The 72,089-nt window shown below is 36.6% G+C and overlaps 2 long non-coding RNA genes across 2 annotated transcripts; one reads left to right on the forward strand and one right to left on the reverse strand.

The window, feature by feature from the left end:
- The first annotated feature begins 35,811 nt into the window (after positions 1 to 35,811).
- LOC127857762 (uncharacterized) lies at positions 35,812 to 38,311 on the forward strand. The gene is made up of 3 exons (XR_008038621.1): positions 35,812 to 37,120; positions 37,281 to 37,320; positions 37,441 to 38,311. It is a non-coding gene; the product is annotated as an uncharacterized LOC127857762 (long non-coding RNA).
- Positions 38,312 to 61,972: 23,661 nt separating this feature from the next.
- LOC127857761 (uncharacterized) lies at positions 61,973 to 66,241 on the reverse strand. Its single transcript, XR_008038620.1, has 3 exons — positions 66,106 to 66,241; positions 63,137 to 64,649; positions 61,973 to 62,836 (listed from the first exon to the last, which is right to left on the reverse strand). It is a non-coding gene; the product is annotated as an uncharacterized LOC127857761 (long non-coding RNA).
- Between the last annotated feature and the right edge of the window lie 5,848 nt (positions 66,242 to 72,089).

Genomic DNA, 72,089 nt, shown 5'->3' on the forward strand with positions numbered 1-72,089 from the left:
CTTATTGAATTAGAGAAAAAGAACCATTATCAAAAGAGAAAAAGTATATGTTCATGCACATGAGATTGTGAAATCACGTCCGTACACATAGCATCATTAACTTACGAAAGGAAACAACGAAATATAAAGTTTGGTATGATATACATGTGAAATTAAAGAGCACGGTGTAATTAAAGAGCATGTCAAGTTTTGAATTTATATGCTGAAACGTAATGTTATAACCCAAAAACGTTTTACTGTAACAGACAGTTTTTTAAGATAAGTGGTACAGAAAATACACGTTGAATACCTTTTTAAAGATATTTCTTGTTATATTTGATCGAGAATGTAACCCGCCTCCCAGTTTCGCTGAAAGGATCAAGTTCCCCACGGGTACTACTTCCCCGTACCCCCAATTTGTTTTCGTACCCAATTTTTTTCGTACCCAATTTTTTTTTGTGCCCAAATTTGTGCTCGTAACCAAATTTGTTTTCGTACCCAATTTGTTTCATACCAATTTTTTTTCGTAACCAAATCTTTTTACATACTTTATTTATTTTTTTGCATATTTTTTGTACCCAAAATTTTCGTACCCATTTTTTTCCTACCCAAAATTTTCGTACCCACATACACAATTGTGGTGATGTAGATAAACTTATAAATAGATGCTTTTATATCAATCCTCTTCAAAAGCATCGTCACACCAGTACTGTCAGTACTTTGATTAAATTTTATTTTTTGATTTATTACTGGAGCATTAAACATTTAATGTTTACTTTTATCAAAATAAAGCATTTAATGACAAACTTCAAAACATGCTAAAATCTGTGAAAAGGCCCCTTTAAGCCACTAAGGCCTAAATGTACCATAAGGGCTAAACAATACGAGGACTATATCCATCAAAACAAAGTGTGTAACTTGTGAACAATAACTGCAAGTGCTTTGATACTTACTATTCCAGCAAAAACTGTCCTCTTTAAAAAATTCATTCCTTGTTAAAACTGTGATAGATTGGAACAAACTAAGTGATGACATCGTGAATTCTTCAACAATTGACATTTTCAAAGACAGTGTATTAAAACAGCAATAGTGTAACAATCGCGCACTCCACCACCGTCGAGTTAAAGCCAGAATTGGTTTCTTTGACATACCCATCCAGATCCAGATATAAATGCAAACTTTCAAAGCATTTTTTTCATGCCTTTCCTATATATCAAATTTTGCAAGAGAAGGGCCAAAGAGTTGGTCTATTGGCCTGGTATGAATATTATACAGTACAGGCACCGTGTACTTAAACAAACACCACTCGCCGCGGTGTTCATTTCACTGTGTTCGCTTACCAAATGAACCCCGCGATGGGTGTCCAGATCAAATGTTCGCGGGGGCCGTTTTTAATAAGGCAAACACCGCGAATCACCGCGGACGCATAATATCTGCCGCAGTGTTCATAGTGTCCGCTTAAAAAATAATAATTGAACATAAAAGTATTTATTGATTCCTTTCATGTAAAAGTGATAATGAATAATGTTTTTCACACCCATGCTCATGACAGTGTTTTCTGTCTTTTTAAACGCCTCGTATAAAAGAAAACCGTGTTTGCACATAGCGTGTTTCATTATGCAATTAACAGTTTGAAGCCATGGAGAACTCATAACTGATTGTAGTAATCGTATTATCCCGAGTCTCTTGATTTCCCGATGCATACCTGTCAACTGTCTCAATCGTATACATGCAACTTCTTCCATCTTTATCCATTACTCGATAATCCCATATATGCCCGATTTCCATTTTTAAAAGCAAATTATTAGTGTGTAATATAGACGATAATATTGACAAAAATGTCAATTACACAAACATTAGCAATTTTTGAAAGTATCTAATGAATTTCGGCATATGATTCTATTTAAAGATTTGATGAAATAAGCGTCCAATCAGGACAAGTGTATTCAAAGGCATCGTGTACAGTGCATGTTCTGAAACAAATTGTAGCCGCAAATAAATACATTTATTATATACCTGTTTAATGCTTTTAACAAAATACAGGTTGTATCAATCGTTGAAATAAAAAATCCCGTATTATGCTACTCGCTGTTTCCAATTCAGTATTACCATACTAGCCGGACTACTTCGACCCATTTAATGACGTCACATTACACGCACCAAAAATAGAAATATTTTAAATTAGAAATATATTACGTAGTACATCGTGTGACGTCATTTCTTTGACAAAACACAATAGTTTTATCTAAACTCTGTAAGGACACGTCGGACCTGGTGTTTTTTAGCAGTAAATTATGTGTTAAAAACGTATTTTGGAGTGTGTGTTTATCATGCATAAATGTATATTTCGATAGGAATACAATAAAGTAGTGTGGTTTAAACTAAGTTTCGATAAAGACATGGAAGATAGAAGTGAAAGTGCATATCGTTTAAACTTTTTTGTTATAAACATCGGATTAAAGTTGTCAACTGAATTGTTATAAACATTGGATTAACGATGGCATTAAGGTAAGCGTGTCGGAAACCTGTGTTTTCCCGGTTCGAATGTTTACACGTAAATTTACATAAACTGTATTCATACGCGTCTTAAATAAACGTACCGTTTTAGTCATTGTTTTGTTCATTTTGTTAAAGTAAAAAATACATTTAACTGTTTTCGTTAGTTGTTGTATATAATAAAAGGAATATTACGCTAGTCAATTGTTCCAAGAGTTTGTATCACTCTCGTGGCTTGTGCTATTTCGCATCACACTCGAGGCTCCGCCTCTCGTGTGATACGTCATCACACAAGCCACTTGAGTGATACAAACTCTTGGAACAATTGACTAGCGTAATATTCCGTATGTATATGCCCATGATATTTTCGTGTCCAGTTTTTATCTACAAAAAGCACGCGAAAATAGCAGGCAACATTGTAAAAGCTTCGTTGTGAATTTCAATTTAAGTATTAGGGTACACGTATCTTGCAAATGACTTGGAATTGGCATTGCACATTAAGTGCCGTGTACAGTTCATGAATATTCTTTTACAACGACCAATGAACAGCGTCATCTATATTTAGATTTCATTCAACATGTATAAGTCATTTTCTGGAAATCGGGAGAAAGTGAAAGCAATTTTTCGAAAATAAACCAACGTTTTGTTTATTTAATTTGTCATTATTATTTATATTTTGTGTTGTCTGTGTACGTTTTTTTGGTTCTCATTTGTTTTCAGCAAATCTTATGAAAATAAATATCGTAATTGTAAATGTTTAAAGCAAGTCCCGTTTCTGATATCATATACGAGAATTACTTTGATATGTTACATGAAAATGACATGTACAATTATTGTTTTGATAGACGACATGTGCTTAGCTAAAGTTTGTGTTTCGTAATACATAGAATATTGGATTGTCGGTGCTTGTTTGGAAAATAAAACAAAGACGCAGTCGGAGGTTTTCTATAGTCCTTTTTGTACTGACCAACCAGGTTTTTTTTTTACTAAGAAAGTGACGCCGATAATCGGCGTCTTCCCCTACCAGAATTTTTCCCCTAAAACTACCATTTCCCCTCCAAAAATATAATTTTTCACCAAAATATAATATTTTACCCTCAAAGAAATGTTTTTTTCTTTCTTTTGGGAAGTCGACACTTGTCCTGTTTGTACCATGTACAACGATCTCGCTCTCGCTCTCTCTCTCTCTCTCCCGACGAACACTAAAATCTGGGAATCCCAGTGATTCTATATAAAGCTCTTAAATTACGTCATGGAAACCGGGCAACTAATCGTATTAATCATGTGACTATTTTACTGGATTCCGGTCTTGCGCGAGAAGGGTGATTCGTCAATTAATTACCGGAAACCAGTCGAGTTTTCATCCGGGTTATGTGAAAGCCAAGATGGGTATAAACGTTAAAACAGAAAAAAGTCTCACAATTGGCGTTCATACACGAACAAAATAAAACGTTCGGACTCGGAAAATATTAATTGCGTTGACGCATTTTTTAAGAATGAATCATCAAAAACCGTTGAAACCCAGCAGGATTCGGAAGTACATGTAATTAACATCGATTAATACTGTCGGATTATTGTGAAAGTGAAAGTAGACAATCGGCAGCTGCCGCACCTTTCCCTTCCAATACTGTAGCACATCTAGATCGTCAACCCATTCATCATGAAATTGAAATCACAATATTGAAATCGTTCCCCGGCCCCAGTTGAAAACATTTCCCATTATTAGATCTACCCCTGCAACTTTATTTAGGACTTTGACTTTAATATCATACTTGTTCATGTGTTTAAGAACAAAAAGGTCAGAGACATGCCTCTTTTTCTAAAAAAAACCCTGAAGTCTGTAGGCGAGTTATAGACATTGAAATGAACAGTTTTTATTTTTTCCCCAAATATCTCTCTTTTGCGCTCGATTTTCCCCTTTTACCCAGCGTCCAGCGTCTTCCCCTTTTTCTAAAAAAAACCCCTGCCAACATTATAATTAATAGTGCACGTGTTTAGTTAACATTTAGGGGTAAGAAACACGGGTTTTATGCCCCCCTTCGAAGAAGAGGGGGTATATTGCTTTGCTCATGTCGGTCGGTCTGTCGGTCGGTCCGTCCACCAGGTGGTTGTCAGACGATAACTCAAGAACGCTTGGGCCTAGGATCATAAAACTTCATAGGTACATTGATCATGACTCGCAGATGACCCTTATTGATTTTGAGGTCACTAGGTCAAAGGTCAAGGTCGCGGTGACCAGAAATAGTAAAATGGTTTTTGAATGATAACTCAAGAATGCATACGCCTAGGATCATGAAACTTCATGGGTAGATTGATCATGATTTGCAGATGACCCCTATTGATTATGAGGTCACTAGGTCAAAGGTCAAGGTCACGGTGACCCGAAATAGTAAAATGGTTTCCGGATGATAACTCAAGAACGCATACGCCTAGGATCATGAAACTTCATGGGTAGATTGATCATGACTCGCAAATGACCCATATTGAGTTTGAGGTCACTAGGTCAAAAGTCAAGGTCACAGTGACCCGAAATAGTAAAATGGTTTTCGGATGATAACTCAAGAATGCATACGCCTAGGATCATGAAACTTCATAGCTAGATTGATCATGACTTGCAGATTACCCCTATTGATTTTGAGGTCACTAGGTCAAAGGTCAAGGTCACGGTGACCCGAAATAGTAAAATGGTTTTCGGATGATAACTCAAGAATGCATACGCCTAGGATCATGAAACTTCATAGGTAGATTGATCATGACTTGCAGATTACCCCTATTGATTTTGAGGTCACAAGGTCAAAGGTCAAGGTCACGGTGACCCGAAATAGTAAAATGATTTTCGGATGATAACTCAAGAACGCTTTTGCCTAGGATCATGACACTTCATAGGTACATTGATCGTTACCCGCAGATGATCCCTATTCATTTTCAGGTCACTAGGTCAAAGGTCAAGGTCACAGTGACAAAAATCGTATTCACACAATGGCTGCCACTACAACGGACAGCCCATATGGGGGGCATGCATGTTTTACAAACAGCCCTTGTGTTGATTAATATAAATATAAGCAGGACAGGGGAGGTAATACACTCTTATATACAGGGGAAACAAATGCAATTAGTTTAAATTTATTGTTACAACATTTGCCTCCCTTGTAATATATTTAAATTTTACCAAATGTAAGGCTAACTGCATTTTTGTAATGCATACTACTACTACTACTACTACTACTACTACTGCTGCTGCAGCTTCTGCTACTGCTGCTGCTACTACTACTACTACTACTACTTCTACTACTACTACTACTTCTACTGCTGCTGCTGCTGCTGCTGCTGCTGCTACTACTACTACTACTACTACTACTCCTACTACTACTTCTACTACTACTACTACTACTACTACAACAACTACTACTACTACTACTACTACTACTACTACTACTACACCACCCACCCACCAACCACCACCACCACCACCACCACCACCACCACCACCACCGTTCACAGTGACAAAAACGTATTCACACAATGGCTGCTACTACAACTTATAGCCCATATAGGGGGGCATGCATGTTTTACAAACAGCCCTTGTTTTTAGCTCACCTGAGCGATAGCTCGGGGTGAGCTATTGTGATCACTCACTGACCGGCGTCCGGCCGTCCGTCTGTCTGTCTGTCTGTCTGTAAACAATTTGTAAACATCTAATTCTACTAAACCATTGAGCCAATTTCAACTAAATTTCATGTGGAGCATCCCTAGGTCATGGGACAAAAGAATTGTTAAAAAAAATTTGATCACATAACCAAGATGGCCGCCATGACCATATATGGTAAAAACCTTAAAAAATCTTCTTGTCAGAAACCGCTGATTAGATTTTCAAAAATTTCACAGGGACGACCTTTGAAGGCTCCCCTGAAAAAGTTGTTCAAAGAAATTTGATTCGTCAAAAAACATGGCCGCAGGAGCTCGTTCAACTTTGCATGTTTATTCGTTTTTGCCTATTTTGTGAAAACTTTCAAAAATCTTCCACATTTTTTGTCCGATCCTTTCCAAATTTGCACAGTGTCTTTATATCAATGAGGACACGAACCCTGCAAAAAATGAGCATTATTGGTCCATGAAGTACAGAATTACCTCGTCAAAAAACATGGCCGCAGGAGCTCGTTCAACTTTGCATGTTTATTCGTTTTTGCCTATTTTGTGAAAACTTTCAAAAATCTTCCACATTTTTTGTCCGATCCTTTCCAAATTTGCACAGTGTCTTTATATCAATGAGGACACAAACCCTGCAAAAAATGAGCATTATTGGTCCATGAAGTACAGAATTACCTCCCCTTGAATTGAGGAAATGGTGTTTATGCAATAAAGTCAAAATTTTTCATCCAATTCTTTCCAAACTTGCACAGTGTCTTCATATCAATGAAAACTCGAGCCCTGTCGAAAATGAGCAACATCGGACCATTAGGCCAGAATTATCTCCTTGAGATGGCAGATTTAGAAATAATTATAGTGTACTCTTTTTTCCAATTAATAGTGCTATTAGAGTAAAGGATTTGCTGGCTACAGGCCAGGTTTCTCTGACACGATTTTCTTCTGATGGCTTTGCTGCAGACCACATAAACCCTTAACCCAGAACAGTTAATTCTTTCTGCAAATGTTTGTGACTGTGGAAATCATTGAAATAAAATGAGAAATTGCTGAAATTAGCATTTTCTCCTTTCATCACAATGCTTCCTACCCTATTAAATCAGTTTCTTCTTATTCCATTATAATTTAATTTGTCGTCTGCAACCTCTTTCAATTTGAAAAGGGTTAACTACCAGAAATCAATTAATGCTGTAGTTTTGTTGATGCAAAATTATTTTTCCTTTAAAATGGGAGGTGATTATTGCTTAGGAAATTGCTCTGGTAGGGTTGAATCATCGTGGGAAATTGAGAAATTGTTCAGTCCAAAATATGTTGATTGGTAAAAGGATTTATCCTTATGCAAACATGGGTTGCCTGTTTAGTCGATGATATCTCGTCAATTTTGAGAAAAAGGAGGAATCTCTTCAAAACAAGCAAAATTCCTTTTACTGTAAAATCATTAAAGTTCGTGTGGTACTAATTTTCGTGGATTTTGTGGTTCCGCCGAACCACGAATTCAAGTACCAACGATTTTTGATACATTTTAATCCGAAATCGGTCTTTTTTGAATGGCATTTCCGCCATTTTCTTTTGTTGTCGTTTGTCCGAGATATTTGTTTTTTGTAATAGTAACTTCACTTCAGTAGGTCACATTACACTTTTATCTCGACTAATTAAAATATTTCAAAATTGTAAATGTTGTTGTTATTTTCCACGAATTTGTTGTAAATTAAATATGTTTGAACTAAGATGTTTATGATTACTTAGTATGATAAGAACTACGATGTTAATGATTAATCAGTATGAATAACAAGTAGTGTGTTTATATGAAATATCAATTTGTTCGCCATCCAGTGCATTAATAAAACACTAAAGTCGTGCGAGTTTTTCTTTTTTATTCATCATTGTAAATATGCGTTTTATTCATCATGGTGAATAAACGTAACGCGCAATTTTTGCCCTGGTTTCGTCACAGTAAGAAGCGTACTCCCCATGCTTCCGTTTACGTCCAATGACCATTTCTTCTACTGCATCGTTAGCGGCCTGTGTTAATAAAGCTTCAGTCATAGACAGAGCCTTTGCAGGGTCGGGCAATCCTGCCATAGTAGGAGAACGTGTCGGTACTGTTCCCGTTTTTAACCATTTTGAAAGAGACATTGTTGAACGCAAGTTAATGCGATATGTTGTATTATTGATAAGTGTTTGTTTGATAATGCTTTTATAATCAAGCACGGTATATAGCTGTACATCAACGACTATCCTCTTTTACGGGACATCGTCAAATTAACAGTTTGAAGATTTATCACATATGTCAATTAGTGCCAATTAAACTTAAAAGAGACATTACAGTTTTCACACCTGTATTTTGGGGACCTTATTACTCAATTGTTACGACTAGGCGACCTATTGCGCTGTGATGTACAAATATTGTTAAAACAACATTGATGGCAATTAACGAGTGGGGACCCACAAGTGCGCCGCTTTATCGCTCTTATCGACAATTATCGGAAACACTTTCACGCTTCAGTGCACATTAACCTCGAGTCTTGCTGTCAACACAGATAAGCAGATTATGCTTCGTTATTACTCTGGTTGTTTTATTAAAACTTTAATAATTATGACGGTAAGTTGTTTTTTATTTGAAATCCACGAAATTACGTGTCAACGAATTAGGTGTTTTTTATTTGAAATCCACGAAATTACGTGTCAACGAATTAGTTGTTTTTTTATTAAACCAAGAAATTTCATACCGACGAATTTCTATACGTTTACAGTATCTCAATGTTTAAAGTTTTTAGCGTACCTGAGCAGATCATTTTCTCCTAAACCATTGAGCCAATTTCAACCAAATTTCATGTGGAGCATTCCTACGTCACGAAAAAAAAATATTGTTAAAAAAAAATTTGGTCACATAACCAAGCTGGCCGCCATGCCCATATATGGTCAATACCTTAAAAAATCTTCTTGTCAGAAAGGGCTCGTCGGATTTTCAATTTTTTTTACAAGGATGATCCTTAAAGGCTCCCCTATAAATTTGTTCAAGAAAATTTGTTTCTTGTCAATTACCATTGGGCCTAAGGCTATTAAATTTGTTCAGGTGAGCGATTCAGGGCCAATGTGGCCCTTGTTTTATAGATAGATGTCTCATGATTATTATACCTCAATTCTATTTTTGTTTAATCTTGTCAAACATACTAAATTATAAAATAAGCAATGAATATAGTGCAAACATGTACAAATGTATTAATTAGATAGTAAGTAAAAAAATCCCCCAAAAAGGGAAACGCCGCGAAAATTCCCCCTGCTATGGTTAGCGACCCGCTTCCTCTAAAATGGATTGAGGGCACTGTTAGCTATAAATAGAAGTCAAGATGTAGTAAGCAAATGCAGTCTTTGTTTGAGATACAAAAACATAATTATGCAACCTGTATCTGAATTACATGTACCAAGGAGCAAAGTTGGCACAGACTTATTTGAAGTCACTGGTTTTCTTTACTTGATCATGCTGAATTATTACCCAAACTTCATGAAACCTTTGTAACACAATACAAGAACAAGTGCAATAGTGTAACAAATGAAAGCTAACAATGCAAGATATGGCGTCATGGTCAGGCTTGTGAGCCACAACGGTCAACAATTATCAAGTCAAGAATTCAAACAATTTGTGGATTAATACATTAAACACGTGATATCATCTCCACTATAAATAATCAGCCATTAAACAGTTTGGCTGAGCGAGCGGTTCAGACAGTGAAGAATCTCACAAAGAAATGCTTTGAGACAGGTGATGACATTTACTTGTGCGTGCTAGAATTGCGTAACACTCCCAAAGATAATGTAGTAGGTTTGCCGAAGCAGAGGCTTCTGAGTAGGAAAGCAATAACTCAAGGTTTTTTTGGCCCAATTTTATAGCCGAAATTAGGCTATATTATTTCGGCTATATTCCCAATCGCAAAAAGTATTTTTTTTTCCCAAAATTTGCCAAAAAATTCCCAATTGGGAAAAAAACGCTAATGCGTCGCCTTTTTTGCTTTTAACCAAGTTATTTTAAAATCTAACGATAATGACATAGTTATGGTCCGGACAAACTTTCGGTTTAAAACACACTAAGTGACCTTGTGATCTAGCTTTTGACAAGGCATGACCCATATTTAAACTTGACCTATACATCATCTAGATACAACTTGTGACCAAGTTTGGTGATGATCGGATGAAATTTCGGGACAGACAGACCAACAGACAGACCGACCGACAAAGTGACTCCTTATTAAATAGCCCCCATTACCAATGGTAATGGGAGTATAACAAACTGTGATCACTATGAAAACAAGTTAGAAATTAGATACACTTAACAAACATACAATGAAGTATTGGATTACCTTGGCTTGAGAAGAGAATAAACAATTTGTTGTTAGGAGAAAAATAAATTGATATGATAAAATAAATGTGCACAAACAACATCAAAACAAGTAATTATTTTGATAAAACTTGGTACATTTGTTTACCATCATAGGACGGTGTGTTGCGTGAAAAAAGTACGTCAACATCTCAAAGGTCAAGGTCACACTTGGAGTTCAAAGGCCAAATGCATGTCTGGACCATAACTATCATTTATTGTGAGATTTAAAAATCATTTGGCAAATTTGTTCACCATCATTGGAAGGTGTGTCGCGCGAAAGAATTTCGTCTATATCTCCAAGGTCAAGGTCACACTTTGAGTTCAAAGAAAGGTCAAATGCATGTCGGGACCATAACTTTATCATTTATTGTGAAATTTTAAAATCATTTGGAAAATGTGTTCACCATCATTGGACGGTATGTCACGCGAAAGAATTACGTCAATATCTTCAAGGTCAAGGTCACACTTTGATTTCAAAGACCAAAAATGGCCATAAATGAGCTTGTCCGGGCAATAACTATGTCATTCATCGTGAGATTTTAAAATCATTTGGCACATTTGCTCACCATCATTGTACAGTGTGCAACACGAAAGAATTACGTTAAACATCCAAGGTCAAGGACACACTTTAAAGGGACTGTCAACCACCACGACGAAGAAAATATAATTGTAAAATACCGCATTTTTTCTACAATTATTAATTTATATTGATTAAAATATCACAACTGTTATATTACATAACTTGAAAAAAAGTTGTTAAGTTTTTTTATTTTCAGTATATTTGGTAATAAATTTTACTGTGTATGTCTACCAGGTAACTGCCAGTTACATATAAATAACGCCATTAGATTTATCATCATCATCACATGATAAACCCAGGAATGCAAATTTTGCATGCTTAGTGAATTGAATATATTTAACCAGGTTTTCCGAAGGAAAAAACTGGTTATTAGATTGGCGAATGCGGGCGGGCTGGCTGGCTGGCTGGCTGGCGGGCTGGCTGGCGGGCTGGCGGAACAAGCTTGTCCGGGCCATAACTATGTCGTTCATTGTCAGATTTTAAAATCATTTGGCACATTTGTTCACCATCATTGGACGGTGTGTTGCGCGAAATAATTACGTCTATATCTCCAAGGTCAAGGTCACACTTTGAGTTCAAAGGTCAAAAATGGCCATAAATGAGCTTGTCCGAGCCATAACTATGTCGTTCATTGTCAGATTTTAAAATCATTGGCACATTTGTTTAACATCATTGGACGGTGTGTCGCGCGAAATAATTACGTCGATATCTCCAAGGTCAAGGTCACACTTTGAGTTCAAAGGTAAAAAATAGCCATAAATGAGCTTGTCTGGGCTATAACTATGTCATTCATTATGATATTTTAAAATCATTTGGCACATTTGTTCACCATCATGGGACGGTGTGTCGCACAAAAAAATCACGTCAATATCTCCAATGTCAAGGTCGCCACGACTAAAAATAGATTTATTTTAAAACAAACTTACAAACGGTGTTAATTTTGTTTGTTCATTTAAAAAGTTCAGTTTGAGTTGTCTCCCTTTATCAGATTTTTTTTCACAATGCAAACCTGGTTTTGTGACAATTTTGTCCCTTGTTTATATATAAAATGATCAATCTACTTGCGTTATTTATAGTGTGTATATCGTTATGTCACCTATTTTCGCGGTGTACTTTCCATTTCACATCGCGAAATTTTATTACCGAATATACTGAAAATATAAACTTTTTTCAAGTAATGTAATATACCAGTCGTGATATCTTAATCAATAAACTAATAATTGTAAAAGAATACTGTATTTTATAACTTTTATTTTCTTCGTCGTCGTGGTTGACAGTCCCTTTAAGTTCAAAGGTAAAAAATTGCCATAAATGAGCTTGTCCGGGCCATAACTATGTTCAGAGGTGTCAGAGTTCAGGATTATTCCTGAATTCAGGATTAAGGCCCTCAAAAACTGCTTTTGATATTGATATAAATTAGAGGATTTTTGTCATTTTGAAAACAAATTATTTTAATTTGACATATTGTTAACTCAGTTAACATAATTAAATGAATTAATAACTCTCTTTTGGCACTGACCCCCACATGTAGGGCTTATTTTCAGGATTTTAAATCATTTGGCACATTTTTTCACCATTATTGGATGGTGTGTCGCGCGAAAAAATTACGTCAATATCTCCAAGGTCAAGGTCACTCTGTGAGTTCAAAGGTCAAAAATGGCCGTAAATGATCTTGTCCGGGCCATAACTATGTCATTCATTGTGAGATTTTTAAGTTACTTGGTACATTTGTTCACAATCATTGGACAATGTGTCATGCGAAAGAATTACCTCAATATCTTCAAGGTCAAGGGCGCACTTGGGAGTTCAAAAGTGAAAAATGGCCATAAATGAGTTGTCCAGGCCATAACTATGTCATTCATTGTGAGATTTCAAAATGACTGTATATTAATTTTGTTCACAGTCATTGGACAGCGTGTCATGCGAAAGAATTCAAGAGTTCAAAGGTCAAAATGGCCATAAATAATTATGGCATAATAATTCTTAAAAATCACCATTTAGATTCTCTTGCTTTGTGAAGACAACTTGCAAAATACTGTAAACGTGTAGAAATTCATCTGTATGAAATTTCGTGGTTTAATAAAAAACAACTAATTCGTTGACACGTAATTTTGTGGATTGCAAATTAAAAAAAACAACTTATCGTTGAAACGTAATTTCGTGGATTTCAAATTTTCAGGAAAGACTGACCATCATAAAAATTAAACTGTTATTAAAACAACCAGAGTTATAACGAGACATAATCTGTGTTGTCGGCAAGACTTGAGGTAAATGTGTACTGAAGCATTTAAGTGTTGCTGATAATTGTCGATAAGAGCGATAAAGCGGCGCACTGATGGGGCCCCGCTCGCTAATTGCCATCAATGTTGTTTTGACAATATTTGCAATTCTCAGCGCAATCGGTCCCCTAGTTGTTACAATTGAGTAATAAGGTCCCCAAAATACATGTGTGAAAAACGTTAAGTCTCTTTTAACTTAAATTGGCAATTATTGATATATGTGAGAAATCTGCAAACTGTTGACGATGATGAATAAAAAAGAAAAACTCATAGATATAGTGTAATGTGACCTACTGAAGTGAAGTAAATATTACAAAAACAAATATCTCAGATAACCGACAACAAAAGAAAATATCGGAAATGGCAAAGGAATGTATAAATAATCGTTGGTACTTTAATTTGTGGTTAAGCGGACCAACGAAATTCCACGAAAATTCGTACCACACGAAATGTAATGGTTTTACAGTAGCAGTGTGTCAATGCGTCATGTGGGGGTATACGTCATGTCTGTGACAAAGCTCTAGTTATCATTTCCTTGCTGAAACCTGACATTTAATGTATCTGGCATTTGTTAGAAAATTTTTTGTCCTGAACATAGCATGCATCTGACATAACAGCAACAATTTTTAGGAAACTTAGGGACCATGTATTTTTATGCCCCCCTTCGAAGAAGAGGGGGTATATTGCTTTGCACATGTCGGTCGGTCTGTCGGTCCGTTCACCAGGTGGTTTCCGGATGATAACTCAAGAACGCTTGGGCCTAGGATCATGAAACTTAATAGGAACATTGATCATGATTCGCAGATGACCCCTATTGATTTTGAGGTCACTAGGTCAAAGGTCATGGTTACGGTGACCCCAAATAGTAAAATGGTTTCCAGATGATAACTTAAGAACGCTAAGGCCTAGGATCATGAAATTTGATAGGTAGATTGATCATGACTCGCAGATGACCTCTAGTGATTTTCAGGTCACTAGGTCAAATGTCAAGGTCACAGTGATCATCAGCACATTATGAGTGGTGATTCAAAGGTCAAGGTCATCCTTCAAGGTCAAAGGTCAAATATATACGGGGGTGGGGGGGGCATAGTGTTTCACAAACACATCACTTGTTTCATATACCTATTGTCCTATTCTAATTCGCATATTTAAGCATATGTAAGGATAGAGTCGTTGGTGTATCCTGTATTTATAATTAAAAACAAATGAAAAGTGGATGTCATGTTTTGTAATGTAAGGGACACAACTTGTATTGTCTTGTTAAAGCATGAAGTCGTGAGTTATAAAATCTGTGTGAATCTATGAATAAAGTCAGTTGTGAGTTACCCCCTAAAATACCCATCATTGAGTTCTGAGTTATTACATAATGTAACCTTTATTACATAATGTAACCTTTATCCACTTGTAATTCAGGATTTGACGCTAAAAACTGACCCCATTTCCTCATTTTTAGTTGATGCTGCTTCTCAGGAGTTTCAGCTAGTGTATCATCCTTCTGTTAGTGTTGTTTAACCCAATCATGCCTAGCGTCTAGAAAAAAGGCCTTGGCAAACAGCATAGACCCAGATGAGATGCCGCATGATGCGGCATCTCATCTGGGTCTGTGCTGTTAGCTTAAAGGAATTTCTGTCAGAAATTTCCTAATATAGAAATAAATATACTAGACATCCCTAATTTTAGAAATAAATTGATCCAATTTATAAGGATGGGAGAGTCCACTAGGCATAAATGGGTTAAAGTACAAAGAATGTACCTGATATTGATCATTGTGTGCTCTACACTTTCAACGTGCAGAATTTGGTCAAAAGGGCACTTTCGAGCACGCCATCTTATCTGGAATGCTCCCTGTAGCATGTTAATTTTAAGGTTATTAATAATAGTTAAAATATATTATTTCCATTGTTATTAAACCATGCAAATAAAATGTCTACAATTAGGAAAGGGTGAGGCATTGGAAAGTCAGGGCGGGGCTTCAGAAGGCCAGGGGACGGGGCGCCCTTTCATTAAGACCAAGCTTGAACACTGATCTAGTACTGATGGCGATGGTCTTTGGTATACGGGCATTTGTTAATAATAGATATTCATTATAGATGATGGCATCTTGGGAGCCTTTGATCCAAAGACGTCCTGATGGGTCCCTCCTATTGAATGACTGCTGAGGCAGACCTAGATCAAGAATCAGCAACCATGAGAGAGACCCAGATAAAGCTTATCATAAACTCCCGTCAGCTGGTGCTGTCAGACAACAGAGACTGTGGTCAAGAATGCTGGGGCGCCATTAAAATTTCAAAGCATCAACTTGGTCGTTTTGAAATTCTTTCTATTCAGCTGTTTCAGGTTTGTTTTACATATACATTTGAATGAGATACATTTAATATTTTGATATACTGTACATTTGTAAGTCAATCATGAATGCTTGACCCTTTCCAAAACAGCAAATTATGGACTGCTCTAAATTGAAAGACCATTTAGACAAGAATTCAAATTTGTGCACAATTTGAAGGTGTTCCTATGGTTGGGCAGAAACTACTGTGGACATAGAAGACCATGCTCATAATGATCCTCTTTCCACGATTATTTCTAAATCAGTCTTGAGGAATCTCATTATTGTTTGGTACTTTATATTTCATGAAGAATTATTGGATGTTTTTCAGGGTTTTTTTGGCCTGATTTTATAGCCGAAATTCGGCTATGTTCCCAATCCCAAAAAGTATACTTTTTTCCCAAAATGTGGCAAAAAATTCCCAATTAAAAATTTTTTTTTTTTTTTTTTTTTAGAAAAGAGTCTTATGTGTATTTTATCTCAATTTTAATTCAATTACATTTACAAAGTATTATATGATTTTCTTTTAATTTGAATGATTATAAAGAGTTAAATCAAATTTAGCATTTCCCTAATCAGTGGACTTTTTGTGTGGAAAAAAAGGCTAATGAATTTATTTTCCCAATTTCATGAAAATGCCGATAAAATTCCCAATTTCAAAGCCATGGGCTATCTTCCCAAAAAGTGGAAAAAAACCCCTTTTTTTTTAAGGAATTCATGTAAAAGCATTTATAACAATTTTCAAAAAACAAAAGTGACTACGTGATATTGTTTAACCAGAAGCCATTATGTACCATGGAGAAATTGTTGCAATGGTTGTCTTGATTGTCGACGACATTTGAGCATTCTCAGGGTCCTTAATCTATCAAATCTGCGGCCTAATTTTGACCGCAGTCCCCCACCTGAAAAGTATACTTTTTTTCCCCTTTCGGGGGGGGGGGGGAATTTCCCCTGAAATCTTTCTATAATTTTTATATATATATATTTTTTTTTAATAGAAAGATGTGTCTCATGATTAATATATCTCAGTTCTATTTCAATTGAATCTTGTCAAACATACTAAATTATTAAAAAAGAAATGAATATAGTGCAAACATGTACATATGTAATAGAGAGTAAGTAAAAAATCCCCCAAAAAGGAAAACACCGTGAATATTCCCCCTCATGAGGGTAGCGACCCGCTTCCCCTAAAATGGATTGAGGGCCCTGGTTCTTTACCTGACCACAGTTGCATTTGTCCATTTATTGAAAATAAATACTTGCACAAACTGACTGTTGCTTGCTAAAAAATGCAGTCGGCTTTTAATTCACTATTATGCAACTTTCACTAGCAATTAGCAACCCCTATCATACAAACACCATGGCGTGAATGCCCAATAAAATCAATAAATTGCCGATAGAGCACTGATAAGGTGTCAAAAACAAAACTGGACAACTCAAGTAGTAGATATGGTTTGTTAATTAGGGGGCAATAAAGGGATTAGCGATGGTAATGTAAGCACGACGGAGCTTGAATAGCGAATTTCATTGTGACCTTATAGAACATGTCGTGTTTTATGAATGTCTTGACAAATTGTGTCACATCAGGACACCGGGACAAACACCCCAAAAGCAGGACTGTGTGCCAAGATCGGGACGTCTGGCATGTATGCTCACTATGCCTGTAGCTTGCACTTCCGTTACATGCATTTTAGCTCTTAAAGTTGAACCTCAGTAAAAATAATATTGAAATTACTTTTATTCTCAATGTTAAATCATATGTAGGCCTTAACAACAACAACAACAACACTTATTTCCAAATTTAAGTCAAAACACCGCTATTTTTTCCAATCCAAAGGAACCTGACCTCAGTCCCAAAATGGGTGGGGAAAAAAACTGCCAGTACCATAAGTAAATCAATAAGTCACTGCCAGTAGTACTTTTGAAGTTAACAGAATATTGTATGTCTCTTTAAGATGGCATTAAAGAATCCAGTGATTTGCTTGTGTGTAGGTAATGTTTTTTTCTTTCAACCTCATATCAGTATGACTGCTATAAGAGATATCAAGATAAAAAAATAGTTCATAAAGGGCATACTGAGCTTTATGAACAACGGGAGCTATTTTCATGCAAAAATGGAGAAAAAAATATTAAAAGACAAAACTATTGCACAATCCAATAATCCGGGGCATTGGAAAGCTTAATTAAGCATTCAAAATAGGAAGCGTCATTATGATTAGGAGCATGGGTTGCATACGTAGCACTATACTTTTCTGACAATTTTGTGATTTTCTAGCAAAAGATTAACAGTCCACGTGCATTTCGTGAAAAACATGAGAAAATAAGCATAAGTGTACATCGTGTGATTTTTCCTCGGGGAAAGCATGGGCATTACCGGTAAATTTGAATGTCGCATGGGAGACGGGGATAGAGCTGTTGAGGTACACCACTGTTGAACGTTCAATATTTATACACACAAAATGCAATTGCATATCTTCATGTTCTCAAGTGTCAATTAGTGTCTCAAATGTCAATTAGCGTCTTAACAAGTCGTGGCACATATTACTCAATAACATCTGCCAATTAGGAAGTGAAAAATGATCCCCTTTCACACCTACTGTTACCCGCAAAAATGACCTTGTTCGCACCTACCCTTGCCTGCTCTCCGGAATGTCGACATCAATCCCCATCGGAATTCATCAATAAAGAAGTGTATAAACACAAACAAAGAAATGCCCGCAAGTATATTCAAACAAATTTATTTTTGACCAAAACTTCTACCGCATTCATATCTACCAGCAGCGACTTCTTGTTGTTTCGACAATGGCCCCTCAGTCTGTACGATTATAGGGTGGTAGTTTCCTGGGAAAAAAATGGCGGCCATTTTGATTATTTACGATTACACAACATATTTTTTACCAATTTAGCAGCCAGGATAGCGTTGTATCAATGTATAGCGCGCACCAGCTTTTTAATTTGAATTTTGGAGGTAAAACACTGCGCGCTATACGTGGAAACCTACGGTACTTAATTGTAATAAACCATGGTTTGATATATCACTCATTGTCTATTTTTAGCTTTCCTGATACACCGCTGATGCACTTCACGTCTGGATTACCCAGCATGCCCCTGTCCCATCTTCAGGATTACCCAGCATGCCCCTGTCCCATCTTCAACTGCATCATCATGGTAACACGTATGCAGTGAAAGGCTTGGTGCAGTATCAAGAGGGGATAGATGTACCAAACCATTTTATGGTGAGAAGGGGTCTTTCATTTCCTGATTTTTTTAGCTCCACTGGCCAAAGGCCAGCGGGGCTTATGTCATGGTCCTGTGTCCGTCGTGCGTGCGTTTGCGTTACCTTTTTCTTAAAACATCTTCTTCTCCTAAACTACTGGTCCAATTCTGATGAAATTTCTCAGGAATGTTCCTGTGGTGAACCTCTTTCAAATTTGTTCAAATGATGCCCCTGGGGTAAAATTTGACTGCCCCTGGGGTTCAAAAAATCGAAAATTTGCTTATATAAGGCCTATTTTGTGCAAACTTTATAAATCTTCTTGTCAAGAACCATTGGGCCTAGGGCTACCAAACTTGGTATGTAGTGACATTTTATAGTCCTCTACCAAGTTTGTTCAAATTATGCCCCTGGGGTCAAATTTGACCCTGCCCCGGGGGGTCAAAAAATTGAAAATTTGCTTATATAAGGCCTATTTTGTGCAAACTTTAAAAATCTTCTTGTCCATAACCATTGGGCCTAGGGCTACCAAAGTTTGTATGTAGTGACATCTAATAGTCCTCTTCCAAGTTTGTTCAAATTATGCCCCTGGGGTCAAATTTGACCCCGCCCTGGGGGGTCAAAAAATCGAAAATTTGCTTATATAAGTCCTATTTTGTGCAAACTTTAAAAATCTTCTAGTCCATAACCGTATGGCATAGGGCTACCAAATTTGGTATGTAATGACATCTTATAGTCCTCTACCAAGTTTGTTCAAATTAAGCCCCTGGGATCAAATTTGACCGTTCCCCAGGGGTCACAAAATTGAACATATGCTTATATTGGGCCCATTTTGTGCAAACTATAAAAATCTTCTTGTCCATAACCATTGGGCCTATTTCTATCAAATTTAGTAGGTTGTGACATCTAATAGTTCTCTACTTAGTTTTTTCAAATTATGCCCCTGGGAACAAATTTGACCTTGCCCCAGGGGTCACAAAAATGAACATATGCTTAAATAAGGCCTATTTTGTGCAAACTTCAAACATCTTCTTGTTCTTAATTATAGAGCCTAGGGCTACTAAATTTGGTATGTTGTGGTATCTAATAGTTCTCTACCAAATTTGTTCAAATTATTCCCCAGGGCTCAAATTTGACCCTGTCCTGGGAGGTCACAAAACTGAACATATGACGTTTACCAGGGGAGATTACTGCGGCCGTGTGGCTGTGACCAACAACAACAACAACATCTTGTAAACATGAGATAAAACCCTGTCATTTAGTGCCATTTTAGATCAGATGGTGACTGCTTACAAAGGAATTGAAGTAAGAACATGTGTTCTGAAATTTTTTTCTTATAAACTGAAAAAAGTCGGGATTTATTTAAATATGTCGAAAGTGACCATATATCCGGATAATTTTTTTTCGGATGACATGTTTATTTAATGTCTTTTTTGTAGTGTTTAAACCAGTTTAATAATGTCTTATTGATTTTAAAACACAACTTCCATGAACATAATTATTTCCATGAAAGTCAATATATGATTCTGCATTGTAAACTCAAACTTTGTATCCAAGAGAAGGTGTTGAAATTAATGAAGTGCAATGTTCTTAACTATCGTATATGCTGCTTTTTAATAACTAATGATTCATTGTTCCATTTGTGAATTGTGATTCATGAATTGTGGAGATATGATTGTCAATTGCTCAACGATCTATATAAATTTCTGATCATTTTATAATTTTCTTAATTAGCCGGATTTTTTTCGAAAAAATCTCGGCTTATAGATTGATGTTGTCGGGCGGGGCGGGGGGGCGGGCGGGCGGGCGGCGTGCTCGAAAATGTTAAAGTTCTTATTTCATGGTATAACTTTGGTATGCTTGGACCTAGAGTCTTCAAACTTGACATGAAGGTTGGCCAGGATTAACAGATGACCACTGGTCATTTCAAGGTCATTCATTTGAAGGTCAAGGTCACTGTGACCTTCAATATAAAAAATGTTAAAGTTGTTATAACTTTGGTATGCTTGGACCTAGAGTCTTGAAACTTGACATGAAGGTTGGCCATAACTAGTTAGTAACCACTGGTCATTTCAAGGTCATTCATTTGAAGGTCAAGGTCACTGTGACCTTGAATGTAAAAATGTTAAAGTTCTTATTTCATGGTATAACTTTGGTATGCTTGGACCTAGAGTCTTCAAACTTGACATGAAGGTTGGCCAGGATTAACAGATGACCACTGGTCATTTCAAGGTCATTCATTTGAAGGTGAAGGTCACTGTGACCTTCAATATAAAAATGTTAAAGTTGTTATAACTTTGGTATGCTTGGACCTAGAGTCTTGAAACTTGACATGAAGGTTGGCCAGAACTAGTAAGTAACCACTGGACATTTCAAGGTCATTCATTTGAAGGTCAAGGTCACTGTGACCTTGAATGTAAAAATGTTAAAGTTGTTATAACTTTGGTATGCTTGGACCTAGAGTCTTGAAACTTGACATGAAGGTTGGCCAGAACTAGTAAGTAACCACTGGACATTTCAAGGTCATTCATTTGAAGGTCAAGGTCACTGTGACCTTGAATGTAAAAATGTTAAAGTTCTTATTTCATGTTATAACTTTGGTATGCTTGTACCTAGAGTCTTCAAACTTGAAATAAAGATTGGCCAGTACTAGAAGATGACCACTGGTCATTTCAATGTCATTCATTTGAAGGTCAAGGTCACTGTGACCTTAAATGTTAAAATGTTAAAATTGTTATAACTTTGGTATGCTTGGACATAGAGTCTTCAAACTTGACATGAAGGTTTGCAAGCACACTTAGATGACCACTGGTCATTTCAAGGTCATTCATTCTAAGGTCAAGGTCACTGTGACCTTGAATGTAAAAATGTTAAAGTTCTTATAACTTTGGTAGGTAAAAATGTTAAAGTTCTTATTCCATGTTATAACTTTGGTATGCTTGTACCTAGAGTCTTCAAACTTGACATAAAGGTTGGCCAGTACTAGAAGATCACCACTGCTCATTTCAATGTCATTCATTTGAAGGTCAAGGTCACTGTGACCTTCAATGTTAAAATGTTTAAATTGTTATAACTTTGGTATGCTTGGACCTAGAATCTCAAACTTGACGTAAAGGTTTGCAAGCACACTTAGATGACCACTGGTCATTTCAAGGTCATTCATTTCAATGTCATTCATTTGAAGGTCAAGGTCACTGTGAACTTAAATGTTAAAATGTTAAAATTGATGGAAACTTCAAACAATATGTTACTAATTTGCTAATAAAAAAATTGAGATCAAACTTTCCTAATTGTCAATTCAAGTTCATATTTGTGACCTTAAATGTTATTGTTGTTCATGTATATGCATGCATTCAAAACATAACACAAGGTTTGCTCATGCCTTGAAAAGTACTTACATTTCATTTTGACCTTTGAACAATATTTCAGTAATTTAAGTATTGCATTGACAAAAACACGAAAGGTACTTTCCTGTCATTTAAATCAAAAATCCGGCTTCAATGCGGTCATCTCCGACCGCGGAACTCTTGTATAAGTTATGAATTGATCTTAGAAGTCATATGTATTACTTAATTAAATACATTTATAAATATAAGAAATAATCTTTAGATTATCATAATATTCTCAGGCCTGTTGGTCTAAGGGATGTGTGGGTTGTTAATTATATGTATGCCCATCTTCGAAGAAGAGGGTGTTTATTGTTTTGCACATGTCCGTCCGTCCGTCATCCGTATGTCCGTCCACCCGATGGTTTCTGGATGATAACTCAAGAACGCTTAGGCCTAGGATCATGACACTTCAAAGGTACATTGATCATGACTCGCAGATGACCCCTGCTGATTTTGAAGTCACTAGGTCAAGGTCACGGTGACCCGAAATAGTAAAATGTTTTCCGGATGATAACTCAAGAACGCTTATGCCTATGATCATGAAACTTGATAGGTACATTGATCATGATTCGCAGATGAACCCTATTGATTTTCAGGTCACTAGGTCAAAGGTCAAGGTCACGGTGACCGGAAATAGTAAAATGGTTTCCGGATGATAACTCAAGAACGTTTTATGCCTACGATCATGAAACTTCATAGTTGCATTGATCATGATTCGCAGATGACCCCTATTGATTCTCAGGTGAAAGGTCAAGGTCACTGTGACCCGAAATAGTAAAATGTTTTCTGGATGATAACTCAAGAACGCTTATTCCTAGGATCATGAAACTTCATAGGTACATGGATCATGACTCGCAGATTACCCCTATTGATTTTCAGGTCACTAGGTCAAAGGTCACGGTGACTCAACTTAGAAAAATGGTTTCCGGATTATAACTCAAGAACACTTACGCCTAGGATCATGAAACTTCATAGGTACATTTATCATGACTCGCAGATGACCCCTATTGACTTTCAGGTCACTAGGTCAAAGGTCAAGGTCACGGTGACTTCACACAAAAAAATGGTTTCCGGATGATAACTAAAGAAAGCTTACGCCTAGGATCATGAAACTTCATAGGTACATTAATCATGACTCACAGATGGACCCCTATTGATTTTCAGGTCACTAGGTCAAAGGTCAAGGTCACAGTGCCAAAAAATGTATTCACTCAATGGCTGCCACTACAACTGACAGCCCATATGGGGGGGCATGCATGTTTTACAAACAGCCCTTGTTTGAGATGATTCTTTACAAAGAAAGATTCTACTATTGTATTTGTTATAAATGTATGAAAGGCTCTAAGAAGGAACCAGAAGTTATTAACCCTTTACCAAACACCAACAGGATTTTACGGGTTTATAGCCGACGACTTTATAAAAAATTATGATAAAATGAGAAATTGCTCAAGATGAGCAATTTCTCCTTTTATCACAATTATTTCTACCCTACCTGATTATTTCCTGAATATTCCATTACAATTTAATTGTCGTCTGCAACCTTTTTCAAATTGGGAAAGTCCAAAATGTGTTGTTTGGTAAAGGGTTAAGGAATTTTGATTCCTACGGGTCTTGTGAATCTGTTTCAAATCAAATGCGTATATTTGATCTTCAGCATCTAAAAATATGTGAAATAGAAAGAACGACAATATCTTTTGGAGAGATAAATGTACCTACGTTATAAGCAATGGGACTGTGCTTCAAAGGAACAATTCACAGGCTTTTTAGTCTGTTTAGTTAACACGGTAGTAACTTTTTCCATATATAAAAATGCTCACCCTTCCAACTTTAAGCGCCCAATGGGACGAGGGATAGACAGAGAAAGTCACATGCTTGAGTACATTTCAACCCATGCGCATTGCGCGTTTTTTTCGCATAAAAAAACAGTGGAGCGATACAGGGCCATCATGGCCCTCTTGTTCTTGAATGTCTTGACAATAGCTTAATTAATGATTATTCTGTGTTTTTAACTAGGTTTTTCGAAAGAAAAAACTGGTTATTAGATTGGCTAATGTCGGCGGGCTGGCGGGCGGGCGGAACATGCTTGTCCGGGCCATAACTTTGTCGTTCATTGTGATATTTTAAAATCATTTGTCACCTTTGTTTTTTCACCATCATTAGACGGTGTGTCGCGCGTAAGCATTACGTCCATATCTCCAAGGTCAAGGTCACACTTTGAGTTCAAAGGTCAATAACCATTTTTTTCCTTTGGAAAACCTGGTTATAAATGGCCATAAATGAGCTTGTACGGGCCATAACTGTCATTCATTGTGAGATTTTCAAAATCATTTGGCACATCTGTAAACCATCATCGGAAGGTGTGTTGCACAAAAGAATTACGTCAATATCTCCATGGTCAAGGTCGCCAACACTAAAAATAGATTTATATTTAAACAAAGGAGTTTATTATAAACAATCAGTTCAGTTTGAGTTGTCTTCCTTTTTCAGACTTTTTTTATCAAATTGAAAACCTGGTTTTGTGACAATTTTGTTACTTGTTTTAACATGTTTTGGACTTAATAATGCAATGATTTGAGTTAATGCTTATATAACAGTGGGGCTATATTTATATATGTATAGATAAAAATATATTGATTTGAAATTTTGCTGACCTTAGAATATAGAGAATGAACAATTGAAAAATGCTCTCTTTCAGCCATGCCATCCCAAAAATACAAACAAACAAAAAGTGGAGAGACATGAATTCCTAGTACTCAGCAAGGTAATCGTCTTATTACTAATCAATAACAGATTTTTAGATAGGCTGTTTTCGGAGAAAACCGTAGCTATTGTCATAGCCAGTGTTGTCCGTCGTCCGCCGTAGGCGTTGTGCTAAAACCTCAATATTGGCCATAACTTTTTAAATATTGAAGATAGCACCTAGATATTTGGCGTGCATGTGTACATGTATCTCATGGAGCTGCACATTTTGAGTGGTAAAATTTCAAGGTGAACATCATCCTTCAAGGTGTAGGGTCGAAAAAAAGAAAGTCAAGGGAAGTAATAAGCATACATGCCAGACGTCCCGATTTCGGCGGGACAGTCCCGCTTTTGGGCCCTTTGTCCCGGCGTCCCGATATGAGACAATTTGTCCCGACATTCGTTAAAAACAATGTAAGGTCTATAAGTTCCCAATAAAATTCGATTTTCGAGCTCTTTCTGTCTAAAACTTACCATCGCTAATCCCTTTATTGCCCCCAATTAACAACCCACTCCTACTATTCGAGTGCACCAGTGTTGTGTTTGACACCTTATCAGCGATTTATCGGCAAATTATTGATTTAATCAGCATTCACACCATGCTGTTTTTATGATAGGGGTCGCTTATTGCTATCGAAAGATGCATCGTACAGAAATTAATGCCACCTGGGTTTGTATTTTATGGCCCAATCAAGTCAAACGATACTATTATCCTGTGTATTATACAGCCTAAGGTTATAAATCCTGTCAAAACACAAATTGAATGCTGACCAATACACATTGATGTTTCTCACAAATTACCTTTCGTTTTCGACTGATTTTCAGAAAATAGTTTGTACATATTGCATCAATCTAAATTTAGAGTTAATTTACGATTGGTTGAATAAGAACAGTGCTCAATGCGCTCACATCGAGTCACACGATTTACACATGTTCAAGGGAATATCCTTGTACCAATTGGATGTCAAATCGAGGCATACGGGGATACCCCTCATTTCAGTTTATGGAGAATGTTTACTTCTGGAAAATGGAGAACGTCTGTGTTCACGAAATTCTGAACAAACATTTATCGTCAATATTGGGCAGAAATTAAGAGTTTTTATGTCCCCCACTATAGTAGTGGGGGACATATTGTTTTTGCCCTGTCCGTTGGTTGGTCTGTTGGTCTGTTGGTTGGTCTGTTTGCACCAACTTTAACATTTTGCAATAACTTTTGCTATATTGAATATAGCAACTTGATATTTGGCATGCATGTGTATCTCATGGAGCTGCACATTTTGAGTGGTGAAAGGTCAAGGTCAAGGTCATCCTTCAAGGTCAGAGCTCAAATATATGTGGCCCAAATCGCTTATTTTATGAATACTTTTGCAATATTGAAGATAGCAACTTGATATTTGGCATGCATGTGTATCTCATGGAGCTGCACATTTTGAGTGGTGAAAGGTCAAGGTCATCCTTCACAAGGTCAAGGCCATCCTTCAAGGTCAAACGTCATATAGGGGGACATTGTGTTTCACAAACGCATCTTGTTGTAAGTAATATACTGACTATTGACACAAGAAAACGTGGCATAATTGATCGTTTTAGGTGTCCCGCTTTTTTGGTCAAATGTCCCGACAATTTTTTATGGAAAGTCCCGATTTGGACCTGAAAAATTCTGGCATGTATGGTAATAAGCTTTAAATGGACATAGTGATCTGACCTGCCCACGTATATATTTTTGTTAAATAAATCAAAGCGGCACAGTAGGCGGCATTGTGTTTCTGACAAACACATTGTGGTAAAAGGTCAAGGTCATCCTTTATGGTCTACAGTAAAAAAAACAAATTTAAGGGAAGTTTTAAGATTTAAAAAGGGAGAAAATTATTCAATATTGAACATAGCCACTTAATATATTTGGCATGCATGTGTATCTCATGGAGCTGCACATTTCGAGTGGTCAATGACAGTCACGGTAGTGGCTTTTAATTATTTGCTACTAAAAATTGAGATTTGTTATATACAATTATTTTCAAGGAAAGTAATTTATGTAATTATAAATCTCATATTATATATATTTCCTTACCAAGAATTGAAGTTCTTTTCACAGTTACTGTACAGATTTATTATTTTAATGATTTATAACTCAAATGATTGATTCGTCAAAGTTTTTTTTTTTTAATGATATAATTTCTTTGATGTTCATTACCCCCCCCCCCCCCCCCCCCCCCCCCCCCCCCCCCCTCCGGTTGGATTGGATATTTCTATACCTGCCAAATGATATATAGTAATTTTATTTCTAAGCGGCGCAAAAGGGGGCATTGTGTTTCTGACGAAAACATCTCTTGATGTAATTATCATTTATTACCTGTTCTAATTTGTGAATGCTTGTTTTTATTAAATACCAGTGGACTTCTGTCCATACATACATGATGAACTCTGGCTATGATCTCTTTGATAAACCACAGGCCTTGGTTGTCAGTGATGTCTGACTTGATCATTTTTTGACTGTCTACAGACCTCCCCCACCCTCCGGTTGGATTTGAAAAAATCCAAGGGAAGTAATAAAGCTTTAAAGGGAGATGATTTCTATACCTGCCAAACGATAAATAGAAATTTTATTTCAAAGTGGCGCAGTAGGGGGCATTGTGTTTCTGACAAACACATCTCTTGTTGGGTCACTAGATTAAAGGTTAAGGTCACTGTGACCTCTAAAAAAACAAATTCTGACAAGCTTTCGCAGCTGAGCGTGGCACCCGTTATGCGGTGCTCTTGTGTTGCTTCATATCTTACAGCCTTTGGCTTATGGATTAGGAAAAATGATAAACCAAGAAATAATAAAAAATGAACCATAAGCGATATGACTACATCTATGAAAAAGATGATGATTGTGAGATTTTGATTACATATGAAAAGACTATGAACAATTTACCATTGCATACAAAGGTCAACAATTTATTATTATAATCTGTGCATGAACTTATATTGAATATGAATATAGTAATATTTGTATATTTCAAAATATGTTTGTCCTCTTTAAATTATATTAAAAATGAATTGGGAACATATCATTTGTAACACAGGAAATATTATTTTGAGAACAAAAGGCAATACTTGTTTGTGTAAAGATGAATTGCGTCCTGAAAAAACTGGGCATGATGTATGTGGGCAAAGTGTCGTCCCAGATAAGCCTGTGCAGTCCGCACAGGCTAATCAGGGACGACACTTTCCGCCTAAATTGGATTTTTGCTAATAAGAGACTTCATTTAAATGAAAAATGTCATAAAGGGGAAAGTGTCGTCCCTGATTAACCTGTGCGGACTGCACAGGCTAATCTTGGATGACACTTTACGCACTAGCAATATGCCCAGTATTTTTCAGAATGCGACTCATATGTATTATGAGGCTACAGAGATATTTTACTGACTTAAGGTGTGTTGTGATCAACTCATCCTTCATCTGCAAGTGACAGTGCTTTGCGTATTCATGATCCCCAACAGTCTGTGTATAACATGAGCGCTTATCAAAGACAGTCAAGTAGCCCTTACTTAGATACTGTTGTTGGTCAACGTGAAGATAAAGTTATGATTCTAATTGTAAAGGTTTCATGAAAGTATCTACCTTTTCTGTCTACTTTTTAGCTCACCTGAGCACAACGGGCTCATGGTGAGCTTTTGTGATCGCCTTTTGTCCGTCGTCCATCGTCCGTTGTGCGGCGTCAACATTTGCCTTGTTAACTCTCTAGAGGCCACATTTATTGTCCAATCTAAATGAAATTTGGTCAGAAGATTGGTCTCAATGATATCTTGGATGAGTTCGAAAATGGTTACGTTGGCTTGAATAACATGGCCACCAGGGGGCGGGGCATTTTTCCTTATATGGCTATAGTAAAACCTTGTTAACACTCTAGGGGCCACATTTATTTTCCAATCTTCATGAAACTTGGTCAGAAGATTTCTCTTATTGATATCTTGGATGAGTTCGAAAATGATAGTTTGCTTGAAAAACATGGCTGCCAAGGGGCGGGGCATTTTTCCTTATATGGCTATAATTATGGCTATAGTTAAATCTTGTTAACACTCTAGAGGCCACATTTATAGTCCGATTTTCATGAAACTCGGTAAAAAAATTCATCCCTATAATATCTTGGATGAGTTCAAAAATGATGCCAGTTGGTTGAAAAACATGGCCACCACGGGGGCAGGGCATTTTTCCTTATATGGTTATAGTAAAACCTTGTTAACACTTTAGAGGCCACATTTATTTTCTGATCTTCATGAAATATGGTCAGAAGATTTGTCCCAATAATATCTTGTTATCTCAGGTGAGTGATTGGGCCTTTTAGGCCCTCTTGTTTATGAAGTTTGTAGGAAAAAGTTTGAAGGGTTTTTCTGCTATGTAAAAAATGCTGTAAAACAGACCCGATCCCAAAGCAAACGGACCCGAACCTAAACTGAAATTATAAAAAAAAAGAAGAAAGAAGTGTCTTATGACTAATTATTAATTTTATATTTTTAAACAACCTACAAAATATATAACTATAATTTATGACTTTTATCCCAAATAACCAAGAAAGGACCTGTTGTGTCAATATTTGTTAATACAAAAATCCTAATTTGTTCCTTTTTGTCGGTAAAAAGTTCCCAAATTTGCCATTTTTATAGATTACAAAAATCCCAATTTGACCATACTCCTTTTCCTAAAATTGCTGGAAAACCCCCTGAGTTTATAAAGGCACAATTTACCATCACCAGTTGGATTGGTAATTTTTAACCAGGTTTTCCGAAGGAAAAAACTGGTTATTAGATTGGCGAATGCGGGCGGGCTGGCTGGCTGGCGGGCTGGCGGGCTGGCTGGCGGGCTGGCGGAACAAGCTTGTCCGGGCCATAACTATGTCGTTCATTGTCAGATTTTAAAATCATTTGGCACATTTGTTCACCATCATTGGACGGTGTGTCGCGCGAAATAATTACGTCGATATCTCCAAGGTCAAGGTCACACTTTGAGTTCAAAGGTCAAAAATGGCCATAAATGAGCTTGTCCTGGCCATAACTATGTCATTCATTGTGAGATTTTAAAATCATTTGGCACATTTGTTCACCATCATGGGACGGTGTGTCGCACGAAAGAATCACATCAATATCTCCAATGTCAAGGTCGCCACGACTAAAAATAGATTTTTTTTAAAAACAAACTTACAAAGGGGGTTAATTTTGTTTGTTCATTTCAAAAGTTCAGTTTGAGTTTTCTCCCTTTATCAGATTTTTTTTTCACAATGAAAACCTGGTTTTGTGACAATTTTGTCCCTTGTTGACAATTATTTTCAAGGGAATGTGTATGGCAAGGCACTGGTGACCCCTAGCCCAATACTGTTGAAATACAGAAAAAAGCATGAATGTAAAAGTATGTACTGGTACCCAAATAAATAAACAAAGAGATGTTGTACTTTATCAGTTACTATTGTGATAATCAACTTTTTATGTTGCCCATCACTATAGTAACTTTAACCTTTTGCCAAAACTTTTGCAATATTGAAGATAGCAAACCTGCCCAATGATAATTTTTATGCCCCTGAAGGAGGGCATATAGTGATCAGACTGTCCGTCCGTCTGTCCGTCACACTTTGTGTTTAGGTTTCGAAAAATGCTCATAACTTCTATGTCCCTTCAGATAGTAATTTCATATTTGGCATGCACGTGTATATTGACAAGGCCTTTCCATACCCATACAAATTTGACCCCTGTGACCTTGACCTTGAACCTAGGGTCCGCGTTTACGTTTCGAAATTTGCGTTTAGGTTTTAAAAAAAGCTCATAACTTCTATCAATCGTTTAAAGGGGGCATAAGTCATCCTATGGTGACAGCTCTTGTTTTTAAAATAAATCAAAGCGGCACTGTAGGGGACATAGTGTTTCTGACAAACACATTTCTTGTTTTGTTATATGTAATCTCTAATCTTTATATTTGATGATATCATAGGAGTGTTCTTACGATAGTAAAACTCTAATGATTGTAATATTAGGAGCCAATAGTCACCCCAAAGCGTCTATAGGCGAGACATTTTCTCTTAGATATTATAAGCAAATAAGTAACTTCAATGCGGTTCAACTATACATTTGTGTCTATTTGTAAAATGCCCAATGGTTAATTGATCTTTCCGTATATATAAAAAGATTTTGTTGGTTCATCTTCAGGTGTCAGATACGTTTTATGATTTTATCCTTTTTCAGACCTTCGTCTCCCAGCCTGATGAAAGACAACCCTAGGCCTATCAAAGATGGACCAGCAGTGGATATCCAAAGCCCTGTTCTGTTGGACCAGCTCAGGAAATTGGGGGGGGGGGTAGAACTGGTTCTGAAGCATCTTAACCAGTTGTTGCAGAATACTCCTCAGCCAGCTGGCGCAGTGATTTCAAATGTAGCCTGCTGCAATATACAAAAATGCATCTGCAGGTACCCAATTGAACTCTGGTCTCTGGAGTAAGCTCCTAATGGCTAAACAGGAATGTCTTTGGGCAAGACACTTGACCATTGCAAATAATTGATTGTAATGGATAGGTACATTTTAATAACATTGTTATTGAAACTATGTTGAAAGTCTTTTAATGCTGAATTCAAAACAAATAGGACAAATTGCTTTTACCAGCAGTATGTTTATTTTGTCTTTTAGTTTTTTAGCTCGACTATTATATATCAAATATATATAGTGGAGCTATCCTACTCACCCCGGCGTTAGCGTTAACATTAGCGTTTGCCTGTGCGTGCAAATGTTTAAGTTATTGTACTACCGCAATTATTTTCATTGTCACTTGACGTATTGCTTTCATATTTTGCATACTTGTTAACCAACATGACCCCCAACCTATAAATATGAACAGACAACTCTATCAAGCATTTTGTCATAATTATGGCCCTTTTTCCACTTAGAATATGCAGCAAATGTTAAAGTTTTCGTACTACCCCATTTATTTTCATTGTCCCTTGACATATTGCTTTCATATTTTGCATACTTATTAACGAACATCACCCCAACCTATAAACAAGAGCAGACAACTCTATCAAGCATTTTGTTATAATTATTGCCCTTTTTATACTTAAAATATGCATATTATTGATAAATCTATGTTTAAGTTTGTGTACTACCCCAAATATTTCCTATATCCTATGACATATTGCTTTTGTATGTTGCATACTTGTTTACCAACATGACCGCAACTTATAAACAAGAGCAGACCACTGTATCAAGCATTTTTACATAATTGTGGCCCCTTTTACACTTAGATAATTGAACATTTTGCTTAAATTGCCATAAATTCTTTATTTATGAACACATTTTATTATTACTTTGACAAAACAACACTTACCTGAATACCTCAATGGATTCCACACTAACAATACCCCACGCCCCTACCCAGAATTCCTTCCCCCCAACCTCTCCCCCATTTTTTTTTAAACATCTTATAAATTACCCCACCCCACATTATACCCCCCTCTCACCCCCGAGCCCCCCCCCCCTACCCCCTCATTTTTTTTTTAAACATCATCTAATTAATTAGCATATTATACCCCCCTCTCACCCCCACCCCCCCCCCCCATTTTTTTTCCTTTTTTTATTTTTGAAAGTTCGTCTAATAAATGACCACACCCAACATTACATTCCCTCTTAACCCCCCTCCCCCCCCCAAAAAAAAAATTTGCCTGATTGCTCAGGTGAGCTTTTGTGACGGGTCTTTGTCCGTCGTATGTCCGTCCGTCCGTTACCATTTGCTTGTAAACACTCTAGTGGCCACATTTCTTGTCCCATCTTCATGAAACTTGGTCAGAAGCTTTGTCCCTATGAAATTTCGGCCGAGTTCGAAACTGGGTTGTGCCGGGTCAAAAACTAGGTCACTAGGTCAAGAAAAAGAAAAACCTTGTAAACACTGTTGAAGTCACATTTCATCCCCAATCTTCATGTAACTTTGTCAAAATGTGTGTCCTAATGATATCTTGGTTGAGTTAAAAAGTGGTTCCGATCTGTTGAAAAACATGGCCGCCAGTGGGCGGGGCAGTTTCACTTATTTGGCTATAGAGAAACCTTGCAAACACTCCAGGAGTCACAATTTTTGCCCAATCATCATGAAAGTTGGTCAAAACATTGGTTTAATTGATGTCTCGGACGAGTTCGAAAATGGTCGAGATTGGTGAAAAAAAATGGCCGCCAGTGGGCGGGGCATTATTCTCGATATGTATATAGTGGCAGTTTTCCCTATTTGGCTATAGAGAAACCTTGTAAACAATCTAGAATTCACAATTTTTGCCCAATCATCATGAAAGTTGGTCAAATTATTGGCTTTATTGATATCTCAGACGAGTTTGAAAATGATCGGGATTGGTGAAAAAACATGGCCGCCAGTGAGCGGGGCATTTTTTTCTATAAGTATATAGTGAAAACATGTGAACACAGTAGAAGTCACATTTTTGGCCCAATTTCCATGAAATTTGCTCAGAACATTTGTTTCCTTGATACGAGAGTTGTGTTAAAAAATGGTTTTGGTCAGTTGAATAACGTGGCTGCTAGGAGGTGGGAAGTTTTCTCATTATGCCCCCTCCCCCCCATCAAAGAAGAGGGGGTATATTGTTTTGCTCATGTCGGTCCGTCCGTCCACCAGATGGTTTCCGGATGATAACTCAAGAGAACTTATGCCAAGGATCATTAAACTTCATAGGTACATTGATCATGACTCGCAGATGACCCCTATTGATTTTCAGGTTACTAGGTCAAAGGTCAAGGTCACGATGACCGGAAATAGTAAAATGGTTTCCAGATGATAACTCAAGAACACTTAAGTCTATGATCATGAAACTTCATAGATACATTGATCATGACTCGCAGATGACCCCTATTGATTTTCAGGTCACTAGGTCAAAGGTCAAGGTCATGGTGACCCAAAGCAGTAAAATGGTTTCCGATGATAACTAAAGAACCCTTATGCCTAGAATCATGAAACTTCATAGATACATTGATCATGACTTGCAGATAATACCTATTGATTTTCAGGTCACTAGGTCAAAGGTCAAGGTGACGATGACCCAAAATAGTAAAATGGTTTCCGGATGTTAACTCAAGAACGCTTAGGCCTAGGATCATGAAACTTCATAGGTACATTGATCATAACTCGTAGATGACCCCTATTGATTTTCAGGTCACTAGGTCTAAGGTGAAGGTCACGATGACCCGAAATAGTTAAATGGTTTCCGGATGATAACTCAAGAACGCTTAGGCTTAGGATCATGAAACTTCATAGGTACATTGATCATGACTCATAGATGACCCGTATTGATTTTCGATCACTAGGTCAAAGATCAAGGTCACGGTGACCCGAAATAGTAAAATGGTTTCCAGATGATATCTCAAGAACGCTTATGCCTAGGATCATGAATCTTCACAGGTACATTGATCATAACTTGAAGATGACCCCTATTGATTTTCAGGTTACTAGGTCAAAGGTCAAGGTCCCGGTGACCTTAAATTGTAAAATGGTTTCTGGATGATAACTCAAGAACGCTTATGCCTAGGTTCATGAAACTTCATAGGTATATTGATCATGACTCGCAGATGACCCCTATTGATTATCAGGTCACTAGGTCAAAGGTCAAGGTCACAGTGCCAAAAAACGTATTCACGCAATAGCTGTCAAGGTCACGGTAACTCAACTAAAATGGTTTCCGGATGATAACTCAAGAATGCTTACGCCTAGGATAATGAAACTTCATAGGTACATTGATCATGACTCGCAGATGAAATAATGATGAAACTTGACCAGGATGTTTGTCTGGACAATAGATAGGTCAAGTTTGAATTTGGTAAAGATTGAATGAACGGACTTCTCTCAGGTGAGCAAACTAGGTCCATCTTGGCCCTCTTGTTTTATTTTTGAAAGATCGTCTAATAAATTATTGAATATGAACAATTTCCCCATGATGGCTTATGTTATAATGTCAAGCACTTGAATAGTCGAGCGCACTGTCCTCTGACAGCTCTTGTTTATTAGCTCACCTGATTGCTCAGGTGAGCTTTTGTGACCGGTCTTGGTACGTCGTCCGTCCGTCTGTAGTCTGCCTGTCAACATTTGTTCGTAAACACACTAGAGGCTTCATTTATTGTCCGATCTTCATGAAACTTGGTCAGAAGATTTGTCCCCATGATATATCGATCGAGTTCGAAACTTGGTCATGCTGGGTCAAAAACTAGGTCACTAGGTCAAAAAGAAAGAAAAACCTTGTAAACACTGTAGAAGTCACATCTTCATCTAACTTCGTCTAAATGTCTGTCTTAATGATATGTTGGTTGAGTTCAAAAGTGGTTTTGGTCCGTTGAAAAACATGGCCGCAAGTGGGCGGGGCAGTTTTCCTTATTTGGCTGCATTAATTTCAAAAGCGTATATCCAGCTAACTACTTACAACTAAGCACTGGAATTGTGCACATGATAAAATATAAATACAACCTTCATGCTTACCAAAATTGGACATGTTCCAGTCATCAATAAACGATAATTGATCTATTACCTGTATGTTATATGGCAGTCTCTATGAAACTTTGAACATGTCTTAGCCAGAGGAAATTTTCATAGCCAGAAAAATAATTGAATTAATGTACATTGACATTATCATGAAAGGACGACCACAATCGTTAAAGATAGATTGCAATTGGGGGATAAGATTGTAAACAAATCAGTATTCCAAGTTTCAAACTTTTATTCCATCACATCTCAGTCTGAGAGTTCTTTACAATATTTTGAAACGTTATTTTCATTATTTTCTAAGTTATCATCATCCTCATCATCGTCACTCTCATCATCTGATAGACTGTCAGTGTCAATAGCTCCATCCTGAGGTACGACCACATCAGTTGACACCTTGTTAACGGTTGCTGATGCCTTTGGCTTCTTTCTTATGAATTTCAAAGCTATTAATAACACAATTTCAACTGTTTTACTTAATTTATAAAAATCCTTGCACTATTATTTCATTAATCGGCATAGAATGCAAGTTAAGTTAACCAAAAAATTGTTTGACATTTTAAATTCGGGAGCCAGACTTGACACTCTAAAACATCTAAGGAAGATCACTAATGAAAGACCACTAAGGGAATTAACCAAAGGGTGTCACTGTAAGAATTTACACCTGAAATGCTTAAATTGATTGTTTTATTTTCTCGGATTTGTTTTAATCGCAATTTAGGTTATCTATATTCAATTTTTCTATCGCCATAGCCGTGATTTTATCGCATTGGCGATCAGACGATGGGTTAATTTTGCAGAATGTCATATGGTTCCTTTTGCACAATTTAATATTAAGAAAACAAATGCAAAAGGTATCATATGCTAATGTGGGTCCTTTTTGCATCAACTATTTATGTATGTTGTATTCTATAAAGGCACAATAACTTAAGGTACCATATGACATACCAGTGAAGAATAATCCTATATACAAATGTGACAGGGTTGACTTTCTCCCAATTTGTTTGTTGTTTATAACCTTTGCCTATTATTTTAAAATAATTTTTTTTGAGCCAGTCAAAAAATCTTAAAACAAAACAACTATCACACTTTGTTAAGTCATTACCAAGCTTAAGAATAAATAGAAGCATCTTGGTAATATATAAAAAGATTGTAGGTCACATGGTACACAATATTTGATGATGTCATAATAAAATGGAAATTTCTAAATAAGCAAACATAAATAAATAAACACACTATGCCACTACTTCAAAGCGAAACTGTAGAAAAAATCAAGTCAATGATCACATCTTTGTTGGAACTTAGATACAACCATTTAGTGTTAGTTACAGTCAAACAATATTCAAACAACCATACAAAATGATCTGATCTCATTACGTAGGTCAAAAGTTTGTCACTGTCCAGTGTGTGAACTCTTTGAACCCTCCTCTTCACTACTTAGGTGGGTCACAGCTGTTTGCATTAAAGATTCCTCAACTGCTTCAATACCTTTTTTCAGTACACCCACCTGCTCTTTTATGGTCAACAAGGCTTTCTTCTGTACTTCTTTAAGTCTTTCAGGTGTTCTGGTGGAAGCTTGCATTTCCAACATCGACAAGAGAGACAAAGCGTCATTTATGTGGTTTTTCATGGCCTCTGTGGCATCTTCCTCTGCATTAAAGGTTTTTCAAAGCCTCTGTGCCATCTTCCTCTGTATTGAAGGTTTTTCATAGCCTCTGTGCCATCTTCCTCTGTATTGAAGGGTTTTCATAGCCTCTGTGGCATCTTCCTCTGTATTGAAGGTTTTTCATAGCCTCTGTGGCATCTTCCTCTGTATTGAAGGTTTTTCATAGCCTCGGTGGCATCTTCCTCTGTATTGAAGGTTTTTCATAGCCTCAGTGCCATCTTCCTCTGTATTGAAGGTTTTTCATAGCCTCTGTGCCATCTTCCTCTGTATTGAAGGTTTTTCATAGCCTCTGTGCCATCTTCCTCTGTATTGAAGGTTTTTCATAGCCTCTGAGGCATCTTCCTCTGTATTGAAGGTTTTTCATAGCCTCAGTGCCATCTTCCTCTGTATTGAAGGTTTTTCATAGCCTCTGTGCCATCTTCCTCTGTATTGAAGGTTTTTCATAGCCTCTGTGCCATCTTCCTCTGTATTGAAGAACACGGTGGCTCTGCCACATTTTTTCTTTGGATTCATCTTTATTTGTTTAACAACTAGTGGCTAATTTTTTTTATAATGTCTTCATGTGTAGATGTGCTTGGCAAGCCCTTCATTTCTATGCAGTACTTCCAGTTTTCTTCCAGTACTCCAGCTGCTTCATTGCTGAAAATCAGTCCAAATCGATATGAAGTTTTGTTTATTGGGTTACAACACACCCGTAACCATAACGGTTAAATGTAGGGATGGCAACGGTTAATCGGTTAACCGGTTATCCGTTTCTTAAGGAGGTTAACCGATTACAAAATTAATATTCGGTTACTCTTGCAGAAAACGCATTTTTTTGTTGAACGAAATTAATGCTCAAATCGTAAGTTTTGTTTGTACTTCATTTCACTGTATTGGCTAAACCGCTTATCTGATCGCAAATTATCGGCAATTACCATCCCATGATGCCCCCCTGTGGATCGAAAGCGATGAGAGTTGTAAACCATCAGGGTGCAGCGGTATTATGAGCAGGCACACGAGCACCTACTCTGCAGTGTGTTTGTTTAGCACTTTACAGTCTATTGTGTTTCAATTATTCAAATATTGATAAATTTAAATTATAAACCGACCAATTACGCTTGTCAATTAGCAGATTTGACTGCGATATGTCCCTTTTTTTTATCTCACCTGAGCACAACATGCTCATGGTGAGCTATTGTGATCGCCTTTTGTCCGGCGTGCGTCGTCAACATTTACCTTGTTAACAATCTAGAGGCCACATTTATTGTCCAATCTTCATGAAACTTAGTCAGAACATGTGTCCCAATGATATCTTGGACGAGTTCGAATATGGTTCTGGTTGATTGAAAAACATGGCCGCCAGGGGGCATGGCAGTTTGCTATAGTAAAACCTTGTTAACACTTTAGAAGTCACAATTATTGTCTGGTCTTCATGAAACTTTGTCAGAACATGTATCCCAATAATATCTTGGACGCGTTTGAAAATGGTTCCGGTTGGTTGAAAAAAATGGCCGCCAGGGGGCGTGGCAGTTTTCCTTATACGGCTATAGTAAAACCTTGTTAACACTCTAGAAGTCACATTTTTAGTCCAATCTTCATGAAACTTTGTCAGAACATGTGTGCCAATAATATCTTGGACGAGTTCGAAAATGGTTCCGGTTGGTTGAAAAACATGGCCGCCAGGTGGCGTGGCAGTTTTCCATATATGGCTATAGTAAAACCTTGTTAACACTTTAGAAGTCACATTTTTAGTCCAATCTTCATGAAACTTGGTCAAAACATGTGTCCCAATAATATCTTGGACGAGTTCCAAAATGGTTCCAGTTGAATGAAAAACATGGCCGCCATGGGGCGGGGCAGTTTTCCTTATATGGCTTTACTGTATGGTAAAACCTTGTTAACACTCTAGAAGTCACATTTGTGGTCCAATGCTCATGAAACTTGGTCAGAATATTTGAACTAATAATATCTGGGCTAAGTTAAAAAATGGTTGAGATCAGTTAAAAAACATGGCCGCAAGGGGGCGTGGCATTTTTTCCTTTAATGGCTATTTACTACAAAACCTTGTTAACACTCTAGAAGTCACATTTATCCTCCAATCTTTATGAAACTTGATCAGAATATTTGTTCTAACAATAGCTTGAGTGAGTTTGAAAATGGTTATGGTTTGTTGAAAAACATGGCCGCCAGGGGGGGGGGGGGCAGTTGTCCTTATATGGCTTTAGTGAAAACTTATTGACACTATATTAGCCACATTTATTGGTGAATCTTCATGAAACTTGGTCAGAACATTTGTCCCAATGTAATTTTGCCAGAGTTTGAAGCTGGGTCATATGAGCTCAAAAACTAGGTCTCAAGGTCAAATATAAAAAAGACATATTAAAGTCACTTTTGGTCCAAAATAATCTTCATGAATCAGCTTGCATTTTTTTCAGAATAGTCTAGTTCCTTTGGCTTTCAGGTGAGCGCCTTAGGGCCTGATGGCCCTCTTGTATGACAATACGGTCAATCTCAACTATGTAAGGCCCCATTACCAACCCTGGGGCGCCCCGCCTATAATAGGCCACACCCACCCAAAATTGTCTTTTACTATAATTTCTTCATTTCTACACCGATTCACTTCTAATTGATACTGAACTTCTCTTATGACAATACGGTCAATCTCAATTATGTATGGTCCCATTACCAACCCTGGGGTGCCCCGCCCATAATAGGCCACACCCACATAGGCCACGCCCACCCAACATCGCCTTTTACTATAATTTCTTCATTTCTACACCGATTCACTTCAAATTGATACTGAACCTCTCTTATGACAATACAGTTAATCTCAGCTATGCATGGCCCACTACCAACCCTGGGGCGCCCTGCGCACATAGGCCACGCCCACCCAAAATTGCCTTTTACTATAAAATCTTCATTTCTACATCGATTCATTTCAAATTGATACTGAACCTCTTTTATGACAATACAGTCAATCTCAACTATGCATGGCGCCATTACCAACTACATTACTTACGTGCCGGCTGGATTGGCTTGGGTGTGTGCTGGCCTTGCTTGTATGCCAGCTGGCCTGGCTTGGCTGTCTTGCGTGCCGGCTGGCGTTGTTTGGGTGGCTGGTGTGATTGAGCGTTCATTTAGTTACTTAATAACTCTGACCACCAAAAAACATTAATTTTAAGTTTGGTATATGTTTGTTTTAATAAGTTTGTTTGTTGTTGCACTTGTGCTGCCATATGACAATAATTAGGAGAATGACGTTAAAAAAAAGACTGTCCATAGGGTATAGATAACAGAATAAATTATTTAATGTTTTTCTTAGATTTATAAGTTAATGTCAGAGATTAATTCTTGGTGAAAGATTTTTCAGTTTAACCCTTTAACATTGATCACAACTATTTAAAAGCATTTAATGCAAAAAAAAAATGTTAGTTTGGTAGATAAACAGTGTTTACCCACTCATAGTCATATACATGTACAGTAAATATGGTAGTTAGCCTCACATGAATAAGTTAATCTCTCTGATAACTTGCACATTTATTTGATAATCAAACCAACACATATTTTCTATGTTGCTGTCATGTCTAGATCATTTATCTATAGGAAATCACAAACCTTCAAACAGTTTGTAGGCAATTTTTGTCAAGAGCAATAATCTCACTCACACTCATACCCTCAACATCGACAATGGGGACATGCACTGGCTTGCCAGCTTGAACCTGCTTGAATTGGTTAACCATTGTCTGGAGCTGGCCAACCAGTGCCTCCATATCCCTCAGCTGTGTGTTTAAGTGAGCTGAAAAGTGAAAAAATAATGAAAATAATTTAGCTTATTAGTACTGAGTAAAAAGTGTGTGCACTTACAAAAGTTACACTTAAACACATTGCTACCTGTACAATTATGTGATTGTTCTAAATCAGCAGACATAAACAGTGTGTTAACAATCATTATGGAATAAAGAAAAAACTAGTTGATATTAGTGTAATTTCTCTGAGTTTTATTCAGTTTTGGGGGAAAGGGGTCGGCTCCCCTGATGGGGGATAATTCACTCGTAAAAGGAGAACAGGGGGAAATTTCAAGGCTTAGCATGAAACAGTACACAATCAAGTTTTAACACTATAATTCACCATACATGGTAAGAAAAACATCATTCCAACTCTTTTTTTTTTCATCAACATGTTATGTTTATGTTCAAAGTTCAACATTTCTTGGTTTTTCTGCGAATTTGTCAATTATTCTGGTGACCTTCTCTTCACCAAATCTCTCCGTGTGTAGGCATAGTCTTATCAGGGACTCAAGTGTAGCTTCCCAAGCCTGTTTCTGTGTGGTGTGCAAAGCAGGTTGAGCAAATTAAACAGGCTTTCAACACTGTTGGCATTTGAAAATGACTCAGTTGTGCGTGTTTAAACAGAATATCTTCCTTTTTTTAAAGTTAAAACAGAATTGTTGTCAATTTTTTTCTGATGGCGTTTATTGTTGTGCAACATGATGGAATACGTATGGTTTGCAGTAGATGTCGTAAAGCAAAAGTCGTGATAGTGAACTACGTACGGTTTGCGGTAAAGGAGTAAAGGCTAAAAGAAAGTAAACACGCGGCTGCGGCAGTTCAGGAAAATTATAGTAAATAAATTTGTAACGAAAGGCCTATTTACATGGGGTATAAATTGAATTACACTTCTGAGAGAGGAATTTTTCAAATATTTGGGGGAAAATATATGCTCTAGAGATGGGGGGAATAGGGCCGAATAACGCCAAATATTTCATAAAAAAACAACAACACTGTTTCTAAGAACAATGTATCATTTTGTCTCATTTGGACCTGCATTTTTATGTTGCAGATACATTTAAATTTGGTAAAATTGATTATTGGATAATACATTTGGTTGTATCTACCATATTCTGCTAAAGCCTACAAAACAGGATCAACTCAGATTTACTTTGTCCTATTTAGTTTGTTGTCTTGAATATCATCTAATGGAATGCTTACTGTAATAAGCACTCTTTCTCTTATTTCTTTTGAAATGTTGTAAAAAAGAAATATACAACTTATTTCTCCTTGTTATACTGCTGCAGTGTAAAGCTAGCTTATAAAGAAAGAGTTTTCAAAACATTATTGTCAAATTTGTAGTGAATGTCTTGTGCGGAAAGTTCATTTCTCTTGGACTTAACAAGATGTGGAAAACAACAAGATGTGGAAAACCTCTTCATCCCAATTGAAAATACTGTTGCTCATCAACCCCATGGCATTTCAATAGAACGCGTGTGAGTCAGTTGAACAACCACTGGCAAGCCCCCTCATAAAATGCAAGATATCTAGACGAACAACTGTATCATTTCAAGCTGACGCTGTCAACACGTGTTGTAAGTGTGATGTACCACAGCAGTACCGATCAAGATGCATGATTTCTGTGGAAGGGATCTCTGCCTTTGTGTATTGTTTAATGAACCTACCAACATAGGTGGAAGACCATGTCAGTCACTTCTTGTCATGGGGAAAATTCCCTCGTAAAAGGGGAAATTTCAATGCTAAGCATGAAACAGTACACAATCAAGTTTTAACACTATAATTCACCATACATAGTAAGAAAAACATTATTCCAACTCTTTTTTTTCATCAATATGTTACTAGACTTGCGACACCTTAAGGGTTTCGCGGGATGGAATGAGTGGTGAGATCATATACAATTTTCAGCTTCCGGACGCAAGGACCCTCTGGACGTGAAACACCAGCTTTCCAACACTATATGATTCCAGTTCCAAAGCACATATTGCATTTGTTCAAGGAGAAGAACATAAAACGGCATATTCACAAATCTCTGGAAAACAAACAGTGCTAAAAAATATTTTAAGTAGTCATTTACTATTTAATTGATTATGTCCTCTGATTGTTGCATTTTTAATTTAAATACATATGTGTTCCTATATGCATTTATTGTTGTATTGACTTAAAAAACTAAAATGGATGCCCATTCTTAGTTTGCTGTCTTAGTCTACCCTAAAATTATACATGTTTTTTTGCATAATTGAATTATCAAAAACTGCATACTTTTAAAGGCATTGTCAGAGTTAATTGGTTAAGTTAGAGACAAAGTAAAGCAAATATATTCATTTTTCTTAAAATGAATCATCCTCTGAAGCCCCCACTGGGATTCAAACCCAGATCTCTTTCCTCTGGGAAGGAAAGTATTCTATCTTGAAATACAAGGGAAAGTAAGAGGACAATTTGCAATTTTAAACCTATAAACATATAAACTTAATTTTTCACATGACCTTAGAAATAAAACAGACATCTCTGAATCTGAAATACATTACAGTTACAATTCAGGTTTTTAGTATTGTGCATTGTACATGAATGTTAAAGTATTGTATTTATCCTTGGTACACAGAACTGCCTAAAGATGCGTAAAATACCAGTATTCAAATCTGAAAATATCCCATGTGTTTGTTTTACTCTGTAAGTATCCCTATTTTATTTCAATAAAGAAGTTTTTTCCTTCTCCTGAAAATTTAACTAAATGTCAGTTATGCTACTTTTTACATTCAGCAAATGACATGTGTACGTAATGTCAATTTTGAAAATTTGGTAAAAACATTATTACCAAAAAGGTAGACTTAATATCATTAAACAGTTGATGTATGTCACCTTAATAAAAACACAAAAATGGGAAAGAAATAAAATGTATAAAAATGTCATTTACATGACTTATAACATTAAGTAGACGATATAGCTTTGATACTTTAGGATAAGAGTAGACCTTAACACATATAGGATAAGAGTAGACCTGAACACAAAATTTACCCAAATTTTCAATTTTCTAACTATAAAAGGGGGCATTATTCTGTCAAAAAACAGAAAAAAATGGGTACGAAAAAAATGTGTGTACGAAAACAATTGGGTAAGAAAAATTTATGCCGAAAACAATATATGCTACAATAGCTTGGGGTCTTGACCACCATAACGTCTTGGATTTTAATTATGCTGAAATAACTCGGGGTCATGACCACCAAACTGGCTTAGAATTAAATTATGCTGAAATAGCTCAGGATCTTGACCACCAACCTGGCTTGGATTTTTATTATGCTGAAAAAGCTAGGGGTCTTGACCACCAAACTGGCTTGGATTTTAATTATGCTGAAATAGCTCGGGATCTTTACCATCAGACTGGCTTGGATTTGAATTATGCTCATAGTTCGGGTTCTTGACCACCACACTGGCTTGCATTTTAATTATGCTGAAATAGCTCAGGATCTTGACCACCAAACTGGCTTGGATTTTAATTATGCCAAAATAGTTCAGGATCTTTACCACCAAACTGGCTTGGATTTTAAATATGCGGAAATAGCTCGAGGTTTCGGCGATGAAACCGGCTAGGTTTTTAATTATGCTGAAAAAGCTCGGGTTCTTGACCACCAAACTGGCCTTGAATTTAATTATACCGAATTATACCTGACTTTGATTTTAAATATGCTGAAATAGCTCAGGGTCTCCCCCACGAAACTGGCTAGGATTTTAATTATGCTGAAAAAGCTTGGGGTCTTGACCACCAAACTGGCCTGGATTTTAATTATACCGAAATACTTCAGGATCTTGAACACTAAACTGACTTGGATTTTTATTATGCTGAAATAGCTCGGGGTCTCCGCCACCAAACTGGCTTGGATTTTAATTATGGTTAGAAAGCTCTGGGTCTTTACCACAAAAATGGCTTGAATTTTAATTATGCTAAAAAAGCTCGGTGTCTTGACCATCAAACTGGCTTGGATTTTAATATACCGAAATAGTCCAGGATCTTGACCACTAAACTGACTTGGATTTTAATTATGCTGAAATAGCTCGGGGTCTCTGCCAACAAACTGGCTTGGATTTTAATTATGGTGAGAAAGCTCGGGTCTTGACCACAAAAATGGCTTGGATTTTAATTATGCTGAAATAGCTTGGAATCTTTACCACCAAAGTGGGCGGGGCCCTGGGGTGGGTAATGTGAACATGGATGGTCGAGATAGACTGTGTTGTCATAAGAAATCTTAAGTATTAATTTGAAGTCAATTGGTGAAAAATGGTGCGGCAGAGGCAGACGGGAATTCCCACGCCGCATGTTTGACCCAGGGGGCGCCCCAGGGTTGGTAATGCGGCCATGCATGGTTGAGATTGACCGTATTGTCATAAGAGATTTTGAGTGCTTGACAGGTTAATGTAAGCCATTATGGAGAGGGGGGGGGTTTATGTGGGTTGGTGGTAATTTAAAAGATGAACTTTCAAAAATAATTATAAAAAAAAAAATTTGGGGGGGGGGGATTCTGGGGTGGGGCATGGGGGATAGTTTGGGTGCAGTGCATTGTGGTATGTCAGGTAAGTGTTGTTTTGTCAAAGTATGAATCAAATGTGATCATAAATAAAGAAGTTATGGCAATTTAAGCAAAATGTTCAATTATCTAAGTATAAAAGGGGCAATAATTCTGTCAAATGCTTGATACAGTTGTCTGTTCGTGTTTATAGATTGGGATCATGTTGGTAAAGAAGTATGCAAAATATGAAAGCAATATGTCAAAGGACATAGAAAATATTTGAGGTGGTATGCAAATTTAAACATAGATTTATCAATTATATATGCATATTCTAAGTATAAAAGGGCAAAAATTCTGTCAAAATGCTTGATAAAGTTGTCTGCTCTTATTTATAGATTGGGATCATGTTGGTTATGAAGTATGCAAAATATGAAAGCAATATGTCAAAGGACAAAGAAAATATTTGAGGTGGTATGCAAACTTTAACATAGATTTATCAATAATATGCATATTCTAAGTATAAAAGGGGCAATAATTCCGTCAAAATGCTTGATACAGTTGTCTGCTCTTGTTTATAGATTAGGGTCATGTTGGTAAAGAAGTACATGTATGAACTAGTGACCTCAAAATCAATAGGGGTAATCTGCGAGTCATGATCAATGTACCTATCAAGTTTCATGATCCTAGGCATAAGCGTTATTGAATTATCATCCGGAAACCATTTTACTATTTCGGGTTACCGTGACCTTAATCTTTGACCTAGTGACCTGAAAATCTATAGAGGTCATGTGCGAGTCATGATCAATCTACCTTTCAAGTTTCATGATCCTAGGCATAAGCGTTCTTGAATTATCATCCGGAAACCATTTTACTATTTTGGGTCACAGTGACCTTGACCTTCGACCTAGTGACCTATAAATCAATAGAGGTCATCTGCGAGTCATGATCAATGTACCTATGAAGTTTCATTATCTAGGCCTAAGCGTTCTTTAGTTATCATCCGGAAACCACCTGGTGGACGGACCGACCGACATGTGCAAAGCAATATACCCCCTCTTCTTCGAAGGGGGGGGCATAAAAGTATAAAAATAATTTGTTTAAGTAAAAAGAAAATATTTGGGGTAGTACACAAACTTTAACATGTGCACGCTAACGGTAACACCGACGTGATCAGGATAGCTCCATTATATATATTTCATATATAATAGTCGAGCTAAAAATGAGTGAAAATCTCTGTTCCGTCCCCACCCCAACCCCTATAACTTTTGACCCAGGGGTCAGATCAAAATTCCAAATAGTGCAGGGTCGCACATAATGCTCATAGCTACCATGTGTTTAAGTTTTAAGGTTCTAGTGCTTATGGTGTCAGCGATTTTCCTTGTCAAATTGGGAAAAGTACCCGTACCGGTCCAATTGGGAAAAATTGAGTCGTGAAAACCTCAAAATTGGGAAAAATCGAGTCGTGAAATCCTTAAATTGGGAAAATCGCGTCGTGAAGTTTGGGTCTTATTGAATACATCATACAGTTCAAACTTAATTGAACATACCCATTAAAATAATCATTTGCAGGCATGCCTTAATGTCCATTACTAAAAGTAATAAAGTTGATATAAATAACAAAATATTATATAGAAGACACAAAATCAATTACTAGTTGTTTTAATCTCTTATAAAGCAATGTCTCTCTGTTTCATTTTTTTTTTAAATTACAACAATCTTTGATGTTTGATCATCACTCAGTTGCTGGCATCCCTCTCTGCACAGCATCATTAGAGCTGTCAATGTGTCCTGTGATAGACGGTTCCGATTGGTTGTGCAAAGATTGTTCATTAGACTGAACAACCTTTCCACAGAGGCAGTGCTGGAGGGCATTTCAAACTACGATAAGGTTTCAAACCGACGTCAAACAGTACGCTGGCTGCCTGACAAAAGAACCGCAAACAGTAACGACTCTATTGATTGAACGCGCTGAATAATAAAACCCGATATTAATCGAGCGCGTGGTTACACACAACTATACGATTTTCTTTGTTCGCTCGCCGAAAGTTGGGTTTTGTTACGAAACTTTCGATCGTTTTGAGAAAAAAGTCGGACGCCGATTGGGATTTTTTCAGATGCCGATTGGGAATTTGGGAATTTTCGCTCGATTGGGAAAGTACTGTTTACCGGTACTTTATAAAGAAGGAGGAAAATCGCTGGGTGTAAGAGATAGTGGCTAGGACAGACGGACAGACTGATGGTGGAGATAACCACAATGAACCTGTTAACAGCCAACTAACGCTGCCAACAAAGCACAAGCTTTACGTGTCAGGATGTGGCACTATCTATACAAACTGCATAAGGAATAACAAGACGCTTAGGGTTTGAGGGACACCAAACCTGATTATGAGTCTTCCACACCTTAAGCATCTTAACCCTTTGCATGCTGGGAAATTTGTCGTCTGCTAAAATGTCGTCTGCTGAATTTCTAAAATTAGCATTTTCTTGAATTTTTTTTCAAAGAATACTATCAGAATAGCAAACAGTTTGGATCCTGATGAGACGCCACATTCTGTGGCGTCTCATCTGGATCCAAACTGTTTTCAAAGACCTTTAAAATTCGGTTCCTGCACTGAAAGGGTTAAATATACTTATTTGCTTGTGTACATGTACCTGATAATAAATTATTATTATTACCTGTTTTGGCATCAACAACTTTATCAATTGGCCCTCAAATTTTGCACATAAACGCTACACGATCAACCAATATGCCTTTTCATTTCAAGTTGGAAAGCAATTTAGCCCTTATTTGGCCATAATAGGGTGGATCGATTTAAAATACAACTATTCCAGATACAAAAATATTAATTCATTTATTTAATGCACTTATTTTCTTCTCTTTTGCTACGAAATGACCAGTCATATTTTGCACTAGCAGATGATATTTCTTTTTTTACGTCACATATGAAAGGTAAAAAGAAATTCAAGCAGCATTTTATAATATAAATTTAAAAATGCACTAAATCATGCACTTAAAAACAATATTATTGTGATTCTGTTATTTATAATCATATTAATAATGCCTCATTTTTCTCCATTTTATGGTTTACTATCTATTTTCCCAATTTTATGGTTTATCTTGCTTATTTTCTGAATTCAAAAGGCACTGGCTTAAAAAAACTGTCTATGCATGTAACTGTTTATTGAAATCTCTTTATGAGTGATTATAAATGCATGATAAAATTCTAACATGATATGTTATAGATAAATCTATATTGTTTGTATTTTTCCTAAACATTATTAGCCACCATTGTGGTCAAACATATTTTTTTGTTTTATTAGCCGGATTTTTTTCGAAAAAATCTCGGCTTATAGATTGATGTTGTCGGGCGGGCGGGGGGGGGGCGGGCGGGCGGGCGGGCGGGGTGGCGGCGTGCTCGAAAATGTTAAATTTCTTATTTCATGGTATAACTTTGGTATGCTTGGACCTAGAGTCTTCAAACTTGACATGAAGGTTGGCCAGGATTAACAGATGACCACTGGTCATTTCAAGGTCATTCATTTGAAGGTCAAGGTCACTGTGACCTTCAATATAAAAAATGTTAAAGTTGTTATAACTTTGGTATGCTTGGACCTAGAGTCTTGAAACTTGACATGAAGGTTGGCCATAACTAGTTAGTAACCACTGGTCATTTCAAGGTCATTCATTTGAAGGTCAAGGTCACTGTGACCTTGAATGTAAAAATGTTAAAGTTCTTATTTCATGGTATAACTTTGGTATGCTTGGACCTAGAGTCTTCAAACTTGCCATGAAGGTTGGCCAGGATTAACAGATGACCACTGGTCATTTCAAGGTCATTCATTTGAAGGTGAAGGTCACTGTGACCTTCAATATAAAAATGTTAAAGTTGTTATAACTTTGGTATGCTTGTACCTAGAGTCTTGAAACTTGACATGAAGGTTGGCCAGAACTAGTAAGTAACCACTGGACATTTCAAGGTCATTCATTTGAAGGTCAAGGTCACTGTGACCTTGAATGTAAAAATGTTAAAGTTGTTATAACTTTGGTATGCTTGGACCTAGAGTCTTGAAACTTGACATGAAGGTTGGCCAGAACTAGTAAGTAACCACTGGACATTTCAAGGTCATTCATTTGAAGGTCAAGGTCACTGTGACCTTGAATGTAAAAATGTTAAAGTTCTTATTTCATGTTATAACTTTGGTATGCTTGTACCTAGAGTCTTCAAACTTGAAATAAAGATTGGCCAGTACTAGAAGATGACCACTGGTCATTTCAATGTCATTCATTTGAAGGTCAAGGTCACTGTGACCTTAAATGTTAAAATGTTAAAATTGTTATAACTTTGGTATGCTTGGACATAGAGTCTTCAAACTTGACATGAAGGTTTGCAAGCACACTTAGATGACCACTGGTCATTTCAAGGTCATTCATTCTAAGGTCAAGGTCACTGTGACCTTGAATGTAAAAATGTTAAAGTTCTTATAACTTTGGTAGGTAAAAATGTTAAAGTTCTTATTCCATGTTATATGGTACTTTCCTGTCATTTAAATAAAAAATCCGGCTTCAATGCGGTCATCTCCGACCGCGGAACTCTTGTTAATGACGTTGTTTCACAGATTACTGTAACAGAGCTACAGATAAGGTGCGCATTTGTGTAAATCCCCAATGTAAAATTGCCGATTACGCATAGAAAAATAAAACCATGCGTTCCGAAACCCAATTGAAATTGTCGATTACGCATATCATATTTTTCCTTTGCATAAGGAATTCTGTCCCGGAAATACCCTGGTCCGAAATACCCGGATTCTTTCCGCTTTGTCCAAGCGCTTTCAGTATACGTGTTATTGTTGTGAAAATGTCGAAACCGTGAGGCCTAAAAAATGGAAACATCGTATCCCAAGCACTAACAAACTCAATTTTAAGATATTCAACCGCAGGCAACACAAAATCAGAAGCGGAAAATATAGTGAAACTAATTTTTGACGATATTGTGTCGGAGGCAATCCGCTGTCAGTGCTTACATTGTAAGAAAACTGGTGGAAAAAATCGTTGAACTTTTTTTAAAAATCAAGACTGTATAATATGGATACATCTACATAATTACACAAAATCTCTGAAACTAATCAATTAAGAGTGGAACTTCAACCAGCTTATTCAGGTAAGCAGGTGAGAATTTAAGACAGTTAGACAATGAACATACCCAATTTTAAAACAAAAGTACCCAATTGTCAATTTAAGTAGTGGGTACCGACTTTTTTGTACCCAATTGAATATGAAAATACCCAATTGAACTCAAAAGAAGTGGGTATTTACCCAATTACTCAGAAAAGTTATCTGGAGCTCTGCTGTAACGTACAATCTTTATACAGAATGAAGGAGTTTTTATTTACAAGTACACTTTTTGTATTCTTTTGATAGTGTACTTAATTTTTTTTTACTGCTAAATAAAATAACGCGTCAGACTAATGTCGTTAAAATCTAGAGTTTAAATTAAATTATGTCACACGATATACGTATTAAAATATTTAACAACTGCATGTCCGACTTGTCGTCATTACATTCAAGTCGTCATTAAATTCAAGATTTTAAATGAAAATACGTCACAAGATATATGTATTTCATACCATACGAGTTTTTTGGGATATTTTCAGATCTGAATACTGGTATTTTACATGTCTTAAACTTTAACTGTAATGTATCGCAGATTCAGAGATGTATGTTTTGTTGTAAAGGTCATTTAACCCAACAGATCCCAGACACAAAGAGTGTCCAAATTTGTGCAAACAATTTAATTACAACTTAGACATTTATCGATTGTCATTACCTGCTGTATAATTTATTTGTGTACTGACATATATTCAATTGTGGAGAAATCAACCGGGATCACCTTTGTGAGAATCTGGTGGAAAAATCACTGCACTAACCTGAGACATCAGTCTGTCATGATTGATATTGATCAGTTATACATATTTTTCTAATTCTGGCTACCATAACTTTAAATGTCGCTTTTTATGATTTTTGACTGGCGCGACTTAATTGTTATGGACCAACCCCATTAGGAAAGTCAACCAGAAAATCCCGAAAAGTTGACAGTTAACAAAGACCGGTCCAAAACAGGTTTTAAATGCAGTTATTGGCCCAAATCAATCACTTGATTGGAAAGATTGACATTTTTCACATTTAACCGATACATTCTTTCACAAAATACTATCTTAAACATTTAAAATTTATCTATTCTGCTCTTTCATATCGAGAAAAACAGCGATGTGACAGACTTTCTTGAAATGCGAATCTCCCGAGATTTCACGGTATTTCTACTTTTAGTAACATACCATATGTCGGTCAATAGCGATACATCGCTAATGTTATACTTGTTATGTACAAACTGACTTAAAATAAAATTTGTATTTGTATATTTGTATACCATGTGCTCAAGTGTTTTCAAATTCAGAATGACATTTCCCGGTATTTTAGAATATTCTGGCTTGTTTTGTTAACAAATTGTAGTGTAAATACAAACTCAAAGTAAATATTTAAAACTACCCGATTCACACTGAAATCAGTTTTATAATCCACCAGACGTATGTTGTTAAACACAAATAATAGATTTCAGAAAACAAAGGTAATGTTTACAATATCAGCAAAAGATGTCAAGGATGATCCGACAGTATCCAAATGAAAACTAGTCTTGGACAAAGCGACAATGGCTTCAAAATTGTGAATTTCAGACTGATGATAGTTATTTTCATCTATTGTTAGATGCATTTGAAACATTTAAACCTTAAAATATTCCTCGATGCAGTAATTTATATTCATTCACCAATATATGTAGACATGTATCCAAGAAAATGAGTATTCTTTGATTTATTGCGTGACATAAATATGTTACGAATCTGGTTGACTTTCGATACAGAGTTGGCTTCAGAGTACAGGTATGTCAATACCATATAAATTGTACGCTGAAGTTTCTTTAGCGTATATTTTTCTAATGTTGACAGACCATTGACATTGCTGGGGTTTGTTGATTTAAAGACTTATTATCATCACGGGCAGAAAAACATTATAGACATTAAACAGCGCGTCATTAAGTAGACAACAGCTGCACAACTGTATGGTAAAAGGTAAATATGTATCTTAATAATTATGTTGACAACTAGCTTACGTAGCAACGTCCGAAAATATGAAATATCCGACATGTATTTCAATATTTAAAATTCAAGATATAATGACGACTGAACTGTTTTACTTTAAGGAAAAAGCGGTAAAACTATGTTGAAAATGAAACACAACAAACTAAATACTTACCTATAAACGACTAATTATCCCAATATAACACTGTCATTGAATCGCACATTTCAATTATAATTATTCCCCTTGAAAGTTAATGCATATTGATATAACGAATTCATCAAACGTTATCAAACATTAGTAATTTGAATTGCATCGGATTCGCACAATAATATGTGGATGTAAATCCGATCCGGTTGTTGTTTATGTGTCAAGCTCATTTTGTCAGTGAGATATAATAAATTTCTTGCGTAGTAAAATCTACTGTAAAGTACACAATGATACTTACATAATTCTGTCGTATCCGTCTGAATAAACATACGCTGCACAAAATATAGACATTTGTATTAATGATAATTAAACACAATCATATTTTCTGTGCTTATTGAATTAATAACACTGAGTTTCTTTGTCGCGTTACAAGATGGCGGATGTCTAACGCTGTTTGTGAAGTGACGTCACAATGTTTATTTGAGCGCGTGCCCGTTCCCACAAAAAAAATTAAACACAAAATGCTTGGGAGCAACACTATTTGTATTTTGTAACGACTGGCCTTTGAGCCTTTGAGCCTATATTATATCTTCTCTCCTTTCCTTTTCTCAGACTGCTGCTTGGGTCGTTTTTTTCTGCACCTTCATTCTGACCAAACCAGCAGTGTTTGTTTGGCATGGGGAAACTTTTTGTTCTGCTTTCCCTGTTCGAAGTTGAACTGGTTTAAACCGCAATCAACGGAATGACTCCAACTGAGAACACGCACAGGTTGTCTCTGGCCAAGTTGTAATAGCTATCAATATCAACAACTTGTCTGACCTTTTGGTTTATGCCTGAAGAGGCGAGTTCTTGCCTATCACATCATGGATGTGGAAAATATAACATGTTCTTCCCCCTGTTTTCTGGGCATCCATGTAAACAGGGGCCGTGCAAAGTACCTATCCACTCCAGGTAAGCTGTTAACTGCAACGGCTGGTTGAGGATGCCACCATAGCTGCTTAATGTTCAGGAAATATAACCATGGGCCGAGGGGCAGTATGAGGAGACATAGTATTAGCATTCGAAAACTGGTACTGGTCATGTACGTAATTCCGGCCTGTACGTAAAAAATCGGCCACCTGTGTAAAATCATTTTCATGATCTTTACGCACATATTTTGTTTTTATTTAGAAAAATCAACATGAAAACCATCCCCACTCGCAATATTTTGCAAATGTAAGAACCATATCACCGTAAACTTTTGTGTTAAAATGTCAAAAATATAGCAGGAAATATTTGGCTCATGGGGAAAGTGATGTCATCATATGTTGCAACAATTATAATCATATAAGAAACAAATATATTTGATAAAATTATTTTTATTTTATCTAATAAACTTTAATCAAAGTTTTACCAATTTATTGTACAAAAACTTATATTCAAAACATACAAATCAGAACCTAAATATAAATTTTTAATATATGAATTACCTCCCTTTATAAGAATATTGCTAGATTACATGTTTAAATATTATATATAAGCGTTTACTAATAATCAACACTGAAGTCAACTTTTCAAACAAAATGTGTTTACTTTTTTAGCTATGTTTGAAAAAATTTATTAAACACATTAAAAACAAATATTTTTAATGAAATAGCAGTTTCCCCATTGTTCATATTTATTAAAAGAGGTAGGGGGAGTAAATGGTATAATAATTTCGCATTTATTTTAAATTTCAAGTCAAAAATATTAATAGTATAAACATTGATTAATACTCTGAAATTGAGGACATTTGTCAAAAGATATTGCTTTGTAATTTTATCTGCAGATCAAACCGAAAAGTGGTCGATTTTTAAGGTACATTTAACCTACGAAAATGGATAGTTTACATGTCATCATTTTCTGTTCATTAAGTAACATTCACCGATCTAATTCTATTTAAATTTTCATGCTAGGTGAGTTTTGAACCCAGGATTATATATGTGAAGTTTAGTTTCAACCAGTTGCCTAACACTAAAGATTTTTCTTAAATAGTCCCAAAAGTGGCCGGAATTACGTACATGACCAGTATATGATCATATACTTTATCGTCTCTCCGTCACTCCTTCAGTCGGCTGCTTAGGAGCAATAAAAGTATTATTATGTAACGACTGGCCTTTGGGTGAATATTTTATGGTAATTTTCTGAGTTTTTGTGTCTAGATATATAATACTACCAAAATTCACGGTTCAGTTCATCAAGTTTATTATGTAGTATCTGACAGTAAAATTAGATGTATGTAGAATCAAATCAATTTATGGAATTGAAATGTTTTCTAAGCTTCTGGCAAATACTCTCAACTGTCTCTCTTGGTTGCTTTTAAACTAAAACCGTGTCTTTTTCCTCCAAAAGATAGGTCAGGTATAACACACCGAAAAAATAAAATTCTTTAAATAATAGCAAAGTTTTCACAACACCATTAAATATGAAGATAATTGACTTGGTCACACTGTCACTTTTCAGAGTGCTGCTCGAGTCCTTTGATTAGGTCCCTTCATTCTTGCCAAACCAGTGATCCCGGCCACACTCTTCTTACAAACTGGTACTTTCTTCCTGTCATATTTCCTTTTCGTTATTCCTTCTTATTCCATCTTAAGCTTTCGCTTCCTGTACCTTTGAGTGGTGTAGGGGATATTTGACCTATCAAGAAATGTAACCATGGGCTGGGGAGCAATATGAGTAGACAATGCCATTGTATTATTATTAGAAAACTGGTCTGTCAGCATATATGTAATCTCTTCTCCAGTCACTCGATCAGACGTCTACTTGGGAGCAATAATATCAGTATTATTTAACAAATGACCTTTTTCAGATGGATTCTTTGGCGGGTTTTCTGCCCCTTTATTCTTGCCAGACCAGCAGTGTTTGTTATACATGGGAAAACATATGGTTCTGCTTTCCTTGTTGCAAGTTGAACTGGTTTTCAACCGCAACCGGAATGCTAAAATTGGTTGTTTGTGATGGGTTGAAAAACCTCACTCCCTTGGTCACAACATGTTTGTCATAGTCGTTGGCACGTCTTGAATACATGAAAAAAAATCAATATAAGGCTTTATGAAGGTAATATGAAACTTTAGCTGCAGATGTACAATTTTGTTGAATTCTAGTGATTGGTTACGGTTATTCAGATGTTGAATTAAAGACAGGCAACGCAATAATTGTATAACTCCCTCGACTTCCCCGGTAGATAATACCAAAAAATTAGTGCTAGGTTTATAGTAGGTATGAATCTAAAGATAAAATGAGATATGAATTCTAGAGTCGTCTACATCAAACTCGTATAATTTAATAGCTGTATGGTAATTGGAAGACTAATTAAGAATAACCTGGGGTAAACCTGCTCGGGTTCAAACGGAAGCTTTCAAAAGATGTTTAGCCACGATCACATTTGAAGTTGGGCATCTCAATCCTTCCCTTCTTTAAAGACCCAGTCTCGTTGTAGAGTGCTTTTCAAGGGGGTTGTGCTTCCCAGATGCTTATCATCCGCGAGCTGTTGATTAATGGTACACCTAAAGTGTCCCTTCCCTTTTCACCACTGAAGATTTTGATGAGCTCGCGGAGAAGTCTTGTGGTCTCAGACATACACCTTGTTATGCGACGGCAGTGCAAAGTTAGCTGTTAGCGAGTAAGAGTTTTCACAAGATCACTGTCCGACTTGTAGTGAATATCTTGTGCGGCAAGCTCATTTCTCTTGGACATGACAAGACATTGGAAATCCTCTTCATCCCAATTGAAAATGCAGTTGCTCATCAACCCCATGAAAGTTGAGTACAACGCATGTGATTTAGTGGCTAACCAGTGGCAATCCTCCTCATAAAATGCCAGATGTCAAGACTGACAATTGTAGAATTCCATGCTGACGCCTTCAACACTTGTTGTAAAGGAGATGCATCTCAACAGTCACGATCAAGATACTTTCTTGAGAAGGGGTCTCTGCCTTTGTGTATCTGTTAATGATACCCACCAACATTGGGGTAAGACCATGTCCCACACTACTTGTCATGACTTAAGTCAAGATCTGCCCATGCTCGTTCCCAACATTGGAGCACCAAAGAGCTGTTTTAGCCAACTTCTTCACCACCTTCTTTGTTGAATTCAGTTTTAGAATTCTTCCAAACACAGAGGTTATGCCAGCCTTTATCTCGTCTAGCCATTGAAATACATTCTGGGTTTAGATTTGCATGAACCATCTGCGCTTGGAAGGGGAGCTCTCTCTGGCGGATCAGAAATGGTACGATTGACCAGTAAACCAGAATGTGCTGCGTCAATGAATCCAATGCAATCTGTAAGGTAGTGAGCATTATTTTTGAACCATGCTTCATCATGTGGTTCATCTACCTTCTTTCTTATTTGGCCGCACCTGTTGCCAAGTCCTCTGTTTCTGAGCAGTAAGACAATCTTCCTGTCACAGGCATGCTTGCAGTGGTCGACACTAACGGGAGTCTGGGAGTCTGAGAAATGGGACTCGTACTCCTTGTTTTTGTGTCAAGGAAGTCCGTCGGACTCCTCGAAAATCATCTTTTATTAATAAAAATATCAGTTGATATACTTTTTCGTATCTCGAGATCGGAATGTCCGAACCCTTAACGTCCGAAAACATATGTCACTCATCATTTTGCTTGAACAAATCGACAAAAAAAACATTCGGAATTATTTATTGTGTTTCCCTTTGATAAATTAAACTAGATTTCGCCGAACAGTCTCTTATCACTTTAAAAATCATAATTCCCGACATTGTTTACACAATGCACGTTTCATGGACCCAAGTAACTGAAGACAGAAAAGGCGTGAATAACTACGTGTCGCTATCAATCGATTAGTTCAGAGGTTTATTGCAGTTCGTTGACTTTGTTATACCGACCACACTTATCTATCCCTACGGTGTATCCTTCCACGATAAAATCGTTGCCAGTTACTTAAAGAGACTGATGATGGCAACCAGGTGAAATCCTCGTGGAAAATATGCTTTCATGCATAATACTAAAACAACATTTTTTTGACACGTAAAGCGTTTTAACAAATTATCATTGAAATCATTACACAACTATTTATGTTTTGTTGAATTATCCAATGAGCATAATACAAAATTTTCCAAAACACTTCCGAATTTTAATGTTGACGCGGCGTTAACAAATACTTTCTTCAAATCAACAATGCTCATGTATTTCATGTTGATCCTTTGTTCTGATAAAAAGCACGCGAAAATTATGCTGCATGTTCAACGCAACATAATCCGCATGAAAAGCGAGTACGTATATATTTTTGTATGTGTACACACCTTGTTATAAGCGCAGAGAACATTACGATATTTTAATTTTGGTTAAAAGTTTCGTAGTTAATTTAATAAAATAATATGGCGAATATTTTTTTAATTGAAATTTCATCTAAATTTATTTCAAATCAAACACGCTGTATCTTTATCGTTACGGTCTTTAAGATACCGGTAAGTAGAAATCTAATTATTCAAACAGTTATTCTACTTTATACATATTAAACAGAAATCCGGACAAAACTGGCATTGTGTTAGGCGTTTTGAAAACACGCTTTGACTGCCTGTAGACCATGATGTTTTGACAAAAGTAATAAAATTTGGAAATGCAGTTCTGCCGATGTGGTCAGTAATGACTGGTAATACCAGGGGCCAAAAAATGTTTGACCAATAGTTTCATAATTTGACATGGTTAAGACTTAAGACTCAAGGAACATATTGCAGTCTTCCTCAAAGGTGTGCTACTGCCATGCATTCACTGTCATTATATAATGGAATCAAAATACTCTTACAGAATTGGCATTTAGGAAAAACCTCAAAAAAGAAGAATGCCTGAAATTACTTATCTTGGTTGGTAAATCCATGATCCTGTCACTAATCTGATGGAAAATGCTGCACAGCAAACTGCACATTTGTGCTTGAAACGCACCGTTCATGTATGTGAAAAAAATTAGGGAAGTTCTTATATTAGCCCTTTGAGTGCTGGAACCGGATTTGGAAGGTTTTTGCAAACAGTTTGGATCCAGATGAAACGCCACAGAACGTGGCGTGTCATCATGATCCAAACTGTTTGCTATATAATTCTGATAGTATTCTTTGAAAAAAATCGAAGAAAATGCTAAGTTTAGAAATTCAGCAGACGACATTTTAGCAGACGACAAATTACCCAGCATGCAAAGGGTTAAAATGAAAGGACACATTATCCTCCTATTGGTTACAATGCGGAAAAATTTCAAGGTTACGAAGCACAAACATACAAAGTGGTACTAAATATTTTAGAAGTGAAAGCTGAAGAAAACATTCCCAATTACAGCATTATTGACTATTAACCTTAAAAAGGTTATTTTAACGTCATTTTACTCAATGACATTAAATTTCTTTGTGCCAAAAATCTCAGATGTTGGCACACATTACAAACATACAAAAACTAAATAAAATGTATAGTTTTGTGGAAGCAAAGCACCAAAATGATTATTTTATTACATGGGCTTATTTATAAGGTTGCTATTGATGTACAAGGTAGGTCTTCTTACCAGAAGTACCGGTATCACAATTCAACTCACTTGATATTTATTTTTGGTCTGGTGACTTGTTTGGGATTTACAAAAAGGCATAACAAGTTTTGTGTTTCCACTCACCCAAAAATCTGAATTTTGGTGCACAACATTGTTTTTGTATTCCTTGTTCAGATTTGTATCTTTTTCTTCTTCAGTAGGCCATAATAGAAAAATTAACTTTGAATATGAAGAAGATGTTTTTAATACAATATAAAGAAGTGAAACTCCAGCTGCTGGAGCAGTATTGAATTCTCATTAAAAACAATTAGTTGGTCCTTTATTTAAGGCAAGTGACCGATGCCTAAGTCTGGGAAGATTTTTTAATTGAGTGATAACACATTTTTGTATTGTTCAAAAGTTAAATAGCCAACCTATTTATTTGAGAACTATATGTATGTGTAATGAAACAACTTTTGTTTTGCCCACTACATGCTTGTTATTTATGGAGTAGTATCAGACTTACTCCTGTTGCTCTGACAGCATTATGACTGTATCTTCCCCCATGGGAGACCTTTCCACGTGAGTCATCTGGAAATAGATAAAATACTGTTAAGAATATTTATATTCTGGAAGTTAAGAAAAATTCCTCATGTGGAAGGTGGTTCTATTGATAATGTAAACAGGATGCCAAATTATCAGTAAAACAAGAAATATCTTGAAGATATACAGGGTTGATGTTCATTGGTTTTAATTGTTGAAAACGATCGCCAATTAAATCAAAGAGTTATAAATGGTTGCAGATGTTTTTCTGAACAATTCTTTGCCCTTCTACAAACAAGTACATGTTAATGTGTACGAACGTAGATAGAAAGGGTCTCTTCTTATCGGTGACCCAAAAACAAGAATGTAAAAAGCCCAACGAAGACTAGTATTTGTGAAAACAAGTTTGGAGTTTAAGAAAAATAAATGGTGTGTGTCACTCTGTTGATAACTCCAGTATATTACAATAATGTGTTTTTTCTGAATCGCATTATTGTTTAAATTAATTATTAATTAGAAATATTATTTAGCAAAAATATATATAGCAATGAAACATATAGGACTGTTACACCAGTAAGATGTGAATCATTAACATAATTCTCCGATTATGGTTTTTAACCCTAATCCCAATTTTAACAAGCAAGCTTACATATACAGGCATAATTAACACATGTATATTGTTTAAACCTTACAATAATTAACTTAAATTGTATTGGAATGGGTTAAATAATGCTGCAATGATAGATAACATATGAAAACAATTATTGAACTTCGATCTGAAACCAAACATGACAGAGAATTAAACATATCATGGATTAACATGTGTAATAACCTGAAAAATAATGTTTATAGCATCTGATTGTTGAACTCCCTGAAGTCTGTTCGGACTCCTAAATTTTTAAAATAGGGAGTCCCAGGGACTCTTTCATTAGATTAGGTTGTGTCGAACACTGGCTTGGCGGTTAGGATGCATGGTAACTGTGCCCTATGTCTGCTGTGGCGAGTTCTTGCCTATCACAGCCTGGATGTGGACAATATAACTGGACTTTCCACTGTTTCCACTTTGAGTGGTGTAGGGGATAGTTGACCTATCAAGAAATGTAACCATGGGCTGGGGAGCAATATGAGCAGACAAGGTCATTGTATTATCATTAGACAACTGGTCTGTCAGCATATATGTGATCTCTTCTCCAGTCACTATCAGACGTCTGCTTGGCGGTTAGGATGCATGGTAACTGTGCCCTATGTCGAGCTGTGACAAAATGGAATGACTCCAACTGAGAATACGCCGTCTGCATTTCATGCATTCCAGGTTGTCACAGGCCAAGTTGTATTAGCCATCAATATCAACAATTTGTCTGACCTTTTGGTTTATGCCTGCTGTGGCGAGTTCTTGCCTATCACAGCCTGGATGTGGACAATATAACTGGACTTTCCACTGTTTTCTGGGCATCTATGTAAACAGGGGCCATGCAAAGTACCTATCCAATCCAGGTAAGCTGTTAACTGCAACGGCTGGCTGAGGAGGATGCCACCATAGCTGCTTAATGTGCTCCCGAACAAGTTTAAGGGGATATCTGCCGTATCAGGAAATATAACCTTGGGCCGAGGGGCAGTATGTGTAGACATGGTATTATCATTTGAAAACGACTGGCATTTGAGTGTTTATTTTATGGTAATTTTTTAACCAGGTTTTCCGAAGGAAAAAACTGGTTATTAGATTGGCGAATGCGGGCGGGCTGGCTGGCTGGCGGGCGGGCGGGCGGAACAAGCTTGTCCGGGCCATAACTATGTCGTTCATTGTCAGATTTTAAAATCATTTGGCACATTTGTTCACCATCATTGGACGGTGTGTCGCGCGAAATAATTACGTCAATATCTCCAAGGTCAAGGTCACACTTTGAGTTCAAAGGTCAAAAATGGCCATAAATGAGCTTGTCCTGGCCATAACTATGTCATTCATTGTGAGATTTTAAAATCATTTGGCACATTTGTTCACCATCATGGGACGGTGTGTCGCACGAAAGAATCACGTCAATATCTCCAATGTCAAGGTCGCCACGACTAAAAATAGATTTTAAAAAAAAAAAAAACTTACAAAGGGGGTTTATTTTGTTTGTTCATTTCAAAAGTTCAGTTTGAGTTTTCTCCCTTTATCAGATTTTTTTTCACAATGAAAACCTGGTTTTGTGACAATTTTGTCCCTTGTTGAGTTCTTGTGTCTAGATATAATTATAATACTACCAAAATTCACGGTTCAGTTTATCAAGTTTATTATGTAGTATCTGACAGTAAAATTAGATGTATGTAGAATCAAATCAATTTATGGAATTGAATTGTTTTCAAAGCCTCTGGCAAATACTCTTAACTGTCTCTCTTGGTTGCTTTTAAACTAAAACCGTGTCTTTTCCCTCCAAAAGATTGGTCAGGTATAGCACACCGAAAAAAAAATATTCTTAAAATAATAGCAAAGGTTTCACAACACCATTAAATATGAAGATACTTGAATTGGTTACATGTCACTTGTTAGAGTGCTACTGGAGTCCTTTTATTCTGTCACTTCATTGTGATCCCGGCCACACTCTTACAAATCGGTACTTTCTTCCTGTCATATTTCCTTTTCGTAATTCCTTCTTTTTCCATCTCAAGCTTTCGCTTCCTGTACCTTTGAGTGGTGTAGGGGATAGTTGACCTATCAAGAAATGTAACCATGGGCTGGGGAGCAATATGAGCAGACAAGGTCATTGTATTATCATTAGACAACTGGTCTGTCAGCATATATGTGATCTCTTCTCCAGTCACTATCAGACGTCTGCTTGGGAGCAATAATATCAGTATTATTTAACAAATGAACTTTTTCAGATGGCTTCTTTGGCGGTTTTTTCTGCCCCTTTATTCTTGCCAGACCAGCAGTGTTTGTTGTACATGGGAAAACACGTGGTTCTGCTTTCCTTGTTGGAAGTTGAACTGGTTTCCAACCGCAACCGGAATTCCCAAATTGGTTGTTTGTGATGGGTTGACAAACCTCACTCCCTTGGTCACAACATGTTTGTCATAGTCTTTGGCACGTCTTGTATACCTGAAAGAAAATCAATAGTAGAAGACTTTTATGATGGTAAAATGAAACTTCAGCTGCAGATGTACAATTAATAGAATTCTGGTGATTGGTTACGGAGATTCAGGTGATGAATTAAAAACAGGCAACGCTAATTGTACATAACTCCCTCGACTTCCCGGCAGATAATACCCCAAAATTAATGCTAGGTTTATAGTACATATGAATCAAAAGATGAAATGAGATATGAATTCTAAGGTAGTCTACAAAAAACTCGTAAAATTTATTTACTGTATGGTTATGAGAAAACTAATTAAGAATAACCTTTGATAAACCTGTTCGGGTTCAAATGGAAGCTTTCAAAAGATGTTTAGCCATGATCACATTTAAAGTTTGGCATCTCAATCCCTCCCTTCTTTGAAGAGCCAGTCTTGTTGTACAGTGCTATTCAAGGGGGGATCTTGTATGCAGACTATCTGTTTCTGTTGTGCTTTCCATATGCTTTTCATCCGCGAGCTGTTGATTAAGGGTACACCTAAATTGTCCCTTCTCTTTTCACCACTGAAGACTTTGATGAGCTCGTGGAGAAGTCTTGTGGTCTCAGACACACCCCTTGTTATGCGAAGGCAGTGCAAAGCTAGCTCATTGTGAGTAAGAGTTTTCACATCACTTTTCGACTTGTAGTGAATATCTTGTGCCGCAAGCTCATTTCTCTTGGACTTAACAAGACGTTGGAAATCCTCTTCATCCCAATTGAAAATGCAGTTGCTCATTAACCCCATGAAAGTTGAGTACAACGCATGTGAGTCAGTGGAACAACCAGTGGCAATTCTCCTCATAAAATGCCAGATATCAAGACGGACAAATGTAGCATTCCATGCTGACGCCTTCAACACTTGTAAGAGAGATGCACCACAACAGTCACGATCAAGATACAGGATTTCTAGGGGAAGGGATCTCTGCCTTTGTGTATCTGTTAATGATACCCACCAACATTGGGGTAAGACCATGTCCTTCACTACTTGTTATGACTGAAGTCAAGATCTGCCCATGCTCGTTTCCAACATTCGAGCACCAAAGAGCTGTTATAGCAGGGCGACCTGCCAACTTCTTCACCATTTTCTTTGTTGAATCCAGTTTAAGAATTCTTCCAAACACAGAGGTTATGCCAGCCATTATCTCGTCTAGCCGTTGAAATACGTTCTGGGTGTAGATTTGCATGAACCATCTGTGTCTTGGAAGGGGAGCTCTTTCTGGTGGATCAGAAATGGTATGATTGACCAGTAAACCAGATTGTGCTGCATGAATGAAGCCACTGCAATCTGTAAGGTAGTGAGCATTATTATTGAACCATGCTTCATCATGTTGTTCATCTAACTTCTTTCTGATTTGACTGCAACTGTAACCAAGTCTTCTGTTTCTGAGCAGTAAGACAATCTTCCTGTCACGGGCATGTTTCGCGTATGTCGAGCTGTGACAAAAATGGAATGACTCCAACTGAGAACACGCCGTCTGCATTTCATGCATTCCTGGTTGTCACAGGCCAAGTTGTAATAGCCATCAATAGCAACAACTTGTCTGACCTTTTGGTTTATGCCTGCAGAGGCGAGCTCTTGCCTATCACAGCCTGGATGTGGACAATATAGCTGGACTCTCCACTGTTTTCTGGGCACCCATTAAAACCCGGGCTTTGCAAAGTACTTATCCACTCCACCATAGTTGGTTAAGGTGCTCCGGAACAAGTTCTACAAGCAGGTCCAACGGAACATTGCTTTCGATATTCAATGCTGATCCGCCTGTGGTACGGTTGTCTTCCATCGGGCTGGGAGACAAATGTCTGTAAGTGGAAAACATATAACATATATGTACCCTGTAGCTTGAACCAACCAATTCTTTATATATTAACAGTTAACAAGTTTATATTCCTACCGCCATGAAGTAACTCATTTGCTAATCATATCATAGGGATATTGTCTCGCCTATTGATGATTATGGGTGACCAAAATTACTCTCATGAACGTTTTACTATCGCAGGAACACTCATGATGTTATCAATATACAAAGATAACATGATCTATGGCAATTATCATGGCACTATTGGTACCAGCACATACTAATACATTAACACCTGCGATAATTCAAACCCAAATGTCATGTTTTTTCTGTATTTAAACAATATAGTGCAAGGGCTCTGCAGTGTCTTACCAACTTAATAAAAACAGTAGATGGAACAGGAAGAAGGCTCTCATGTAAAATTCACAATTAGAATAATTCAACATTCACAATTAGAATCATGTAACATTTTTTTGGCAGACAATGGCTTCCCAATATGCAAACTGGCACCTGATAACAAGGCATAAACAGTATAGTTTTCCATTGTTTATTATCTGTACACTTAAAGTCAACAAAAAGACAAATCAATATATATTTAGACTTTAGGTTGTTGGTCGCTTTCTATTATTTGTACGTGTAATCCCTTAGGTGACCAAAGTACAAAGTCACACCACGTCCAGTCACAAGGAGTTAAAACGCGATTTGATAGTAGTACATATGACTTTTTTCAATAATAATGTTTTCCATCAAGTCCGAAATGAACACATGAGGTATTTACTTGCTTTTTGGTAATGTTGGATTCGAGTTCTACACTTAAATCTTGCGATGACACATTTCTGAACATTTTTAGCATTTGATTTCTATCAGTACATATACTGATCTTTCTATGGGAACTGATGGGTCGTAAACAAGCCCATCTATACTACAACCAAGTTCAAGCCAATGTTTGCTGATCCAAAATCCTGTCTTAATACAATTATAAGCTGGTGTTTCAGTTCGTTTTTGTTAAAGATAATCCGCCCTTGCCTTATCCTCATTGTCAATGCCATACTTCATGTCCATTGAAAGGTTCCACATGTTTCAATATAAATCTTAAACTCAAAATCATTTGCCTTCATTATATACATTTTATGTATGTATTATTGAAGCCAAGTTCTTAACTAGTGAAAAAAACATGGAGAAATGAGAATATACTCAACATTATAATTTGCATCTTTTACTGTGGCAAAAAAATTTAGAATGATAATATAGTAGGCATGGCTTACACCAGACTTATATTTCACTATTCTACTCTGGCATTTTTCTATCCGGTTCATGAAAGAAGGGCAACTGATACTTGTTTGTTTATTGAATAAAATGGTCAATATAATAAAGAATTTAAGTTATGGACCCTTGACATACCTTTACTCATTTTCTTAAGTGCAACTAGTTCTCGGCCTTCTTCAAAGAACTCCACATACTTTTTAAAGACCATTTTGATGACCCATCTGTCGTCAAAAGGATCGGATTCTCTTGGATTGGATATGTCTCTCTTCATTCCTGCTACAGGTTTCCAGCGTACTCAGGAGAATTCTCCAAAAGTCAATTTGAATGACACCTCCTATAAAAGACATGCACAAAATAAAGAACTAAATATTGGCTAGGACAAGTGAGAATTATTCTTAATGGAGGTAGGTTTTATCATTCATAATAGGACCCGAGTCCTCACTGATATAAAGACACTGTGCAAGTTTGATAATAATTTGATCACAACTGTGATTTTTAAGTTTTACATAACATGAGTTGAACAAACTGTACAGAGAATCACACCTTAAGACTCCTCCTGGGCAAATATTGTAAACTGGTTGTTTTGAAGAAGTTTTTTAAAGAAAGATAAAGGGTAAAGCATTGACTTCTTTTAAAGTATTTAAATGTATGTAAATCAAACCAGAAACAGCCTAATTGAATTTCAAAGCAACCAAGAATATGTCTCGAATTTGTTATGTCGCCCCCAGCGTTCTTGACTACAGTCTCGGCCTGTTTTCTGACGGAAGCAGCTGACAGGTTTATCACGGTCGTTATCACGATGCTGATTCTTGATTATTCTCACCTCAGCAGAGTCATTCACTAAGAGGGACCCATTAGGACCTCCTCGAAACGAAGGCTCCCAAGATGTAATGATCTATAATAAATATATTTTGTTAATGAATGCCACTATGTAAGAGTCTGTTTCTTTCAACAGATAATATATTCACTTGAATCCAATCAAGTGTTTCTTATGGGAACAGATAATTTTACACCTATAGCTTATTGACTGTGTATACTATAACCCGGTATTCTTTCGGTTTCGCTTTACTCGTGGTTTTTCATAAAGCCACCCATTGCTTTTGTAAACAAAGAATTCTGTGTGACTCAAATATTCTATACAAACGCTCTCTCTGCTAGTATCAATCCATTCTTGGTAACTTAATGTTGAAAAATTTTGGAAAACATTTGAAGAACAACTCAACTATATACAAAATCAACTTGAAACGAAATTTCTCAATAAAATCCTTCTCATGTTCGTTTTTTGTGAACATGTATGTTTTCAGGTGCGTGGGTTACACAGTGTAAATATTATTATTAATATTAAAATAATTGGGGTTCCAAACCTCTGTTCTTCTCTATAACTTGTGTCTAACAATATTTGAAGTTATAGAGTTTCATTTATCTGTTATAAAATAATTGTCAATGCTTGAAAATAATTGCTATATTCATTTTTTTTTCGTGCGTTGTATTCCAATTAATGTTTCCTTTGATTAAAAAAAGAAACATGGGGATTAAAAAAAAAGAAACATTGTGTTGCATTGAAAGTTTTTTTTAATTTTTCACGACGTGACACCTGTGTTGTGTGTAACCTAAGATGGCGGGTCAACACCATTGTGTACACACCGGTCTTACTGACCTGTGTACTTACGCGAAATGAATTGTGGGTAGCACTTCTTTTACGAGTGAAAATTGAAAGCGAAAGTAGGTCAGGTAATCGTGCTTCTGATAATCGCTATCAGTCTTAATAGAAATTTAAAATCACATTTAAACATAATTAAATAACATTTCTTTTAACAACATTCCTTTTTTACACACAATAAAAAACGATTTTTCTTTCATTAGTAACATTTTCATTCCTTCGCAGAACTTGATGCGTCTTAGTATAGAGGTGTCCATTCTATACATAAATGGTGACGTCACTATGTTATTGTCACCTCTATACTAAGACGCATCACATTCCCCTGGTTTGAAGTATTGCCTCAGTTCTGGTACCAAAGCTTCCATGCCCAAAACATACATTTTACCTAAACTCTGATCATTTGACTCAATTTTATAAGGATAAAAATCCAGACAATAGAGAAATGCACTTGAAGCATGTTTCAGCGAAATTTGTGCTCCGGGAGCTGAGCAGTCTGAATATTAGTAAAAGTACTGATGTTAGTAAAAGTACTGATGTTAGTAAAAGTACTGGTTTAGCTGGCATGCCCGCTCGGTTTTTGAGGGATGATGCAGAAGTTTTAATGATCCCCATAACTTTTATATTAAATTCATCTATTTCTTAAGATATTGTCCATCATGATTTTAAACAAGCTATGGGTAAACCTTTACATAAGAAAGGCAGTACCATGGATGTAGGTAATTATAGGCCAGTGTGTATTTTAAGTATTATTTCAAAAATTCTAGAGAGGGCTGTATATACACATGAACTCAACTTGAATCTTACTTGGTAACAAATAATATTATCTATGATCACCAATCAGGTGTTAGAAAATCATACTCTACGGATAGTTGTCTAATTAAACTCCTCGATACTATTAAAATGAATACTAATTAAGGCCTGTACACAGGGATGATAATGCATTCGACACTGTCAATCTATTCGGATGCTTGAGTTAATGGGTGTTCGGTCAAGTCCATGGTTTAAGTCATACCTGACGGATAGAAGCCAAGTAGTAAACAAAGGTTAAACAACTCCAACCCCTCTTCCAGCCACTTGTGGGGTGCTTCAGGGTAGTATACTTGGCACTCTGCTTTTTTATGTTACGTTAATGACATGATCACTAGGATCAATAAGGATTGTAAATTATATTGTACGCTGTTGACAGCACAGTATTGTTTAGCCATACGGACCCTGATTTTATATCTGCCAAACTTGGTAATGTTTTAAAAAATTGCTCGATACTATATAAAATAATCGATAATCGATAAAATAGATAATAAGTTATCCTTGCACTTAGGGAAAACTTGTATATTCTCTTTGGCCCAAAACGAAATTAAAGAAAGCAAGGGTCTACTCAAATCACTTGTAATGGTCATAAGATAAATAATACTAAACAAGTAAAGCACTTAGGCCTTCCAGTTTTAAATCAGGTGGAGCAATTGTTCAAAATATTATCTTGAAGGTAAATGGAAAACTTAAATTTTTGTATAGACATAATAGATGTTTGGATTTTAACACACGTAGAATGTTATCATCTGCACATTTACAGTGTCACTTCGATTATTCTTGTTCGTGAATAACGGTCTAAAACCTTAACTCCAAATTGTCCAGAACAAGATAATCAGATTTATAAAAGGTTACTTTCCAAGACATTTTAGTACTTGACAGGACTATGTTCCTCTGAATATGTTAAATGTTAGCAATAGAGTAAAACCGCTGAGGCTAAATCACATGCATAAAGTCTATTATAAGACATGTCCTTCATATCTTAAGGAAAACTTTGTTAATAGCTCTAGAGCATTCACGCAATTTAATTTTATTTTACCTTGTGTCTATAATACTTCTTGTAAACAGACTTTCTAATATACTGGACCAAGAGACTGGAACTCTCTCCCTGGCAATATTAAAGGTGTAAAAATATTGCTAGGTTCAAACAATTAGTGAAAACGCACCTTCTTGAACAACAAGTATCAGAAAGAAAACGGGACTTTATTTTATTAACACTATGTTGCAACAATGTGTTAACCATGTTAAATTGCGATATTATGCATATTAATATGAACGCATACTTTTAATAATCCCGTTTTGTACCAAATTGTTCATGTTTGTTTGTTCATATGGTTATGTATCTTTGAATCACTTTGCTATTAATTTCAGTGTGTGTTTTATGGAAATAAGCTTTCAGCTTAATGGATTATCCATAGGTCCTTAGCATTCGTGCTCATATGAAACTACTTTAGTTACAAAATTTCCTTATTGTTGACAGTATGCATACAGTAACAGCGTTTTATTTATGCTCTTAAATTGTGAATTTTACATCAGACCAGTCTTAATTCTTTGAAATATGTGATATGTTCTGTCTTATTTTTCATATATTTGTATGTGATATTGACCTTAAATGTAAATAAATAAATACACAGTGATTGCGTTTCAGATATTTGTTTATTAATGCTTGATTAAAAACACCCGCAGCTTTACAAGACCAGCACAAAAGGTAAATATCGGGGAAATCTTTGTTATTAGTCCCCTACCGGTTTCAACGGAGGGGACTTATGGGTTTGTCTCTGTCCGTCCGTCCGTCCGTCAAACTTTTCTGGATCCTGCGATAACTTTAAAAGTTCTTAATATTTTAAGCTCACCTGATTGCTCAGGTGAGCTTTTGTGACTGGTCTTTGTCCGTCGTATGTCCGTCCGTCCGTTAACATTTGCTCGTAAACACTCTAGAGGCCACATTTCTTGTCCCATCTTCATGAAACTTGGTCAGAAGCTTTGTCCCAATTAAATCTCGGCCGAGTTCGAAACTGGGTTGTGCCGGGTCAAAAACTAGGTAAAAAAAACAACCTTGTAAACACTGTAGAAGTCACATTTCATGCCCAATCTTCATGTTACTTTGTCAAAATGTTTGTCTTAATAATATCTTGGTTGAGTTCAAAAATGGCTCCGATCCGTTAAAAAAACATGGCCGCCAGTGGGCGGGGCAGTTTTCCTTATTTGGCTATAGAGAAACCTTGTAAACACTCTTAGAAGTCACAATTTTTGTCCAATCATCATAAAAGTTGGTCAAAACATTGGTTAAATTGATGTCTCGGACAAGGTCGAAAATGGTCGAGATCGGTGAAAAAACATGGCCGCAAGTGGGCGGGGCATTTTTCTCTGTATGTATATAGTGGCAGTTTTCCCTATATGGCTATAGAGAAACCTTGTAAACACTCTAGAAGTCACAATTTTTGCCCAATTATCATGAAAGTTGGTCAAAACATTGGTTTTATTGATATCTCGGACGAGTTTGAAAATAGTTCCGGTCAGTTGAAAAACATGGCCGCCAGTTGGCGGGGCATTTTCTATATATATATATAGTGAAAACATGTGAACACAGTAGAAGTAACATTTTTGGCCCAATTTGCATGAGTCTTGCTCAGAACATTTGTTTCCTTGATACGAGAGTTGAGTTCAAAAATGGTTCCGGTCAGTTGAATAACATGGCTGCTGTGAGGGGGCCAGTTTTCTCATTATGCCCCCCCGCCCTTTCGAAGAAAAGGGGGTAAATTGTTTTGCTCATGTCCGTCCGTCCACCAGATGGTTTCCGGATAATAACTCAAGAGCGCTTATGCCAAGGATCATGAAACTTCATAGGTACATTGATCATGACTCGCAGATGACTCCTATTGATTTTCAGGTCACTAGGTCAAAGGTCAAGATCACGATGACCTGAAATAGTAAAATGGTTTCCGGATGATAACTCAAGAACACTTATGCCTAGGATCATGAAACTTCATAGATACATTGATCATGACTCGCAGATGACCCCTATTGATTTTCAGGTCACTAGGTCAAAGGTCAAGGTAACGGTGACCCAAAGCAGTAAAATGGTTTCCGGATGATAACTCAAGAACGCTTATGCCTAGGATCATGAAGCTTCATAGATACATTGATCATGACTCGCAGATAACCCCTATTGATTTTCAGGTCACTATGTCAAAGGTCAAGATGTCCCGAAATAGTAAAATGGTTTCCGAATGATAACTCAAGAACGCTTATGCTTAGGATCATGCAACTTAATAGGTACATTGATCATGACTCGAAGATGACCCCTATTGATTTTCAGGTCACTAGGTCAAAGTTCAAGGTCACGGTGACCTGAAATAGTAAAATGGTTTCATGATGATAACTCAAGAACGCTTATGCCTAGGTTCATGAAACTTCATAGGTATATTGATCATGACTTGCAGATGACCCCTATTGATTATCAGGTCACTAGGTCAAAGGTCAAGGTCACAGTGCCAAAAAACGTATTTACACAATGGCTGTAAAGATCACGGTGACTCAACTTAGAAAAATGGTTTCCGGATGATAATTCAAGAATGCTTACACCTAGGATCATGTAACTTCATAGGTGCATTGATCATGACTCGCAGATGAAATAATGATGAAACTTGACCAAGATGTTTGTCTGGACAATATCTAGGGCAAGTTTGACATTTGGAAAAAGATTTAATG

This window comes from Dreissena polymorpha, chromosome 14 (genome assembly GCF_020536995.1).
Source record: "Dreissena polymorpha isolate Duluth1 chromosome 14, UMN_Dpol_1.0, whole genome shotgun sequence".
Classification (NCBI taxonomy): domain Eukaryota; kingdom Metazoa; phylum Mollusca; class Bivalvia; order Myida; family Dreissenidae; genus Dreissena; species Dreissena polymorpha.